Source organism: Lycium barbarum, chromosome 12 (assembly GCF_019175385.1).
Source record: "Lycium barbarum isolate Lr01 chromosome 12, ASM1917538v2, whole genome shotgun sequence".
NCBI classification, from domain to species: Eukaryota; Viridiplantae; Streptophyta; class Magnoliopsida; order Solanales; family Solanaceae; genus Lycium; species Lycium barbarum.
In genome coordinates, this window is record NC_083348.1 from 72,943,623 (window position 1) to 73,015,711 (window position 72,089).

The window sequence follows — 72,089 nt, forward strand, 5'->3', positions numbered from 1 at the left end:
TTAATATCAAATGGAGATCAAATAATGAATAAGGTAAATTAGTCAAATTATAATTCTATTTCACGTTTCCTTAAAAAACCATGCAAAACACAACATGACAAGTAAAATGAACTAAACCGAGAATATTTACCAAAAAATAAAAAATAGCATTTCTTCGTTTAAATAGAAAATCAATTTCTACTTTGTTTCGTTTCAAACATGTAAAATTAATTTAATAATTAGAATTAGAATTATTCAAATCAAAATTTGACACAAAATAATAAGTATTTACACCTTTAAATTAATCGAATTAAAATTGAAAGTATCAATTGATGCTTAAATATTGCTATTGTTTTATCTCAAAGAGAGGAAAATAGTTTTATTTTAAACAAGTCTTCTCTCTTAAAAAGTATTAATAAATTTTCGTAGCAAACACGAATGTAATAAAGTTTTAGATACGGAGCACAAAACCCATGCTTCGTGTGTGTATATATATAATCACTATCCAAATACAACTACATATACATAGATACAATATAATCTAAAGTTTTGGGCCCATGCGCAGCATGGGCATAGACCACCCATGCTTCGTCGTCCATTTCCACTGAAAAAAAAAGTGTGGGCCCCACCTAAACATCAACCAATATTTAAAAAAGTGTGGGCCCCAACTAAATACCAACCAATATTAAAAAAAAAAAAAAAGTGGAACCGCCATCTCCAAACTCACGGAAAAAAAAGTGGACCCCATATTAATAAAATCAAGCAATATTAAAAAAAATGAATCCCATATTAAAAAAAAAACAATGTCAAAAAAAAAGTGCATCCCATATTAAAAAACTATTCTTCATTTAAATAGAAAATCAAATTTCTACTTTGTTTCATTTTAAACATGTAAAATTAATATAATAATTAGAATTATCCAAATCAAAATTTGATAAAAAAAAATAATAGGTATTGTTTAGGTCCAATCTACATACATTAACAATAGAATATTTTACACCTTTAAATTAATCGAATTAAAATTCAAAGTATCAACTGATGCTTAAACACTGTTATTGTTTTATCTCAAAGAGAAGAAAATGGTTTCCTTTTGAATAAGTCTATTAATAAATTTTTGCCAACTTTTTGGGCCCCAACTAAACATCAACCAATATTAAAAAAAAAAAAAAAAAAAAAAAAAGTGGAACCACCATCTCCAAACTCACGGAAAAAAGTGGACCCCATATTAACAAAATCAAGCAATATTAAAAAAAATGAATACCATATTAAAAAAAAATGTAAAAAAAAAGTGCATCCTATATTAAAATATAAAACAATATTTATGTAATTTCTAAAGTATCTCATTAAATCAATAATGATGGATTAAAAAAGTGGACCCCATATTAACAAAATCAAGCAATATTAAAAAAATGAATCCCATATTAAAAAAACAAACAATATCAAAAAAACAAAAGTGCATCTCATATTAAAAAATCAAACAATATTTATGTAATTTTCAAAGTATCTCATTAAATCAATAATGATGGATTCATTGTCACATGCGTATCAATCCATTAGTGGGAGCAAATGAAATTATTATGCAGCAACATACTTAAAATACTAAATGTGAAAAGAGATCGATGTCATAAAAGAAAAAATAATATTAAATGGAGATCAAATAATTAATAAGGTAATTTAATCAAATTATAATTCTAATTGACGATTTTTCTTAAAAAATCGTGCAAAAGAAAACATGACAAGTAAAATGAGTTAAACCAAAAATATTTACCAAAAATTAAAAAATAGTAGTTTTTCATTTAAATAGAAAATCAAATTTCTACTTTATTTCATTTTAAACATGTAAAATTAATATAATAATTTGAATTAGAATTATCCAAATCAAAATTTGATAAAACATATTAGGTATTGTTTAGGCCCAATCTACATACATTAACAATAGATTATTTTACACTTTTAAATTAATTGAATTAAATTCAAAGTATCAACGGTTTCCTTTTGAATAAATCTATTAGTAAATTTTTGCCAACTTTGTATTCGTAGTAAACACTAATATAATAATGTTTTGGATACGAAGCACAAACTACAATGTTATATTAATCGTGTTTTAAACAATATATATATATATATTACTTTACTACTATATAGAAGAGTCAGTTTATAAGCAAGATCGTCGTCCGTCCTTTGGTCCCACTTTTTTATTTAAGGGCAAAAAAATCCTTTGTGGTCCCACCCACTTTTTTATTTAAAGCCAAAAAAATGACATTTTATACTTTATATTACCAACTCTTTTAAAAAGTAGATAGAAATACTTTATTATATTTCTATTTTTCTACTATATAGAAGCATCAGTTTACCCATGCTTTGTCGTCAGTCACTCTTAAAAAAAATGCTTCTATAAAAAAAGTGCTTCTATATAGTAAAAAAAAAAAGGTGGACCCCACCCTCTCCAAACTCATTAAAAAAAGATTGATCCCGCCATCTCCAAACTCATAAAAAAAGTGAATCCCATATTAAAAAAAAAACAATGTCAAAAAAAAAAATACGTGCACCCCATATATTAAAAAATCAAACAATATTCATGTAATTCCCAAAGCATCCTTATCAAGTCAATAATAGTGGATTCATTGCTACATGCGTATTAACCCATTAGTGGGAGCAAATGAAATTATTGCACAACAAAAAATATGGACCCCATATTATTGTTTTTCTTCAAAAGGTTTAGTAGGCAAATACATACAATTTTCTTTCTTTTCTTATATTAGCCTGAGATCTAATCTAGATATATAATTGTTGTATTTGCTATTCCGCCATGTCATTTATTTGTTATGATTGCTAAAATAAATATACTTAAAATATTTATATTTTAAAATAAGATAGAATTTAATTACTTTTTCATTTTTATTCTTACTCTAATAAATGTGAAAAGAGATTAATATCAAATGGAGATCAAATAATGAATAAGGTAAATTAGTCAAACTATAAATCTAATTCACGTTTCCTTAAAAAACCATGCAAAAGACAACATGACAAGTAAAATAAACTAAACCGAGAATATTTACCAAAAATTAAAAAAATAGCATTTCCTCGTTTAAATAGAAAATCAATTTCTACTTTGTTTCGTTTCAAACATGTAAAATTAATTTAATAATTAGAATTATCCAAATCAAAATTTCATAAAAAATAATAAGTATTTCACACCTTTAAATTAATCGAATTAAAATTGAAAGTATCAATTGATGCTTAAATATTGCTATTGTTTTATCTCAAAGAGAGGAAAATAATTTTCTTTTAAACAAGTCTTCTCTTTTAAAAAGTATTAATAAATTTTCGTAGCAAACACGAATAGAATAAAGTTTTAGATATGGAGCACAAAACCCATGCTATATATATATATATATATATATATATATATATATATATATATATATATATATATATATATTATCACTATCCAAATACAACTACATATACATAGATATACTATAATCTAAAGTGTTGAGCCCGTGCGCAGCACGGGCATAGACCATCTAGTACTAAATATAAAAAGAGGTAGACATAACCAAAATAAGACAAATTTTAACAACAATTGAGAAATTAAGGGGAAAAATAAGAGGAAAAGAAAAAAATATGAAGACTCATTAAGAAGAATCGCAGTATCCTTTGCAAAATATACAAACTATAAAGACTAGCAAAATTGAATAACCAAATTAATCATATAGGACCCCGTGCATCGCACAGGCATAGTTTGCTAGTTGTAATAAAAACTTGGACTAAATTAGGACACAAAGCAAAATAATTAGCTAGATCTTCCAAGTTTCTTTTCTCACCATCTTTGCTCATTTATTATTGACTATTTCAATCATATTATGATTTCAATTTTCGAATTCTCCACCCGTGTAGTTTTATATAACAGTAAAGAAAGTTTTTTTTTATATATATAATAATAATAGGAGGGCACTACCTAATGGCGCAATTATGCCTTTTTTTTAAAGAAATATTTTTGAAACTATAATTTTATTATCAAATTTCTATGGCTGTAAAAAAATGTTATTAAAAGTACAACGGTTAAAATTTTATATTAAAGTAATTAGAAATTTAGAAATTAAAAGTGTCTTCTTTAAAACGGTCTTGCAAGAAAATAATATGTAACTGGTGGATATAAGAAATTAGCCAACCATGTTATTTGACTGGTTCGCCAGTAGGATATATAATCGCCTAAACTTCTTTTTGTCTTTTAATGATAAATGGAATATTTTTCTAAAAAAAGACTGCAAAGACAAAAATCAACTAAGTAAAGACGTGATGAAAAGAAGAACGCAGTTTTACTCGTTTTAATTGGGTCATCGTCTACGTACATCTTTCGGGGCATTCTTTAAAAATTCTAGCATTAAGTTGTTATAATAGAAAGTTTCAACTGGTTTTTTCTTTTTTGTCGTGATATTTTAAAATTAATTACAGATGATTTTAGTTGAGTTACTGATCTCTACTTTAGAAGATGAACATTATATACAATTAATTTGTCTTTCTTCTTATAATAAAAATATATATAAAAAGACAACTAGATTTTCGGGCTAGTGATACCGAGTCAAAGTCAAAAGAAGAATTAGATTCCAAAAGAATTATTGGACGGCCACCAATGTATATAAAGCAACCAATATTATAGAAAACGTCGATAAATGATTGTAATTTCTTTATTCAACCAAATCTCCAGCATTGTTAAAAGGGCAACAACATTGTCATTATAATTTTATTGCATGCAGTGTATAGAGTCAATCTTATTGGTCCAAAGCAAAATAGCCAAAAGCACATACTTGACTTTGCAATCACAAATGGGAATGCCTTATGCTCAATATCTATTTAGGTTTAAATATTGTAAGAACAAGTACGTTGTCATTTAAAAGACAATTAAAAGTAATTATCTATGAAACTGAACTAATAACCTAAAGAACAAAAGAGAACACGTTCTGCTAAAGAAGTTATGTGTCAGAAAAAGCAAAAAACGCAAAGTGGACCGGACAAAGAAAATCAAACTCCAAAATATCAATATCAAATATAAACAAATACTCCGTACCCTTTTTCCACATTAGTTGAATGAAGTAGTCAGCTACTCAGCTCCCATGTGCAACCATATCTAATTCTCCCACGTTTTCACCATCACAAAAATTCGTGTTCTGCAAATAGCATGTAGTTAATGGCATTAAGTAGCTCATTTTTATTTGTTCATTATATTAAAAATAAAATTTTAATTTTATGAGTTAATTTTAAAATATTAAGAGAAAAATAATTTATTTATTTATTTTATACTTATCATTAACTACTCATTTTGCAAATAATTTCTCACGTATATTGAGATTATAAACCATTTAATATAATTATTAAGGTAAAATATGCATTTAATTTTTTGTAAGAAAATGCAGAGTCTATTGTGAACAAGTACAAATAAACGGAGGGAGTAGAGTAACACTATGCAATATGTGCTAGTATATATGCATACATCTTAAAAATTATTTAAATTTAAATTTAAATTTAATTAATTTCCCTACTAATGCAATTTGGGAAGTCCCGTTTGATTGGATAATTGTGGTAAAAAGGGAAGGTAAAACTGCCGTTCTTTGAGAGAAACTATAAACTGACTATCTCCATTAATACTCATTTATTATTTTGTCCATAAATTATCTTCGATTGAAAACCAACCTCCTCCTCCTCCCTGTCTCTTTTTTGGTCATGTAAATAATGGGCAGGTATTTACATGATCAAATTATACAAAAAAATAATTGTAAATAATTCTAGTTAATAATATTAGTGATAATTTCAAATAAATGATATATAATCTATTATAGCATGTTAAATTGCGCTGATAGTATAAAAGATTCATTATACCGAATGAATTTGTTTGGCATAATATTTCATTGATTCCTAATTCAATTCCCAACGAAAAATTAGGGACCCGTTTGGCCATAAAAAATATTCACTCCCCCCCCCCCCCCCCCCCCTTTCATTTATTTCAAAATTACTATTTGGCTATGACAATTCCAAATCCAATTTGTTTGATCGAATGCACTCCCTCTGTTTCAATTTGTTTGTTTTATTTTCTTTTTTAGCCTGTTTAAAAAAATGTCCCTTTCCTTTTTTGGCAATAACTTTTCACATGACATGTTTAAGATCGAAAATATTTTAGTACATCGTTCATATTTTTAGTTTAAGACCACAAAATTTAAAAGTCTTTTTGATTTTCTTAAACTCCGTGATAAATCAAAATCAGACAAACAAATTAAAACAGAGAGATTATTTAAATTCTCCTTTGATTTCATTCTTGGATAACGGTATCTTGGGCAGTAATTACACTTCGCCAAGTGGACCATTCTTCTTCAACTAAATAAAGCCTACGCCAAATAAACATTCACGAGACTAATTGACGTGGTCTTCTCTTCCTATAATAAACTAACAAGTCAAACAACGAAGTAAATGCTTTCCCATTCTCGTATTTCTTGCGAGTTACGACTATGTTTTTCACGTCACTTCAATGTTCATTAACACAAAGTTTTATTTCAAATACACTAAGTTTTATTTCAAATACACTTTCTTAGATCGAATATACTTATTCAAACTTGACCAAGTTTAATCTTTCAAATAGGATTTGAAAAGGTAAAGTATCATGTCCTCTCCTATGCACTTCCACTTTTTTGTTATTAATAATATACTGATATGATAGGAATTCATGCTAAACCTCCCGATACCATAAAAGGATGTTTGACCAAACTTCCCAAAACTACTTCTTTTAAAAATTCTTTAGTCAAAATATTTAATTTGAACTCCTTTTAGAGAATAATAATTTGTATTTAGTCAATTCATTTGAGAAGTATCTTTTATTTTTATTTTTTCATTTGATAAACAAATTGTATCTGATCAATTTTTTGAAAAATGCTTTTGAGGGTCAAATTAGCAAAAAAAAAAAAAAAAGGCTTTTAATATACAAAAAACACATTTCTTTTTTGGCCAGACATCTCGATTTTTAAAAAATAAAAATATTCCTTCCGTCGAGTTTTACTTGTCCACAATATTCAAAATGAATATACACTTTTACTTGTCCGGTTTGAAAAATCAAGAGATAATTTGTCATTTTATACTTATTTTACCCTTATTATTAATTAATAAAATAGTTTCTAATTCATTTTCCACATATAATTATTAAGCGTGATATAATAAAATTATCATTTTATCTATTGTTTTAAGGAGCGTGTCAAATTAAATGTGGATGAAAGAAGTAATATGCAAGCACTTCTTAATTAAAGCTATCCCTTCAGTAATTTCACATAAAATCTTATCTCCCTATTAACTTTTACCGTTACAAAGATTAAATTTTATAAAACCGTGGACTTTGTTTGTTGTCCCCTCAACCTCTGTTACTAGACGTGAGAAATACTACCAACTTGTCTAAACAAATCATAATCTAAAATATTGTACTTTCTATCTTCAATTCGGCTATCCGTGTTCTTTGTTTTGGCTGATTGTTAGATAGTACCTACCAAGTCATAACTACTAGTAGCAATTCTCTAAGTTATAGTACCTACCAAGTCCTAATTACTAGTAGCAATTCTCTAAGTTCCTTTTCATATTTGTAGAACTCAGTTTCTCGAAAAGACAATATATCTATAAATGCATGTTTTTGCAATATCTTGAGAGTACAAACTCAGATTCTTTTTGGACACCCTTTTATTTTCTTGAATTATTCATACCAAGATAGTGAAATTTTGTTAGGGGGCTAAGACGCTAAGTAATGGCAGGTGGGGATGAAGGAACATCAAGGCAACTTGATCAAACACCAACTTGGGCTGTGGCTGGTGTTTGTGCAGTTATAATTCTCATTTCTATTGCCTTGGAAAAGATTATCCACAAACTTGGAACGGTATGATTTTGCTAAAAATATAATCTTTGTTTGTTTACCCCCTCCTCGTTGACCTTCTTGTTTTGCTTTTAGGAAGAGCAATTCTTGAATTTTGTGTTTATGTTCCAGCAAAATATCCTGGTTTCAGTGCAAAGATGTTATCTTTATCTAGTTACTTTTCACCCTTAATATTTTTGTTCTTTTGTTGAGATTTCTTGGCCAGGAGCTTTTAAGTGGGGCCTGTAGTAGTTCCTTTTTTTATTGTTTTGGTCTCAAGAGTTTTAATTTGCAGCTATGTTGATAGTTGACTTGTTAATTTGCAAAACCTAAAGTCTTGCCTTGCCAAATTGGAAGTGAAATCATGTTATTCTCCAACTATAAACTCTAGAACCTACAAACTGTTCTTGATTGCTCAGATGCTTGTTGCCAAATATTGCTGTCTTTTTTATAACGATGGTGACCGAGCCTGCTTGCGCGCATCTTAAGTATTACACCGTTATTGGCTATAAAGTTTGAAGGGGTCATCACAAGAGTGAGAATTGTGGGAGTAGATATAGAGGAGTTTAGCTCGTGTTTGCTTACCTGGCATAGATGAGTTAGCCATTAGTGAATCCCTAATTTGTCCTAAAAGGTGTATGTTTGGACAAAGGACTGAAGTGGATCCAAATGAAGCGGCATTGGTATTGAGGATTCATATAGCCAAACCAGTCTAGAGGGTCAATGGTTGTTGTGTTTCTATTGGTGTAATACTAACTCTCGAATCTATTGTTTTTGAGAAAGCTTTAGTCTTTATATGTGTGTTTCCGAGATAATTTGTTTTAGTACTATTGCTCTCTTTGCATATGAAAAAAAGAAGTAGGAAGAATACTGATTCCTTTGTTGGAATTATTTGTGCACCTTTAAGTGGTTTTGCGCATATTGGTTCCTTGGACAACATAGCTTTCTGATTGTTGTAATTGGACGTTCTTTTGCTTGCATTTATCTTAAATTAAAAAGCGTTAAAGGTCTCTTTCCGCATCTTATTTAAATTTGACCAATAAACCCGGGACAAGAGTGAAAAATAATACAATGTTTGTGTTATGCCTTGTGAACTTATTCCTTTGTGCTGCAGAAAATATCAATAAAATCGACTTCAGATTTATTTTTCGTCCTTTCATTTAATTGTAATAACTTGCTCTCTTTTTCTTCTTCTCTTTTTCCTTTTGATAGCATTTTATACTAAAAAAGTTTGCTCTGATATTACACTGATACAGAAGCTTGTTGTCTTATACTTTTTACTTTTCACAACTTATTTGTATTGCCTGAGTTGATGTAGTATCTCAGCTCATTTAATGCCTTCTATTCTAGTTCTAGAAAATATTAATAATTGACACAATGCAATCTTTGCTCAGTGGTTGACTGACAGGCATAAAAAAGCTCTCTTTGAGGCTTTGGAGAAGGTTAAGGCCGGTAAGATTTTGTGTTCTCCTCTTCTTATCATATTTTTTTAGAGTGAACTTGTTTCCATTTTGATTGAATGCTCTAATTATTGCAGAGTTGATGGTTCTCGGTTTCATCTCGTTAACCCTTGTATTTAGTCAATATTACATTGCTGGAATTTGTATCCCCCCAAGTGTTGCTGATACAATGCTTCCATGCCCTGCGGTGCACAAAGCTGCCGACAAGGAGGAGGAACACCGTAGGAGACTTTTATGGTACGAGCGTAGAATTTTGGCTGGTGCACAGCCTGAATGCAAAGAGGTAATGTGTACATCACCCTTGATAATATGGGTAAAACTTCACTCATGTATTTAGTTGCGCTTTTAGTAATTAACTAATCCTTTCTTGAATTAGATATGGTGACAAGACTAAATGTTTTTCACTTTTATCAATTGACCTAGACAATGAGATATTCTGAGCAAACCTACTAAAAGTTCTCCCAAACTCCCTTAGGATTTTTGTCTCTTCAATTCATATAAATAGACAGTTCAAATAACGTGATGTTATCACTAAAAAGAACTGCAAAAGAAATTTTACACGAAGCTCCTTCAGTTCATTTGGTGTATGACAAGTTGTCTGCATTACACTCGTGTAGCCTAATCAAAATTAGAAACACTTAGCTTTTTACCATCACTGTTTTACTCTATGATTGTCCTGTCTGACGTTGGTTGAAAGCATTGATATAACTAGCTGATATCTGTAAGATCCATCCAAAATGATTGTTCTGCTCCGTCTTCTGTAATGCAGTAGTACGTCAACAGCTCCCTAGGTGGTCGGTGGAGGGGTTTGGCTATCAGATTGAATGTGCAATATGTTAGCAGAAATTTTGTGACACCATTAAAAGCACCATGTATGTGCTTCAAATGTCTTAGACTACGAGCTTCTAAAAGTTGTTAGGTCAGCTTAGGTTTTGGGTAAATTTTTCATGTAAAAATAATATTTGAAGGCAAAGTTGTTCTACCAGATGCTGCATCCTTGCATTCCTAGCACTATGTTCCGGCCCTTCCTTTTCAGCTATATTTTGGATCTTTATGTTGTACTACATATTAGCATTAACAGCATGATTTATTTTCTTCGCTAAACTAATCTAAAGTATTCCTAACAGGGACGTGTCCCTCTCATTACTGTTGACGCACTGCATCAAATACACATCCTTATTTTCTTTTTGGCCGTCCTTCATGTGTTATACAGTGCTATTACCATGTGGCTGGGAAAACTTAAGGTAATTCATGATATACTTTATTTAGCTACTCTGCTTTTATGCTTTAGATGCCATCTATACTGCTTCTTAGGTAATCCGGAAAAGTTGTAGATGCCAATTATTGACTGCAATTTTAGTAGTTTTTCAATTAATTCACAAGATCAATCAAATTTCATGGGCATTCAATACCTGGTGGTATTAATGGAAGGATGCAAAGTTAATATGACACAGTAAAAAATGTTAGGAGATTAAGTTGCATGACGAACTGGTCTTGGTATGACAGAAAAGTGTTACGACAACAACATACCCAGTGTAATCCCACAAGTGAGGTCTGGGGAATGATACAAAAGTGTTCAACTTCAAATTATTTTATGACAGTTAATTGTTTGGATCATTCAAATTGTTTTCCCTAAAATTTCTGCTGCTATACTCCTAGCTAAAATTGACCAACTGCCAAGGCTCAAATTTGTTACTGGAATTGACCGCTTGTCTAGAGTAATAGACTATTTTATGATGCTTTTATGGTAATAATCCATTTGCTAAATTCCTGAAACTTTGTTCTTCAGATTCGTGGCTGGAAACGTTGGGAGCAAGAGACTTCAACCCATAGTTACGAGTTTTCAAATGGTATGCATTTGCTTGCTGTACAGCCAAAACTTTGTACTGTTGCTTGCTCTCTCTATTTATTTGCTCATTTGGTTCTGAGTCTCTCACTATGTTTCTAACTTGGGACTTGCAGATCCTTCAAGATTTAGACTTACTCATGAGACATCTTTTGTCAGAGCGCATACTAGTTTCTGGACAAGGATCCCGATATTCTTTTACATTGTGAGAAATTAATACGATGTGAATTGCATAGGTTTGTAGCTGAAGGCCAATTAGTGTTAAGGTGACTGATTGTTGCAACTTAATTCATGCAGGGATGCTTCTTCAGACAATTTTTCAAGTCTGTCAGTAAGTCAGACTACTTGACCCTGCGCAATGGTTTTATCAGTGTGAGTTTTCTTTGTGCTCTGTTCTGTCTTTATAATTCTTTGTTTCCCAAGAAACTAAAAATGCTCCTTGTGCAGGTTCATCTAGCTCCTGGAAGTAAATTTAACTTCCAAAAGTATATCAAGAGGTCATTAGAGGATGACTTCAAGGTAGTTGTCGGTGTCAGGTAGCTAGATCTGCTATTTTCTCTCTCAATCTCTTTCAGCATATTATGTGTGTGCATGTGCGTAACAATTAGAATAAATCGCCTTGCTCTCTGATTGGCTTTTACTTGTTTTTTTTTTCCGGCAGTCCAGTTTTATGGGCATCATTTGTGCTTTTCTTGCTTCTAAATGTTAGCGGTAAGTCATTTTCTGTGGTGGAATCTATTTCTGGAAATTGTTTAAGTCTTCTGTTTCAGTCACTACCAATTCAGTCTGAGTGCAGTTTTCACATAATCTGAAATTATTTGACCATTGCAGGGTGGCAAGCATTATTCTGGGCATCCTTAACTCCTCTAGTTGTAAGATTCTTGTCCATTATTATCCATCTTCCTGAGTTATTTTTAGGGGAATTCTTGTGACGAAATCTTTGACAGATTATTTTAGCTGTTGGAACAAAGCTTCAGGCGGTTTTGACTAGGATGGCCCTTGACATCACAGAGAGACATGCAGTAGTTCAAGGCATCCCTCTTGTACAAGCCTCAGACAAATATTTTTGGTTTGGTCGACCACAACTGGTTCTTCACTTAATCCACTTTGCCTTGTTTCAGGTTTGTATTTCCAGTTTGCAGAATTCTAAATAAGTAATATTCGTAAAACCAGAGGGCTGGCATATCTTTTTGTTTCAACTTTGCAAGTACATAGTTTCCATAAAATAAGTCACAAGAAATGGTGCGCCGAATAGTTTGCTTTTCAGATCTTAATCTCTATATATTCCTTGGCTAAACTTTCTTTTTGGCTCTTATCTAATACTAATATAACTTTAACTTTGCAGAATGCGTTCCAGATAACATATTTTCTGTGGATATGGGTAATAATTCTTCTCCCTCTAACAAAGATCAAATTCTGATATTGCAAGATATTCTTTTTCTTTTACTTTGTGCCATAAAACTATTGTTAGAGATGAGGATTCTATTTTTTCTGTAGTATGAGTATGGGCTAAAATCTTGCTTCCACGAGGCGTTTGAGCTGGTCATTGCAAAAATTGTTGTAGGGTATGTTTGTTGCTACAAAAACACACTTTTCGTAAATTCATTATCTTAGTTCCTAAGCTTCACGAATCCAGCTTCCTCTTGTTAAATCAAATTTTCCGTTATATTACAGGGTGGGAGTCTTATTCGTATGCAGTTATATCACTCTACCGCTTTATGCCCTTATAACTCAGGTACCAGTACAAACTTATCTCTCGAAAAATAGCCTAATTATATCTACATTTTATTTCATGCCATATAAACCAATAGCATAATTGATAAATCATTGGCCTTTCTACAGATGGGATCCCATATGAAAAAATCTATCTTTGATGAGCAAACCTCTAAGGCACTGAAGAAGTGGCATATGGCTGTGAAGAAGAAGAAGGGAGCGAGGGGAGATAGGTCTCCTACCCGAACGCTGGGTAATGCAAGTCCAAGGTCCACAATGAGCTCGCCCTTGCACCCAGCTGGCCCTGGTCTTCATCGGTTCAAAACTACCGGTCACTCAGCACGTTTGCAGGGCTACATCAGTGATCAAGAAGCATCGGACCTTGAAAACGATCCAAGAACACCGATGAATCGTGCAGAGACTGCAACTACACGTATGAATATTGATCATGATGACACAGAAATTCATGTGCCTGTTCCTCCAAATGGAGAGTCTACTAGGAATGAAGATGACTTCTCATTTGTGAAGCCTGCTCCTCAAAGGTGAAAAGGAAGTAGGTAGCCAACTAGGTTGGCACCTCTTTTTTCACCTTTTCCTTTTCCTTTTCCCCACTTTTTCCTCAAGTCATATCAATGTGCTCATACTTTTTAGGTATATCATATAAGCAGTTAGCAGTTCCTTGGCACATATAGGTGAATTCCTTGTATATTTTTTACATGAAATTTCCATGTAATGATCTCTAACACAATGTGTAATTGCTTGCCTTCATAAGATTTTTTATTGATGGTTACCAACTTTAATAAGGTTAAAACTTGAAAAGAATGTCGTAAGTCACAAATGTTAGGGGATTTCTTTCCATTTGCCTAAACTTTCATTGGTAGAGCTACCCGGTACTTGTGTTTGGGTAGAAGATATCCGCTGAAATAGTAGAGGTGTGTGCAAACTAGTCTAGATACCACCGTTATGAGAGGAAATGGTAGCTGGTGCGCGAAGCAAGTCTGCATCAGTTGTTACTTTCACAGCTTGAACTCATGACCTATGAATTATATGGAGACAACTTTAAGTTGATCATAGGATCCCTTCCAATACCGCCATTATCAAAAAAGGACAAGAAAAATCTCCTAAGTCACATGCAAAGGGTCTTTTGGCTTTCATACAAGGAGAAAAAGCAAGGAAATGAGTTACAATCAATCATTTTCCGCTATTTCCCATCTCTAGTTTTTTTTCTCTCTCTTTAACTAGTTGTTAACATGACTCGCAAAAAGGATGAGAAGCATCTGATCTTTTAGCAATGTACAGAAGCAAATCACATGGAGCACTAAGCAATCTTCTTATGGATGGGAATTTGCTTTTAGGGATTCTCTTCTAATGATGGGAAGTCTTTTTTTTCAGATGATATTTGAGTTTGTTTAAGTTGGAAATGGGAATTGAATCCTCCAATAATTCATGAATGAACGAATTTCTTTTGTTACCTGCATTTCAGTTTAAGCTAGACTTTATCTCTCTTTTCCTTGGAACAATACACTTGGCTAAGTTTTGGACCACTATAAAATTATAGAAGTAAATGCATGGAAAACCTTTTCTCTTGTATGATTTGTTTATTCCTAACTAGGAGTTTTGTTGTAAAGAATAAGAAAGAACCTAAGGTATACAATGTGATAGGGGGAATAATTTTTACTTTATTAGTATAGTTTAACTGATCGTTAAGTTTAGAAAGAGACTACTTGCCTAATTTACAAGTTACTAATTCATATACATTATATTATAGTAACAATGTAAGCGTGAAAAAATTAAAACCAAACATAAAATAAGGAAAAGAGCTTAACATGGGTGTGACCGTGTCAGTTATCCTCACCTTTATGAGTTAATTTTTGATGCTGAGTTAAATTTCATGTCTACTCTTTTAAACATTGTACCAAAGTCCAACTCATCACTGATTCTTGAGTTATGTAATGTTGAAATTACATAAGTGAAATTTTCACTTATGGGAATTAAAATATATAAAAATAGACACACGAAGAAGTTAATGGGAGCTTGCGAACACACACAAAAAAAATTTCAAAATTTGAATTAGAAGTATCTAATAAGACACTTTATCATGTGTTTAAAGTTTTAATTGAAATAGACTTTAAATAAAATATTCTGACAAGTTTAGGGATTATGAATGTATCAAAAAACTATCTATTCACACAATGTAATACTCGAACGAACGAATATCCTTTGGACAAGGGTGATTCTGCCACGAGCACACTGAACCTCCATATTATGTTATCTATGCTTTCATATAAAAGTTTTATAAAAAGAAAAGCAAACAAGAAACAAAACAAGTGGAACACAAGCCAATCATGGGTTTGCACGAAGATATTGAAGAAAAAAGAAACAGTTCACATGTAGTTTAGGCATGGCCTATAGCCTAGACAAACAAAGAAGATGCACCCATTGTTGTCCAGGTTGTCATTCTCAATTTATTAAATAAAAAAAATAAACCCCTAATCTAAATCTTTTTTAAATTAGTATTTCTCTAAAATGGTACTAATTATTTAGTATACTATATAATCCCAATTTATGTGAATGTAGTTGGAGTACGAGAATTCAAGCACCTAAATTCAATGCGAATTTAGCTATAATTTTCTTCTAAAAATTTAGATGATATATTTTAAAATTATAATATGTCAACAAAATTAATAATTAAAATATTTTAAATTTTTTAAAATATTTAGGGCAAAGAAAAATTTACTCTAATTGTCATATAAATTGAGAAGTATCAATCTTATCCACTTGAACAAATCTCAAATTGAAGTAATTATCTGTTTGCATTTTCTTTCTCATTAAAAAATGGAGGCAAGAAGTCATGTCAGGAATCCTTCTAAAGGTGAAAGAGAAGAATCTTTTCTTTTTAAAATTAACGGCTGTTCTCACTCTAATTTCAATTAGAAAAATTTATCGCTAACATAATCATATATAACTTGTCGAATCCAACTTGTTAATTATTGGGGATGAAACAAAACTTTATTGTTAATTATAGCTACAAAGTACGGACATGCCACTTGTTCTTGGATAATAATACAATTTTATTGAAACTTTTCAATGTTACTTTGTCTTTCACAAAAAGCAAGAAAAAGCAAAAAAAGTAACTATGCCGCTTTAGCATCCTTAGTCCACACTCCATAAGTCCACTATTACGGTTAGAGTGTTCAGATCAAATTGAAAAATTAAATTAACGGACTAAAAAAATTGAATACTATTTAATGTGGTTCGGTATAAAATTGAACAAATTGTTATATAAAATATATGATTTTAAAAAAATATATATGTCTAAAAATATATTTGTGATCCTCGCATAAGATGTAATGTCCAATAAAACTATAATCGTAATGCATCTATCATATGTACTTTAAATAATACTTGATTTTAGTGTGCATAAGAGATTGACTCCTCAATATTTCTCCGATAAAAATATTTTAATAGATCATATATTCATCAATTCACTGAATTCTTAGTAAACATAAATTGACTTATCTAAATTTTATCCATAACTCTAATAAAGAAGGATTGACTCCACATTTTATGTGACACGTAAAAGTCAATACAAATTAAACCTACCAAATCGATAGAGTAGGTCTGTTTTTTATTTTGGTAAATATCAAACCAATTTTACCAACAACAAAAAAAAAATATCAAACCAAACCAAGCGAACCCATAAACACCCCTAATTACAATTATAACTTATTTTTTTACTTCGTCAGGGTTAATCTTTGTTGAGACTTCAGTAATTATAAATTTGATGATCATTGACGCGTTTGCGTTTGTTTTAGATTAGAAAATAGATATTCCGTTCGTGTTTATGTGACTAACATTTCATTTGAATTCATTTCATAAGAATAATAACTTTATAAACTTAAAAACAATTTAACTTAGACTTTCAACTTTATTCTTAATGAGGAACTTTTATAACCACACAAATATGGTGAAACATTAAAACTACAGGTTTCAAATATTGTATAACCACACAAGTATAATGATGTTTATGATCATAAATTTTAAAAATCTCACTTTCTTTCTCAAAATTCCGTGCTAATTTAATTTTTTTTACACATAAATTGGGACTGAGGGAGCTATAAAAAACAATTGTAACAAGCAACATGTACGTAGCTGACGGTTGAACTTGAAAGGAGATTTGCTGTGATGCTTTTAAGGTCGGATTGAGAGGAGAAAATTAGAGGTTATATAAGGTTAAGTTTGTGATTCAATTGTTAGGATGTTATTTGAGTTAAGCCTCAAAGCGATACAATTATGAGAGGGGATAATACCTTAATAATTAGATCTGAGTTGCCACAAATTTACGTCATATACATTGTTAGTATATTTAATTGGATATAACATGTTTATATTCTATTTTCTAGGTTACCATACATATTGTTTTAGATAAAATAAAACTATGCAGTGTTCATGTACATAATTTAAATTCGAAAAATTACTTCGCGTTATTTTTTGGGACACAAAATAAATTGTTTAAAAATAGCAGAATTGATTTCTAAAAAGTGGTTCTACAAATAACTCATCCTAAATCACATTCAAACACAAAAATTTGGAACTATTTTGGAATCCGAAAGGCACAAATATTTGGAAGTTTCTTGATTTTTCTATGGACAGTTTTCTAATAGCAATGGTGGTTTTGAAAGACCGATGGTCGCCCTTAGTTTGAACCAAGTTGTTACACAGATCCCTTTCCTTTTTCGTCTTTTACAAGAGCTTTGATAGAGTTGAATACAAACAAAATAAGGTAAGTTCACATGCCTTTGTTCCTTCAATTAGCCTTATCCACCTTTTAAGCACTAATAAACAAAAGGATCCTAATCCATCTTAAACCCCACTTGTTTATACCTTTTTTTAATGAAAGTGGTGTAAATAATAATTTCTGCTCGTTTCGATTATTTCATCGAAATATTATCAAAATATTATTGTAGTTGACTCTCTCGAATCAGTAGTAGATTTAATCGTCGATAACTTTGCACACCAAGAATTTAATAACCCATTCGGCAAAACTTATTAAAGGTGATATTCTTTTTTAGACAGATTAAAAAGAAAAGTGTGTCAAATAAATTGGAATAGAAGGATTACTTATTTTAGAGAATAAAGAAAAATGTGTGTGGTCAATTTTTATGAATGAATAATTGTTTTGAAATAGTAGAAGAAATTATTTTTCAGCTTTAAACAAAACAAGTTGTTTTTAAAAGTTTAACTAAAAGGCAAATATAAAAAATCACCTACCGATTTCTTGTATTACTTAAATTTGACCTCTAGTAGGCATTTGGCCATGAAAAACAAATATTTTTCACTTCATTTGGTATTTTGGAGTTGAAGTTGAAGATGGAGTTGTGTTTGGTTATAATTTTTGCAAAAAATATTTGGTTATTTGAATGTATTGAAAGTGAAAATAAGTTTTTTGGTGTTTGTTAAATTCCAATATAACTTCAAGTTGTATTTGAAATTCTCATGGCCAAACGTTAATTTTCAAATAAAATGAAATAGTGAAAAAATTGCATGGCCAAACAGGCTCTAGACTCTAGTCTATCATATCAAAAAGATGCTAATCACGATTTAACCTCAGATGATTATCCTAAGCCGCAAGTTATTTTCTTTCTTGAACATAAACAACGAAACGTGTCTGCTTGTGATAGCCAGTACAACATTTAATTAATCATCAATTTGTACTTAAGAATAGTAGGGACCTCACAATTATGTTCTCTCAATACCTTCCATTCAGCGGTCCACAAGATAAAAGGACCGGTTTGGTCATGATAAATTTTCACTTTTCTCTGGAATATCTTTTTACTTTATTTGCAAATCCGCATAGTTATATTTAAAATTTTGAAAAATACCTAAAATTATGTTTGTTTTTTTTCACTTTTAGTACATTCAAACAATGAAATATTCTGAAAACCTTAGTAACTCAGTTGATTAGTTACCTTGAACTTTCATCTTGTTGATGAGTATTCGACTTCACACCTTGTAATTTCTTCTCCCATTTCCCATTCTTCTACCTAGGGTTGGACATAAATATCGAAAACCGAAAAATTGGACCGACTTCAAGAAACCGAAATCGAAAGAATCGAACCGAACTAGTTCGGTTCGGTGTTTGGTGTTCACCTTCAAAAAATCGAATCTGAAATAGCCGAACTGAATTTGATGAAACCGAACCGAAGAACCAAAATTTATACATTACCCAAAAAAATTAAAATAGTCCAGACCCATTAAATTTAAGCCAAAAAAATCCAATTGTAATAAGCTTTCTTTTGCTTTTGTATCCCTAATTTTCCACTTCAGGTGAGAAAATCAAATATCCTTAAAAAAGAAAGGTGACTAGGATGTGTCTTTAGGATTAATGTATGTCTTTTATGTGTTTTCTTAATTATTCTTACTGTATGTATATAACACCTAGTAATTCTATATTATGGTTATGGTTTTCTGTTCTTGTGTATCTTGTTTGTTTGATTTTGATTTTAATTTGTTAGTTTTATGTTTTGTTGCTTCTCAGAATATGAATTAGTGTAAATGGAATCGTTTCTAATATCATATAAAAAAAACGGAATTGAAAAAACCGAAACCGAACCGAACCAAACTTCAAAAAACCGAAGCTGAAAGAACCGAACCGAACTAGTTTGGTTTGGTGTTCGGTGTTCACCTTCAAAAAACCGAAACCGAAATAGCTAAACCAAAGTTTGATAAAATCGAACCGAAGAACCGAACGCCCACCCCTACTTCTACCCGTATATAATAAAAAATAAAAAATAAAACAAATATTGGTTACAAAAATTATAATCAAATACAACTCCATCTTCACCCCAACTTCAAAATTAGCGAAAAATATTTTGATTTTTCATGGCCAAACTCCTGCCATATCTATATATACACACACATATCTACACACTCAGCAAATTTTCATTTATGTTTCACATCACTTACCGACATTTCAACCACAATATTTTCCCCCCCTTCTTCTGTATTACCAGCTACTTATATCCATATTGTTGTTTCAATTAAATTTAATTTGTTTTCAATTATGACTCGTCATGCTAGATTTCTGCTTAGCACCACCAACTCATCTTCAACTTCACCTTCACCGCCGTCACCCACGGCTGAGCCACCGTCAGCTATAACAGTTGAATCCGATTTCGTCGTAATATTAGCAGCTCTTCTCTGTGCCCTAATTTGCGTTGTCGGTCTAATCGCCGTCGCTAGATGCGCTTGGCTCCGCCGCGGAACCCCCGTAACCTCCGGCGCCGGTCAACTGTCATCGGCGGCGAATAAAGGATTGAAGAAGAAAGTATTACAGTCGTTGCCGAAATTCACTTACGACCCTACAAGTACGACGGCTAATGTTGCGCCGTCGTATACGGCGGAGTGTGCGATTTGTTTGGCGGAGTATGTTGTTGGAGATGAGATCCGTGTGTTGCCACAGTGTGGACATAGTTTTCATGTTCAGTGTATTGATACTTGGCTTGGTTCACATTCTTCGTGTCCTTCTTGTCGACAAATACTCGTCGTTGCGAGATGCCGGAAGTGCGGTGAGTTTCCGGCTGTTTCCGGTAAATCTGACTGTTCTCCGGTGACAACTCCGGCATGTGCTACATCTACTAATAGCTCAAGTAATTTCTTGGTCTAGGAAAAAAAAAGAAATTTGATTTAAATTACGTGCAGTTTTACCTGTAGTAACAAATCAGTTACTGTGTTATGCAAGTTAGGTTACTCATGTAGGGGAAGTTAAATGTAATTAATCTTTATTACTACTACATCTTTCAAGTGAGACCTGTGTAAATTTCTATTTTACAGTTTTAGTGTAGGTTGAAGTTAAATTATTACTAGAGGTAAGGGTTAAAAACACATCTAAATTATTATTTGATTGTGATTTTCACGCTTCAACTATCAGTTATTTCATTTTTGTTATATGAGCTATCATCATCTATGTGTTAAATCACACCTAGTTTAATAGAGGATGGTAGTTCAAGTAGGTAAATAAAGTAACTGATACCTGAAAGTGTGAAATTTGAAAAAAATTGATAGTTCAGATGTGATTTTTTACCATTAACTCTTATTACTAGGCACATTGTAAAAAAACCAAATAGGTAGGATGGTGATCTGGTGGGCTAAGAGGAATTAAGTACCGACCAATTATTGTAATAACTGTAAGATGGTGAAGGTGTAATACTGTAATTGTCTAGACATGGACCCCATTGAAGCTGGTGAGGGGTATGCTTCAGTTTGTCAAGTAGTAGGAGGAGTACATAATAAAGAAGAAGGAACATGCTTGTGATGTGAATGAGTGAATCAGTAGAAGAAGCTGACAAACGTGAAATGATAGGCTTTTGTTGGCTTCTTGTTGGAAAAGGCCAAGTAGTAATGTAACTCTGGTGAAAGTGGTAGGGCAATTGACAAGAAATTGGTGCACGTCTGAATTGGAGGGCATCCTTTGCTTAGCTAGTTATCAGTTGTACATTTTGTTTCTTTAAGTTCATTTTTGTTAATTATTTGTTATTTTTGAATTTATTGGCCCAATTAATTCAAATTTGTGACACCGACACCGGCGTAAGACTCATTGAGAGGGAATCGCTCCCTATCAAAGGATTTTCCATTCCAGGCTCAAAGTTGAGGCCTCTCATTAAGGATGAAGTGATTATGTCCATTCTACCACACCCCAAAATATAATAATGAAAAAAGAATAAAAAAATAGGTGCATCAGGGCCAATTTGTTGTTCCATACGTGAACTTCTTTTGTTTTTATTCACTTTTACGATAAATTACACCTCCCTGTAAATTTAGTAATAGCTCATTTTGACTAGCTTCGTAACGTAAGAATAGTCTTCACTAAGATAGTATTAATTATTGAATTATTTTCAATAACAGTAGAGTGTTGCAAAAGAAGTGGAAAGTTGACCCCGTTTCCCTTACGTAATAAATTAGTGCACCGCAGCCTTATCTAAATCGAAACTTCTAGTTGAATGTGAATATGGTGGTTAATATAGGAGAAAAATTACAAAAATTGTCCCTTAAACTTTGGGATAGGTCTAAAATAATCCCTCAAGTATACGATTGAACAGTTTGTTCTATTGACATAGCACCTCATTTGGAAATATTCTTGTTTTCCACCGCCAAAGTTTGTTAAATGGAGACCAGACAACTTCAAGGATAAAGATGTTCAAGATTATACTTAAAAGACTATTGGCTTAACCTTCTCCGCTTAGTGCATTTCGTGCTCTATCTTATTTTTATTTTTTTGTTTTGTATATACATACATAATTTGAGTTAAAAGTAATGGATTAGTTGAACCCACATAACTCACTAGTTTAGATCCTCTTATGCATAAAGTGACTACATCATCTTAACAATTTTTAACTTGAATAATAGAGATGCTGGGACGTCGAAGCATAGACATAAGTCCTATTAATAATCTCTTTGAAATGGTAGTGGTTGACGAGTTGCCTCGTCTATCATTTAGTCATTGTTCACAAATGAATTCTAGTACTATAGATTAAAAGGTACTTTACATGTGGGCAACTGGTGGTAGTAGGAAAAGAAGGATGAGCAAACTATAAAAACAGACTTCAGCTTCCTTTTACAATCAAAGAAAGAAGATATAGCCAATCTAAAACGGATCCTATGACTGTATGCGAAGTTAAGGGCGCAAGGGATTCGTTCGGACCTCTGTATTGAAAATTACACCTTATATATAAGTTTAAAATTATTTATTATATGAGAGTCAAATTCCTCCTGGCTTTTCGTGTGTATATGTTTATATTATGAATCCCTTATTGGTGAAAACTCTGACTCCATCATTTTCTATAAATGTAACTAAATTCATTATTTTTTACACGAACTACCCCACACATACCAAAAGATTAAATGTATACACACAACATATCTGACTTCAGATTTTGGATTTGCATATGATATCATCTATGCACGACCTTGAAAGCAATTTCCAATTTCCTCCTCAAAAGGAGGAACATCTCCAAAAGAGAAATGGAAATACTAATAAAGCTAGCTAGATAGAGACGAAGAGTGGATGCAAATTAATGTTTCTTTATTGCACCCAACTTTTCATTCTCTAGCCACAAAAACACTGGGAAAAAAACTAAACATCTCTTTTACAAAAAGAAGACTATAAAAAAATAATTAAAGATGTGATCGAAAAGGGGAGATGAATATCAGCGTAAGTGCCTTTTAAGAAGAGATTTATACTTAAAATTAGTAATTTTGGCCGACAATATTATATGCTAAGTACCTTTGACTAATAACCACCATTCTTTTCTTAGAAAGGTTTGGCTAATGTTGGGAGAGACATTGTTCCACGGGGCGGCCGGAATGGTTGCACTAAATACAGTATATAGGTATTGTAATGTGCCACGATTTTAAAATACTCCCTCCGTCTCAAATTATCTGTTGTGAACTCGTAATTTTTAAAAATATTTATCTTAAATTATTTGTCATTTTAAAAGTTCAAGATAAAATTAATTATTTTTTTTCATTTTACCTTTAGTAGTTATCGTTCTTGAAGACTATAGACACCTCAATTATGAGAAGATGACACATAAATAAAGTAAATATCTAATAAAGAGAGATTATATCTAAGACATAAGTAAGAGTAATCAAAATCCCTCTTAATTAATGTTTTTTTTAAGATATTTAAAAGAGAAATATGATAAATAATTTGAGACCGAGAGAATAATAATTTCACGCAACCTCTGAACTTTCACGATTTGTTTGGACATCATTGTGTAATTATATATTGTATAATTATTCCTATCGATGCTTTCAAAATGTCTTCCTTAGGTTGGGGGCAATACAATAATGAGTAGTTCTCTTCATGACCTCATTCCCTGGAGAGCAAGATATCGGTTGAGATGAAGTCTCGAACAAACCTAACATCATGTTTGATTGCACACAAGCGATAATTATATGGTTACAAAATTTTAAAAAAAATAAATAGTAATTATCAAAAAGTTAAATAAGTGTTTCTTAATATGATCAACATGTGTTTAATTATTGACAAATATATGTGTATTTGAGACACATTAAATAATGTTATTCATTTTACTCCATATTTGAATTTTGAAATTTTTATTTTGAAAGATATTTTGAATATAATTACAAAAACTTTGAACCCCCTCCAACCCCCAAAAATTGAAGAATGTAATGTACATCACTGTACTAGCAAAATATGCCCGTGCATCATGTTTATTCACTTTAATTAGTCAATCTTTAAGGTTTGTATTTTATAAATAACTTTTAATAGCATTCTAATTGTTATTATATATAGCAACATATACAAAATATATTTTACGTACCATCACTTTAGTTATAATAAAAAAATAGAGTTTAAAAATTAATAACATATGATGGAATTAAGTCTTGGAGATGGAAAGAGTCGGATTTTTTTCTCATTGTCATGACAATGAAAGTTGTTCATCGATGTGAAAAACAATTAATAAGAATATGAGAGAAAATTGATATTTTGATTCTTTTTTTTTTCTTTTAAATTCTTTAATATCTTATATGTATACCGACAGGTTGATATCCATCGCAATTAACTAACTGTTCAGATCTAAACATAAGAACCATTGTTGTATATATTGAATTTTTTAAAAGCAAAACTAATAAAATACTTTTATTAAATTAATTAAAAAATATGTTAATAAGGGGTAAATTAGTTATATTATAATTTTTTTTATTAACAATTATAGATAAAAAGAATTGATACAAAGAAATCAAAATTAGAAAGATATATGTTATATCATAAGTCACCAAATTTTAATTCCGAAATGAAAATATAAAGTAATACATTTTATAAATGTAAAGAAACAATAATTAGAGAATGCAAAGGAGAGTAAAATAAGTAACGTATTAATAAAGAAGAAAAATAGAGATAAAAGTCACTCCCTCCCTTCGCTTTTACTTGTTCACATTAACATATCAAGACTCAAGAGAAAGAAAATTTTCTTCTTCTTATTTTACCCTTCACACTAATTACTCATTTTCAAATCATTTTCTAAGGCTATTGAGACTATACAACAATAAATATGGATATTATGATAAAATATATACTTAATTTATTAATTCTTAAAGAATGTGAAAGTAAAAAATGGACAAGTAAAAGTGCACGGAGGGAATAAATATGTGTAGGAAAATTAAATTGAAGTGCATACATGAGAAGAGAATAAATACTCAGTACTATGACATATGTCCAAGTGGGATAAAAAAGTAGTTGGTTAAAGTGTACAATTTCTACAACTTTTGGGACAAATTGCATTGCTATTGTTCGTCCTCTCTTCATGTTTAAAGTATTGACAAAGAAGAAAAACGGGGATAAAAGTCACTCCCTCCGTTCACTTTTACTTGTCCACGTTAACATATAAAGAGAAAGGAATTTTTCTTCTTTTTATTAATTTTACCCTTCACATTAATTACTCATTTTCAATCATTTTCCAAGGCTATTGAGATATACACCAATAAATATGAATATTATGGTAAAATATATACTCCCTCCGTCTCTTATTACTTGCCCACTTTCTCTTTTGCACGCCCCTTAAGAAATCATAAATAAAAGATATATTTTGTATTTTACTATCTTACCTCTATCTCTCTCCAATAAATACATTCTAATCAAAATTGACTATTTTCAAGAACATTTAATACTAAGGGTAAGATGGAAAAAAATTAATTAATTTTATCTCGGTTTTTTAAATGAAAAAGTAATTTAGACATATATTTTTAGTAATGTGGTCAAGTAGTATTGAACGGAGGGAGTACTTCATTTATTAATTCTTAAAGAACGTGAAAAGTCAAAAGTGAACAAGTAAAAGTGCACGGAGGAAATAAATATGTGTCAGATAATTAAAATTGAAGTGCATACGTGTATATATAAGAGGAGAATAAATATTCATTACTATGACATATGTTCACGTGAAATAAAAAAGTAATTGGTTAAAGTGTACAATTTATATAACTTTTGGTACAGATTTACAGTGTTAAGAAAACAAAAAGGATCAGTAGCAGCTGAGAATAGGCATAGGAACATTGATTAGGAATAACACAAATTCAAAAAGCAAGGAAAATGAAAGAGATTAGAATCTCTAAATAAATAAGGGAAAAGGGTCAAAATATCCCTTTACTTTGAGAAAAGGGCTAAAAATATCCTTCGAACTTATTTTGGGTCAAAAATACCCCTCGAGTCATTAAAGTTTTCAAATATACCCCTGTCTTAGTGGAAATTCTCAAATCCCCCGAAATAATCTGGTTTCATTTTTTCAACTCGCTCCATTATTTAAACCTGACCCAACTAAATAAAAAACCTACATTCTTACGACCCCCTTTAAACATGTAGACCAGGGTGACAAAATGCGATCGTAGGATCGTAAGTTTTTATTTAGTTGGGTCGGGTAGAGCGGGTTTAAAAAATGTAATCGAGTTATATTGGGGGATTTTGGAATTTCCGTTAAGACAAGGGTATATTTCAAAATTTTAATGACGCAAAGGGTATTTTTGACCCAAAATTAGTTTGGAGGATATTTTTAGCCATTTTTCTAAAGTAGAGAGGTATTTTTGACTCTTTTCCCAATAAATAAAGAGGTAATCACGTATAAGCCAAAATAGAGCAATTGAAAGGTACACGTAGTTAAAGGAGAAGCCAAATGTAGACCCAACTTTATGTATAACTTATGTGGCTTTTAGTACAATCATTTGTTGCTCTGTTAGTACTCCCATCCCATTTATATATATAGTAGAAAATTACAATCAATTCAAAAGTTATGCTATCGATCGTAACTTTTAACTTTATATCACATCTTTAACTAACACTTAAATACTATTATCAAGCTTTTAAGTTTTAACACTTAAAAGTTTCATTTATACACATTTCTTTTTGTTAACAGTATTATCAATCTTTGATATAAAGTTTTTACCCAAACAATACCAAAATTTGTTTTTTTCCTCCTCCACCGCCCCCTTTTTTTGGCGGCTGACTGTTAAAGGGTTAATGATGAAAAAAAGTGTTAAATAAAGGGTTAAAGATAAAACAAAGACTAAAGTAAAACAAAGACAGGCGAATGCTTTAAAACAAATGTAGTGCGCATTATTTATGGTGATTGATGTAGCTTCCAAGTTTAACTGCCTACCATATTAAAGTTAGAGATGCTTCGACACAGGGAGCAACTTGCTTAGTCTAATCCCAAATACTGGCAAAAAGTTACAAAAATAGATAGAGATAAAACCCCACCACCATAACCAAACCTCTTATCATTGGGTTAAATACAAAATGGAAGGTGAAATACTCAATGGTCAATAATACAATCAACTTGTTCCAGTCAAATAATCAAGTATCAACTTGTATAGGCAAAGGCTGGCAGGTAAATATTTGATCATATCCGATGTTTATATCAAATCGAAAAATTTAATTTTAGTAGTTAAAATCAAAGTAAGAATATACATATTACTCAACTATGATCTAGTGATAAATTTGTGTATAAAAGCATATGCTTTGCATTTATTGATTTGATATAATTACCGAGTAAGATTAAGTTTTTATCAGGATTACACAACTAATTAAGAAAGTTCCCAATAGCTAATGTAGGCAGGTAAAAATAGATATTATTTGCTCTACATAGTATATCAAGAAGATATCTCCTAGGATAATCAAAAGTTTATTTTACCAAAAAGGGGATGCAGATATCTAGTTTTTATGACAAGGAAAAGTGCACAAGATATTTCAATGTTTCACATGCTAAATCATGATTACATATTACTATTAAACTATGATTGAGTGCTAAACTTGTCCTTGTATTAAAAATAAATGAAAGTTTCCAATAGCTAATGTAGACAGGTAGGAATTGATCTACATAGGTAAAATCAAGAAAATATCCTCTAGGACTATCAAAAGCTTATTTTATCCAAAAAGGGGCAGCAAAAATCTAGTTTCCATTACAGGATGAGTGCACAAGAGATATTTCTATTTTTCACATAAAAAACATGATCACTAAGCCCACTTCCAAGAACACATCCTAAAGATACTTAGGAAGTTGCAGATCCTATTGAATATGACATCCATTAAGGTTGTTTTCATGGCTTTCTCCCATATATTCCATTGCTTTTACTGTTTTATCTACATTGCATTCAAGATGACACCAGAAACCAATCTTTAAATTTTTAGTAAACGAAAGTAAACTGGGATGAAATGTCACGGAACTTTAGTGAAGACAAGAAATGTCGAAGTACCTTAGGTCATGGTTTCATGGATGCCCTATCCCGTTGGCATATTCCGAAAGGAGTTGAACTATGTGAACATTTCAACTAAAAGTTTTATCCATTAGAAAAGACATATCTTTCTTTACGTAATTAAATTTTTAACATACCCTTACGTGGGGTTTTGATTCTTTTTCATAGACCAAACACGTGAAAATTCTTTTTGATAACAATGGCGGTAGAAATTGAACTAAAACTTTTGTTTGCTCTTGATACCATGTTGAACTGTAATCACTTCATCTAAAAACCTAAATTGTTAGAAGGAACACAATTTTATTTATCTACTTATATCTCCAACAAGGTAACATATTTGTTAGATGGTTCATGAATTTAGTGCACCACTAGGGTCATATGGAAAACAAAAACAGCTTCTCTGATTAATCAAATCCTCCTTCATCTCCACTGCTATCACCAAACATAGCAGCCATTTTCATTGCCAAATTTGCAGCCATTTCCCTCCTATGGGAGTTGGGCATTAACCTTAAGCTGGCTCGAATGTTTCCAATCTCGGACATCAACTGTTCCAGATCCTCAAAATCAAATGCTGTTCCTTTATCAGCTTCTGATTCGCCTACAGCTGCATCTGCTCTGGGAATTTCTTCTGTGTCAACATTGCCTTTCAACTGCGATGCTGAAGACGAGAGTTGCAATTCTCCTCCATTTCCCCTGATGTCACTCTTTCCACTGGGACCCTCATCATCAGGATCATATCCAACTGATTCCTCACGACCTGTGGTTTCAATTTGACCATCTGCAGATACCCATGCGACATCTCTGTTATCCCAGGGATCCGCTGAGCCAGTAGATAAGATTTCGTATTCAAGTTCATAGTCAGAATCTTCATCTGACAGCTCTGCAGAGTGCGCGTTAAAGCATTTCAGTTAATTGAATAGCCTCCTAGAAAAGAAAGAATAAAATTTTAATCATTCATCATCAAGAGAAAATTGCACAACCTTGCTGTTCAGGTAATGAAGGTTCATTTATCTTATCACTCGACTTCAAGATCATTCCAGGCCACATAAAAGCTGAAAGAGCCCCATAGAGCCGCTCAACACCCTGGGAATCACCATCCACAGATAGACCTGCATAAGAAAGATTTCTTCCTGCTGAACTAAAAATAAAAGAAACGACATAGGTAGAAGAACGCTCCCAGTTGGCTGGCATTGACTAAAACAAACTAAAACTAGCTCATGTAGATACAACTGAAAATTACGAAGCATATCTGGTGGTGAAGTAAAGCAGGCACGATGCCCCCATGTAACACCATATCGAGAATAATTGCATTAACTGCAACCACAATATGTGCGTAACGTGAAATTTGTAGAGACATTGAACAGGAGGTTTATGCCATCTTTCAAGCAGTATATGACACATTCTCAATTTGCCAAAATAGAGGCAAGCTACAAGATAAATCAAAGGCATTACTAGAAACATGTATACTAAATACCTTCAATGACACAGACCAAAGATTCAACGAACATAAATGAGTTGCTCCTTTGGTAACATGTAGATCGGGTTGAGGCATGGAAACAACCTATTTGTAGAAATGCAAGCTAGGTGCATACGGTACACACATACTATACCCTATCCGGACACTGGCCAGGGAGCATTACATATACATGGTAAGCCCTTTTAGACATGTTAGGTATCACACACAAATGACACAAGTTTGATTCACAGTACGATAAACTAAATTCAGCAGTCCTTATATTTCTGTGGCCACATATCACACCAAGGTTAACACAGTAAAATAATGATGATGATCTGATTTTGAAAAAGAAAACATGAACTTCTGGGATTTGAACACACTGAATTCCTGGAAGGGATGCATCCATCAGCAATTATATCACCAAAAACCGTAATACACTAAGGCGAATAGAGAATCCTTTAAGGTTCTTCGCATTGAACCCATTATATTTTTAAGTTTATGGGTTCATATCTATTATTTTTTGTAATTTCAGTGAACTAAATTTATGCTCTGCGTCACAAGTACTAGGTTCAGATGAACCTAGTACTAATTTGTTGCATCCACCCTGATAATACATGACCTTAATCACCAAAATTCTCGTATGTCCTCTTTTCTCCCCCATGAAGTGGATGCAGCAATAGGGGTTATTTTCAAAATATCAAAAGAAAGAATCAAAATACAGTAGGACTACGAAGGGACAGGAAAAAATGATTACAAAGGATATCTCATGACGATTAAAGGCCATACTTTTATCAAAATCAGCATTTGCTGCACAGGCTTCAACATATTCTATGTTGTGTTCGATGCACCAATCCAAGCAGGACCTCTTGATATCCGATGATAAAGCATCATCTCCTAATAGACTGCTTCCTTCTGCCTCAGATATTCCAGAATCTAATTCCGTATGACTGCCAGACGATTCTGCACATTTTAACAGGTGTCTTCTGTATTCTATGTGAGCTGCGTGACCAGGAAAAAGGTCCACTTTGTTGCCAATGCATAACAAAATCTCAAATTTATGGATATCATTGCGGGATACCCAATCTTTAAGCGCTACAAAAGATAAAAGCTGCAGACGATGGCATTCATCAGAGGGGGGAAATATTTTTCAAGTATATTTTACAATCTTATAGGCCAACCTCCAAAGAAGCTTTTGTTAACAGGAAAAGAAACCAAAAGAAAGAATGACCGTCAGACTCACATTACTAACGTCGAAGACCATAACCAATGCGACCAGCTGGTCAACTGCAGGCAGTGCACCAGCTGAGAAGTCCTCATGAAGGTGGGCCATCCACACAGAAACATCTGCATCATAATACTTCGTGTTGATTGTCCACCTGCTTGGTAACCCAATTGTTTGTCAGAAAAGCATAAACATCAAGTTATACAAAGATACAGGAGTAATCCTATGAGAGCTAGTTCGGGGGAGGGGGATGTACTTAGTCAACTTACGGATGGGCTAGGACATCAGGAGATGAATCAGAGGCATCTTCAAAATCTAAAGAAAGTAGCCCTGCAATCAAAAGGAAATAAAGTACGATTATTTAGATTGAGAAAGATCAACACATAGAAGTTAAGTCATTAGCCGTCCTACTTTACTCAAGATGTCTCAAATAAAGCAGTTATTGACTCTGAGGAGCAGTAGTTACAAGTTATTCAAGATGCCACAGCCAATTCATAGCATGTCCAAAAATAACACCGTATGAAAGGTGATATGCTATACAGTCAGACACTAAACAAGAATGACAACCAACAAAATACTAGACAACTTAATTTGACACCCTAGCATGTATCATAAATCAATAAATATCATTGGAAGCCTACAACTGAAAATAAAATGCAGTAGGGATAAAGAGTACGGGTTCATAGCAGATCTTAGCTGTAAACCTGCAGTCATAGCATAGATACCAGGAGTTGACTTGAATACCACCACTTTAAAGACTGATAAAGTAGAATGTCAAAAAAATTAGCTTCTTTTTTCCCTTTTGCTAGCCCTATCCAAGGAGTGAACAATGACTTACAATAAATCATAAAATGGAGATAGTAAAGGTCCTTATAAAACAATGTTTTGTTTATGTACAAGTGATCCCTACTAATAACTAGGTGAGCTACCCTTATGACCTTAAATCACTTCTTATCACGCTATGGGATTGTCTTAAAAAACTTTTAAGATAGCTTAGGAGCGTTGCTTACTCTCTCGGTGATCCCCTATATTCTCAATGCCACGTCGCCAGATGTCTTAAAAACACATTCAGCCAACTTTCATTCTTCCCCATGTTCTGTGGAAAGATAGTAACTTGACTGAGCCATTAAGCAATAAAACTTAGGCAGGGATGATAATGCTGGACTATTTCACAATCTCAGTTAGACCAATACGCTAAAGTCCCTTTGACTTGGCCCATATTTTGCAACCACTGCAGTTCGGCATCAAAAATCAGCTTCTCGACGAACAAATCGTTAGAGACCCTATTCAAGTTTTGGTGCTAATAGAGCATATCTCGTTAAGTGGATTATTATATCAGCCAATGTTCCAACGTGACATTAATTGAAGGACTAAAAAAAAGTGAACTTGCATAGATTGTTTAAGTTGAATGGGAATTCACTGTCATTTTCTGATAGTCTTTTTTTCCTTTTCTGTAATCCATGAACCAAGCATTCTACTCTTGACCAGAGTACCCAAAATGACAAAGATAGACAAGTATTTGCTACCCTTCAAAATGAAAAAGAATCGATTTTTGAAAGAAAATCATATTCGACAAAAATTTCAGGAATTCTCCAATCAAACACTGAAAAAAAAAAAAAAAAAAAAACAGTCCGGTGCACTAAGCTCTCGCTATGTACGCAGTCTTACGTTGCATTTCTGCGAGAGGTTGTTTCCACGGCTCGAACCCGTCACCTCCTGGTCACGTAGCAGCAACTTTACCAGTTACGCCGAGGCTCCCCAATCAAACACTAAAACACCAAAATTCGAGCGACTGCATGCTTTATTATTGTGATCTCATCAGAATCTACAGTTACTGCCTCTACATCAATTAATGGTCCCACCTAATGTTTTTTCCTTCGTTCGTTCTGTTCTAGTGTTAGTGGACAGAGTTTGACAAGGAGTTAGCCACACAAAGAGAAATTAAGAACTTACGAGAGAGAAGGGTATGTTTGCCAACGTTGGGAGATCCAACGACGAGGATTCCAGGCTTATTCTCCAACAATTTCCTATCAACCGTTGGATTTTCTTGTTGTTGATCATCCATTTGCTTCTTTGACTACCAAATTTAAAAAGACTACGATTTTTGCTTCTCTTAACCACTACTAGTTCTAATAAAAGATTCAGTTTTTATATGGGTACATTAGCCAGCCTCATACTTCTGGTTGAGGGAAAGTATACCTTAAAACCCCGTGTAAAGAAAAATATTACTCTCTCCCTCTCAATATAAATAAATGACAATTTTTTAGAGTTAGTTTGATTAATTTTTTTTAGTTAATAGATTAGATTAATTTAATATTTTAAAATTAAAATATTAAAAAATTGTACAAAAAATATTATAAATTGTTGTTCTTCTTGTATCAATATAATAAAAAATACATTTTAAAATATTGATCAAAATTTACATAGCGAAAATGCTTCAGAAATTGAGAGAGAGGGAATATTCTTTGCTGCTTGATGAGATGGATGAAAGAATCTTCGTTTAGTGGTTGAACTTTGCAACTGTAGCAGCTCATGCACCAGTTAATTTTGCATTTCCTAAAGAAATCAATTAATGATGTTCTAGCTAATCTTTTCTGTAGTATGAAAAATAAGAGCATCTTAGGTTATATTTGATGAATGTGTATGATAAAAGGAATATTCTCTAGATATTAAATTGATTATGTGTGGTCAAATATACGTTTTGCAGTTGTGTCAACATGAAAATCATACTTGGGAGGCCAAATGTGAAAGTGTTTTAGCTACACAAACGCCTACATATTAATAGTCTGTTTGGCCAAGCTTCTTAAATCAACTTATTTTGAAAAATATTTTTTTTTTTGAAAAGTGTTTTTTGTGAGAAGCAGTTTGTGTTTGACTAATTAATTTTAAGAGTACTTTTGAGCAGTAATTAGCATTTGGCCAAGTTTTTAAGAAGTGTTTTTAAGTGTATTTTTTTAAAAAGAGCTTTTGGGGAAAATCTATTTTTTTTAGCTTCTGAAAAACTCCTTCTGCTACTCCCCAAAGTACTTATTTCCCCCCAAAAGCTTAGCCAAACACCTCACATTTTTTAAAATAAGCACTTTTTGAAAAAATTATGTACTTTTGGAGAAAAATAAGCTTGGCTAAACGGGCTATAAGAGGAAGCTTAGGTAGGTTAATAATTAGCATATAAATAATCATAAAACTGTGATTTTTTTACACTAAATTTATCGAGGTGTGTTTAGCCGCGCTACATTAAACTCAGGTGAAGTATTAAATGGAGTATGTAGACCCAAGAAAACGAAATGGAATATAGCATAAAGCTTATTCCAACGACTTTTGAGTTTGAGGCGCAGTTAATTGATACTTGGGGAAGAAAATCAAATGATGTAGATCTTATGATAAAATTGTTGATAAGACTAATTTTGTAACTAATGACATAGTTTCTTTTCCGTGAAAGAATCAACTCACGCAAAACAAGTTACCAAAATTTAAAAGTTTAATCAAAATTTGTGAGGATGAAAATGAATAAGCTAAACAAACCATTTCACATGAGATGAAACAGTCTTTGTGTTAATGTCTCAAGATTAGCGTTAATTCTTGATTGTTGTAACTTGTTAGGCTATCCTATTCCTGGCAAAAAATCGGAGGGACTTGATGAGTTCAAATAAAATGTAGTAATTCTTTATATTTTACAATTGAGTAATATATTTTTATTTGTTATACAAGGAGGAGTGACCGTCAATTTTATATTTCTTTCATATTGTTTTCGATACGCTTGAGCATATCTAACCTTTTGTCTTGTCTTGTCTTTCTTTCTCTCCTCTCTTGAGCCGAGGGTCTTTCGGAAACAGCCGCCCTACCTTTTAAGGTGGGGGTTAGGTCTGCGTACACTCTACCCCAGACCCCACATAATGGGATTATACTGGGCTTGTTGTTGTTGTATTTTCTAAATAAATCATCTAAAGAATAGAGAGAGAGAGAGAGACAAATCATCAAGATGATGGAAAGTGAATTTAGAAAGACAACCTTTAAAACGATTTGAAAGTGAATTATGTTTTTTACTTTAAACGCCAGCAATGGTAACTTTGAAAATTAGATTACCACTTCATTTCCAACAAATGAGGAGCATATAAAAGCAAAGTTGGGAGTGTAAACATTTTGTTGAAGAGAACAGTAAAAGGAGAAGAAAAAAATAGGAAGGACAATAGTGCAGACTGCAGTGTCACATTAATAACTTTTCATATGTGATGAAAGATCACATTTTTCTTGGTATAATAAGTGATGAGTGGTGCGTACTGCTATCTAAAATCTTAAGCTTTTAGATTAGACAGTCTGCTCTCTAACGGTATAAACTTTAGGCTAGATCGACCATAACTTCCATAATAAGCATACTGAAGAACTATTTTATAAACGAACCAAAACAACATGAACTGCTTCTCTAGTGCATCCAACTTTAAGATCATAATTTAAATGAAGGAGATAGAGAATATGTGAGCGTATCGATAAACTGTTACAAAAACTAGCATCATAAAGTGCCTTTTAAGACAAACTTATATTCAAATCTGAGCTAAATTCATGATGGAAACAAATAGAAAAACTAATTGAAACCTCTTCTGACCATAATCCTGTTGAGTGGTTATCTTTCTTCTGAGCAATCAATCACCATTTTCGTAGTTTTACCGTGAAGCGCCTTCAGTCACGATAGAAGAACAGTTAATCACATCGCATACCTCACATTCAGCAAGGATAATCAGACAAAATTTGAAATCTCAGCGCGTTTATTCTTTTGCATGCTTCGCACCAACAGCAAAGAACTCTGTAATGACTTCAAGGGGCATGCCTTTTGTTTCAGGAACCTTAAGGAAAACGAAGACCCAAGCAATAGCACATACGATAGCATAGATGCCAAAGACGCCAGCAAGTCCAATGGAGGTGAGCATAACGGGGAGTGAGTAGGTGACAATAATGTCTCCAATCCAAAATGTGAGAGCACATATAGCGATACATATGCCACGAACACTGGTGGGGAATATCTCAGAGCAGAGGATGTTGGGGATTGGACCAAAGCCCGTGACAAAGCAACAAAAGTAGACGACAACACTAATGGTAGAGATCACAGCATGTGTGACAGCGCCCATGTTAATCACATTACCTAGGACTAGTACGATCAGTGACACCAACAGGACAGGCAACGTAGTCAGTAGAAGCAACCTGCCCAAGAGAAGTCAACATATTATTACATATTCAAAAGTGTAAAGTAATACATGTTAAAGTTGAAATGAATAAGTTTGACTAGAGTTGGATTATGGGAATAAGAGAAATAATGTTACCTTCTGCCAGCAATGTCCATGAGTCTCATTGCAATGCCTATACTTGGAAGCATTAACAAAGTTGTGACGCCACTTATGAGGAGAGATGCCGAGTCTGAACCAATACCCATATTTGATAGCAGAACTCCTACTCCTGCTTGTTCAAGAATTTGAGGAGTATAATAGAGAACCCCATTTATACCAGAAAACTGTTCATGAAACAAAAAAGATGTGAGTAACCACATCATCATCGACAACAACAATCCAGAACAAATGAGTCAGCTATATGAATATTCTATATACATTTCACTCTATTTGGACACATTTCACTTAACACCGAATAAGTTATCTACAAATTAGGGGTTCTCTAAAGCCTGAGGTTTTCTAAATCTCGCACTTTTCCCTACACAAAACATATAAAACTCTTAAAATAACTAAATAGACTCCTAACAAACACTAAGACCACATGATTAAGGCTTACACCCAACTAGTTGATATTTGCTTAGACGAATCTTTACTTCCACTTTCTTATAATCTTCACTAAGTCCTCATCTGAGAAAAGTTTAAGTTTAGCACAAGACATGGAGATAAAACAAGAACATAGTAGAAAGTTAATTCACTAAGAAAATTTTCTGACACAACTGAGCTTCTTTCATTGATGACTCTAAGAAATTGCAGGTATATGTGAATATGGTCCCATGAGACCTTATCAAAACCCAATCGAACAAGGGAAAGTAATTTTTCATATGGAAAGGTAAATTGGGTGGACTTCCAGTAATGTCTGTTACGTAAAGATTGGTGGCAGCCAATAGCGTCCCCAGGAAAAACAATCAGACAAGACAAATACAAATGGTCGCCTTTATTGAAGGCCAAAGCGGCAAAGAGAAATTGTGATTTGACATTTCAGGATGATTCTAGGTCCACAATTGCCAAATTCATTTACAAGCATTAGGTATACAACGATGACAGATCCCTTACTAAAGAAAACTACAGTAATGAGATATTTGGATTTTCAGCTAAAGCATGTAGCAACAGTGACGTAGTAAAGAAGAACCCCCATTTAGCAATATCTAAAAGTATATCAATGAAAAGGGAGTTGACAAAGTAACTATTATGCAACAAGTTCATCGTTGGGTGCTCAATCTATAAGGAACTGAGCTAAATGCATGGTGACTGGTATTTCATTTCACTCGATAGATACCAATTTGTATTCGCACTTCATATACTTTCTGGTTTGAGCATGCAAGTAGTATATGTAAAGCGTACTGTCAAGCCATTGCCTAAAAGAAGAAGCAGCAAATTCCTTGACAAGTCATCTATGGGAAAAGACCAGCATCATGTGATTCTCTTTTACATGTCAATGATTATGCAGTAATTAGTTCTCAACACTAATTCGACGAGTGATACACTAGCCCAATAATCGTGATTATCCTTCTTTAAAAACCAAGCTAAAATTAGGCAAAATTTCTGATGGTTCTATTCATATAAGATGAGAAACTAAAACAACATAAGCCCTTTACCTGCTGCAGTATTTGAATTCCAACTCCAACAATGAGGGCGTGCTTAACTCCTGGCTCAAAAAGAGCTTTCCAGCCTGGCCCCTTTGTAATAGGTCCAGATTGCTTCTCTACTGCTTCCTCAATTGTCTGTTGAGCCAAGATGCTCTCTGTTCGAAGTACGGACTGACTCACTAAAGCAGCAGCATGTATGACCTCACCATCTGCAGGAGCATCACAACCTGGAAGGGACATAATGGATCCACGACGTGATCCAGCACCAGCCTCCTGATGCAAATAAATCCTTTTCAGTGCTCCTTCCTTTTTCTCATCTTTTCTGTATGCTAGCTGCCAACCGCCACCTATACCCATACTGGCTTGTTCTCCACCATTTGCAGTAGTAAAATTGCTACCTTGTCTCATGCTTAATGAAGTTGGAGGCCCTTCTGCACCTGTCCCTTGCCGTGAGAGCAATGGGCTCCTTAGATTGTCATCAGATTCTGCTCCAGAAGCATCGGAATGCTTGTCACCATCCTTTTGACTTTCTTCATCCCAGTTTTCATTTTTAACTTGATTTTCTGAAATATTGAACATGCTGCCAAAATTTGAGAAAAGCATGCTGCGCATGCTTCCCATCTCTGGTAGCTTCTCATGAACACTTCCAAATAGAGTGACCATCGGATCCATAAGAGAACTTTGGTTTGCAGCACTTCCATGACGGGAGACCAGACCAAGAGTACTTTGTCCAGTCACGGGTTTGGCTATCCATGAAAGACCCTCTTCAGCTCCATATAGCTTGATCCGATCCTTCTCTTCTGCATGCTCCTGGTTATCAGCAAGGTCATCGTCTGGACCAATTATGTACTCCTCTATGGAAACTTCACCTCCAGCACCTAAGCCTTCCATTAGCAAGGCCATTTCACCTGTAGGCGGAAAGGGTTCTCGTGCACATTAGAATTTTGGTTACTTCAATTATTAGAACCCAAGAAGTAACTTCTTAAGATTGGAAAGCTCATAGTTCACCTGTCACAAAACCTTATTATTTTCAAGAAATAAAATGCTTTTGTTCATAAACTGGAGAAACTAGTTTTGCTGCTAAACTTGAATTTGGCTAGGTTCTTTTGGGAGAGATTTGCATTCAAAAAATATAATGGCTGCTTTCATCTAGAATTTAGTGACACGTGACAAATTGACAATGGGCCAATACTTTGATCTGGAGTTCATGAAAGTTTATTTCCTTAAATACAGTAGGCAAATTAATTGAGCAGAATGGGTTGGGACGAAACGGACAAGAGATTATAGGCATTCAAAATTTGCAGCTTGGACAAAAGTGGGTTCTGCAATGTGGCAGTATGGCATATAGTATGTTTATACAAGCTTCACTGAGAAAAGAATGCAGAACATTTTTAAGAAGCTGGGCTTTAGCGTTTGCTAATTCAACTGCAAATTTGAGCTTATAGCTTGCAATAAACCTCTGTTTATGAATAGTTGATATTTTTTTTTTTTTTTTTTTTTTTCCCCCACCCATTTAGGAGGATTTATAGTGTTTCCACACTTCCCCTCCAGTGTGACTCGAACCCAAGACCTATCGGTCGTAGGTGGAGGTGCTTAACCACTGAGCCATCCTCACTTGTCGAATAGTTGATATTTCTGTATCAAGCTTGAGCTAATTTTCCAAATGGGAAAAGGATAGGCAGGGCATTTAAGACTTAGTTAAATGCTTGTAAGACTAAGAAATAAGTTATCTCTGTAAAGAAAAATGGAAGCTGGAGGAGGCGTACCTGAGACGTCATCCCTGCCACGTAGTCTCTGTAAAACTTGTTTAGCTTCTTTCATCCGACCTTTACTAACAAGCCACCTCGGAGATTCAGGCAAATAAAACAAAGCCAAAAAGAAATAAGCAAGAGAAGGGATTGAGAGAACCCCAAGCATTAACCTCCAACTAGGTGACTGCGTCAACGACATTGAAAAGACCATACAGTATGAGAGAAACATTCCAACACATCCAGTGAACTGAGGGAAGGTATTCAGACGCCCTCTTATCTCTGGTGGGGCAGTCTCAGATATATAAACGGGAACAAGTGTTACAGCAAGACCAATACCAAATCCATCCAACAGCCTTGCTAGAAGCAACACATAAACATTTGGAGCCCACAGCATTACTAATCCACTGAGAAAATAAAGGACAGATGAAATAATAAGCATTGGACGCCGACCAAACATATCAGACACAGGTCCAGAGAACGTTGTGATCACAGTCGCTCCAATTAGTGACATAGCAACAATTAACCCTTCTATGGTTGGCTGGGTTTGCAAATTGAATTCCTTCTTGATGTAAAGAACAGCTCCTGAAACATATCACATACAAAGTTCTTCTCAAAAAACGGTAACGTGCATTTGGATTAGCATGTCAAGATCTTGGTAAAGTTGGAGCATATAGCTAAAAAGATGTGAAGTTGGAGTCTCGATGACCATACTAGAAATCACTGTAAATTTCCTAAACCATCGACAACTATCAATGGAAAGCAAGTTGGGTCGGCTATATGAATCCGCACTGTCCATTTTGCTCCACTTAGACTCATTTTGATCCAAATATAAAATAAAATTAAAATAAAAGCATGAAAGCATAGAATTTCTATATGGCTTCTATTATTAGCATATAGATTTCTGGCAAGACAAAAACTGTGAAAGATAATTTTTCTAGAGAACAGAAACACAAAGAATAAACACCAACAGAAGGAACATGAGATTAAGCAGAACATACCTGCTATTGTTGCATTGTCCCATCCTTGCAACAAGTTGCCAATGGCAGCAGCAAGTGCAACTAACACAGCTCCACTCATCCTTAAGAAATCAAACCTTCTGTTTTATGTGGAAAAACGAATCCCCAACTTCTCCTAATTGCAGAAGCACCTAGCATCAAAACACATACAAGATTTTATCAATAAATATATAAAAGTGCGCTATAAAAATCAAAGCGATAACTCCAATTATTCAATGCAAAAAAAAAAAGGATCATATTCTAGAATGAGAACAGGAAGAAAGATCCTATAAAAGGTTTCAAGAATCCTACATGTAGATTCCAGTTAATTACCTGATACTACATTAGGATCCAATACAGAGTAAAATTTCTACTACAAAAGGAAACCAATTCGATAAGGATTAAAATCATCATAAGCTTATAATCAGGAAAGAGAATAAAGAGATATCCATTTTGCATATTCTCAAATCTCTATAAAAGAACCCTTGGATTACAACAACTTTAGCATTGCAAAATGAAGGAGATGTCATGTCACAACCTCATTCCAATGTTGTGAAACATAAAACTTAAAAATTTCTTATTTATGCCAACCTCAAAAAAAACTAATCGTAGAACACAATTCATAAATGAGTAATGATTAAAACAGAGGAAATACCTGGGAGACAAAATGAAAATGAAGGCTCCCAGATGTGAAAGTGGTGCATACATTAAAAGTTGGTATTGTAAAATGCCATACAAGGGCTATAAATATATAAACAATCTGTCAGGGAACATTCACAGGCACAAAACAAAAGATCTTTTTTGTAATATTCCAATAAACCAAAGAAAACAAAGCTCTAGTTTTTTTATTATTTCCTTTTCATCTCATTGGGAAAGAAAAGAAATGGGGTTAATGTAATAGAGACAATAAGACCATATGTGTATGAGAGAAAAGACAGAAATATGCAGACAAAGAGAGGGAGAGATGGGATCGTAAAATAAGTTCAGGAAAGAACGTTAATTGCTGATCTGTTCTTTTGGCTTAGAATTATATACTCATTGTCCACTTGGTTCTCATTATTCTGTTTATTTCCATACGTAGCAAAGATTCGGAATTTCATGCGTTTTGACGTCTGATGTTGACAGTTGTCGCTCCAGGGATTCCTCATTTTTCACTTCTCATTTTCCCTTTCTTGGTATTTTTCTTGATATTTTTCTTTTTCTATAACCGTGTTGTCTATCCCAGCTTACGCCCGTTTCTACGAATTTTACATGCTACATGCTACGTGCTACCTCCGGTCAGCATAGGTACCAAAAAAGCTCTGTCCACCTAACATATGAAAAATGTTTTCTTGTGTTGAGATTTGGGTATGTAAGCAAAAAATATTATCTTTAAAACATTTGTATATAATCTAGAAAAATACTTTGGAGATGGAGGTAGAGGTGTGGGGTGTTGGGGTTAGGGGCTAGGCCGGTACAGGTGAAGATGAGGTGTGTTGGAGCCTTGTAGGGTGGGGAGGATACAGTTAGTGTGGAATACCGCTTGTGAAACTTATTTTTCCTACTTCTACAAAGAGAGTCATTTTTCTCATTTTTATGAAACTTGTTATCTAGAAAAAAAAATTGACCAACCGAGCCAAACACACCCCAAGTAAACCCGTCAACCAGTTCGGGTTAACCGGTTCAAATCGGTAACCGGACCGGTAAAACCGGAACCGGAACCGGTTGAACCGGTTAACCGTATATTAACTACCGATCCGATTTCTAATTTTTTGGAACTGGAACCGGTAAAACCGGTCGAATAAAAAAAATGTTTTTTTTTTAATTGTAGCCGTTGGGCTGCTAATTTGGACCGTTGGCCAACGGTCCATTTGCAAAAATGGCCGCTGCCAAACGGTCCCAAACCCATATTTTGGCCCCCCCAACCCCTCAAACTTTTTTTTTAACACTTTAACCCATCCCCTACTCCTATATAAACCCCTCTCCATTTCCATTTTAATCCACACCAATTCACTCTTCTCTTTCTCTCAAATCTCAATCTCTCAATTATAGTTACTTTGCAACAATTAGTCACTTTAAATTTCTCTCAAATAAATATTATAAAGTCTTATTATAGTTTCAATTATTAATTTTGCAATTATAATATTGTTGGTAGAGTTGGTGATTTTGCAACAACCCGAAGTAGCTTTGGTGGATTTGCAATTCTAGCCGCCTTCACTTTGTTGGAAATTAGTCCGGAAATTTGGTACCTTCGTTCCAACTCTATCTTTATTTTTCGCAATTTAATTTACGCAATTTAATTTGTTGCAATTTATTTTCTTGTGATTTATTTGAGTGTGATTTAAATTATTTCTATTTAATAATGGTGAAGAGATTTAGACGTGGTGCGGGTAGTAGTGGTATTGTTAGGGGTGGGCTTAATGAGGAAACATTTGTGGAAGAAACACCTAATTTAGGTATTGATGTTGGTGGAAATAATCCACTTTTAGGTCATGAGGCAATGCAACAACATTATACTGACACTTTTAATGAAATTGATGATGATGATGATGAAACACAAGCCCCCGAAAATCCCATAGGAGATACAGGTCTTGCACAATTACATACACAAGATAAACCGCCTAGAACTCGTAAGCCAACCGCTAAAATTTGGAATTTTATGACTAAGGATAAGAAAAGTCAAACAGTTAAATGTAACATATGTAAACAAGTATTTGCCTTTAGGCAAGGAACTAGTAAGGATAGTCGAACGGGTACACTAAATGGTTATATGAGAAAGAAACATATGGATGTTTGGGGAGAACAGACGGGTTCAAATGTGGGGAGTATTCAAATGACGATAGACCCACGAATCGGTAAAAATTTTATGTATGACAAGAAAAAAGAGCATGTAGAAATAGCTAAAATGGTAGCTTATGATTGTTTACCATTTTCCTTTCCTTCGGGTTTGGGGTTTGTTACTTACATTCAACGTTGTTATAATCCGTTATTTGAGGGTATTCCTAGAAGTACTTGTAGAGCGGATGTTATAGATTTGTATAAAAAATATAGATTTTATTTGCGCCATGTATTTAATTCTTTAAAATTGTAATGTTTCTCTTACCAGACCAAATGGAAGACTTTGAAGATATCTCCATGGCCGAATATGATATGGGGGAAATTAACCAAATGATTGAGAATTGGTGATTTTATTATTCTACTATTTCTTTGCAACTCATGTATTATTTGCAAGTTAAAAAAAACTACAACTTGCAAATAAATGTTATCCAAGAATGAATAAAATATATGGCTCATTGAGCTTTCTTCTATTTACTTGTGTTCATATTTTTACTTATATTAAGTTAGGAATATACCTAAAATATACTAAGAATATACTTATAATATACATCTACTAAAATTAAAAACTAGAAAGTTATATACTTGAAAAATAACTAAAATATACTAAGAATATACTTATAATATAAATATACTTAATTTATAAAATACGAATTTATAAACTTAGAAAAAAATTAAGCTATAAATAACTTAAGTTATAATATATAAGTTATAAGTATATATAGTATACTTAAACATATATATATATATATATATATAAGTTATAAGAAGCATGGGTTTAAACCCATGCTTCGTCGTCCGTCGTCCATAAAAATAAAAATTAAAAATAAAAAAAGGTGGGCCCCATACTAAACACCAAATAATATAAAAAATATAAAGTGGAACCTATCATCTCCAAACTCACGAAAAAAAGTGGACCCCAAATTAACAAAATCAAGCAATATATATATATATATAAAAAGAGTGAACCCCATATTAAAAAAACAAACAATGTCAAAAAAAAAAAAAGTGCATCCCATATTAAAAAATCAAACAATATTCATGTAATTTCCAAAGTATCTCATTAAGTCAATAATGATGGCATTGCCACATGCGTATCAACCCATTAGTGGGAGCAAATGAAATTATTGTACAGCAAAAAACATGGAACTCATATTATTGTTTTTCTTCAAAAGGTTAAGTAGCCAAACCATATAATTTTCTTTCTTTTTTATATTAGCCTGAGATCTAATCTAAATATTGAACTGTTGTATTTGTTATTCCACCATGTCATTGATTTGTTATGTTTACTAAAATAAATATACTTAAAATATTTATATGTTAAAATAAGATAAAATTTAATTATAGAACATAATTACTTTTTCATTTTTATTCTTACTCTAATAAATATGAAAAACAAAAATCAAATGGAGATCAAATAATGAATAAGGTAAATTAGTCAAATTATAATTCTAATTGACGTTTCCTTAAAAAATCATGCAAGAGACAAAAAAATTTAAAAATAGTATTTCTTTGTTTAAATAAAAAATCAATTTCTACTTTGATTCGTTTTAAACATGTAAAATTAATTTAATAACTTGAATTAGAATTATCCAAATCAAAATTTGATAAAAAAAATAATAAGTATTTTACACCTTTAAATTAATCGAATTAAAATTGAAAGTATCAACTGATGCTTAAATATTGCTATTGTTTTATCTCAAAGAGAGGAAAATAGTTTCCTTTTAAACAAGTCTTCTCTTTTAAAAAGTATTAATATATTTTTGCCGACTTTGTATTCGTAGCAAACACTAATATAACAAAATTTTAGATATGGAGCACAAACTACAATGTTACATAATATATATATATATGTGTGTGTGTGTGTGTGTGTGCGCGCGCGCGCGCGCATAAAAACAGTACAAACTTATGTATGTTTATTAGCAATATAATATATATATTATCACTATCCAAATACAACTACATACACATAGGTACACTATAATCCAAAATATTGGGCCCGTGCGCAGCACGGGCATAAGCCGTCTAGTATATATATATATATATATATAAGTTATATAACCTAAGTATATTGATATATATAAGTATATTCTTAGTATATTTTAGGTATATATAGTATAACTTAAGCATATAGCTTAATATATATATATATATATACACGTATATGTTGTATTGCTGACTTGCTGTTAGTCTGTTAGTCAGTAAATATATAAACTTTACTTATAAACTTATATAACATATGTAAATATACCTACAATATACTAACGAATACTATAATATATATACTATACAAAAAACAAAAAAAAAGAGGTTTTGGACATGTTTGAATCGGACCGGTCCGATTTCGGATTTTTAACCGGTAAACCGGAAGCGGTGGCCGGTTCCGGTTTTTTAATCGGAAATCGGATAGTTTGTTAACCGGTTACCGGTCCGGTTGTAACCGGTTAATAGGTTTAACCCCAAGTATTGTTGTTTTCATTGGAATTTACACTAGAAACCTCTTGATTCTCAACCTACCTCATTGATAGATTTCGAGCGTAGAGAGTTAAATTTGTCTAGCTATATGCTATATTAGAAGTTAAATAATTATTTTCTTAATTAAACTTTAGTTCTAATATTATTCCGTCTTTAGAACACACTTCCGTTTTTGTACTTGATCCCAAATGAAACTTCAACCCGTCGAAAGTATTTTTAAATCACAGTAAAAAGGATATGAACGGACCAAAAGTATGACAGAGTGCAAAACTAAACAATTTTGAATAATGCTTTAAATTTGATTCGACCTTTTCACAAACTTTTATTTCTCATGAGTATATATTTTTCCTTTTTTTGAAAACTTCCTTAATTAGATTATATGATGGAAAATATTTACACTATATATCAGCTTACTATAGTTGGTGACAAAATTAAAATGACAATATGTATTGTTAATAACATGTAATGGATTTATAGGTAAATTATTAATGTGCCAAAAGTACTAATATATATAGGCTAGCTATGTCAATGCAAACACTTTTAATCCATCTGATCGAACGTGACGACTGGAAAAAAAAAAGAATGACAAAATATAATGCAAAAAAGGGGGTTCTGTTAATAATTTGAACACTTATTGCTCATCAAAATGAGCGGTTGCACCATCATATATAAGCTAAGGTGGGTGAAATGTAACATAGCAGTTAATTTATCTTTAATTACACAAGTACTTTAAAAAATATTTTCTTAAAAAAAATTGAGTAACAAAGAAGCGCTTAAAAGGTATGTATTCTGTCAATGAATTAAAGTTGGTGCATGAAAAGTATTACTATAATTGAAAGGATCAGAAGATCTGATACGCTATGAAATACGTATTAGTTAATATTTTCAAGTACTATTGTACATAGCTCCGAGTATCCGTTGATCCCATGTGTTAACAGAGACGATATATTAAACTGTGTTTGGTCCTTTAACTTTGGCCCATATGATTCTGTGTGTGACTCATACACATATGAATTACTTAATTAAATTAAATAGTGTTAATTAAAAATAAGTTTTAAGTCTTGCAGCTCTGCAAGCGCGGAGGGAGAGTGGCGGTTACGGATTCGACGACCTAATAATTAGTAGCTGGATTCAAACTCTATGTTTGTCATGAAATTCATTGAATATTTATAGAAAATTCATATCTTGACTCTGTCTTTGCTGGTTTGCATGGGCACCACCACATATGCTATTCATCACTTTCGGCACCTTCTACTTTGTCTAGGATCAACAGCAGAGGTGCCAACATATTAGCATTAATATCAATTAAGCTAGCACCACTTATAACTTTCGGTATATTGATGACATAATTAAGTTTTTTTAAATTTTTTTAGCTTTTAATGACATGATAACAAAGTATAGGAGTTTGTTATCACTTATTGGAGAAATGAACTATTAACTAATCATGCATGTTTTGTCTTGTGGTGTTTTTCATTTTCTTGACCGACAATAGTCATAATAAGGTGGCACATGCATGACATGTTCATGTAACGTGATATCACGACAAATAGTGATCAGCGGTCTCTTTCTTTTAATCTCATAATTAAACATTAGTTAGAAAGTTTGTTTTGCCAGCTAAGTGTTAATTATATACTTAATGGTGGTGATTGCATCACCAAAATCAGTCTGCAAATATAATATGATTTTCTATATGTTCTTTTGCATATTTTTTTTTTTTTTTTTTTATTATTATTATTATTATTATTATTATTATTATTATTATTATGTGATACTTATTTGAATCTTGACCAATGTTCCTGGCTTGAAAAATGTGATTGAATAAGTACATGCGTATCTCAACAATGTCAATTGGCAATACATCAACACCTATTAGAGGGCAAGTTCAGCCTATTCATGCACTGTCAGTGTCCACATGAAAAACACTTGGACGCACTTAGAATGGAATTTTTCCACTATGTGTGTCACATATTTTCAGCTAAAGACATTTTATGATGCTGGTTAACCTGGTTGCCATTGATTTGGAAATTAACCAAAAGGTATTTGGTTTTACTTGAGAATTCACCAATTTCATCGCATTCTAAGAAGCAAATAATTGTACCTCGTTCATTAGTAAACGCCGAGTATATATATACACCACTCTTTTGTGACAATCAAGCAATATTACACATAGTAGTATATTCAGTCTTCCATGATCGAACAGAAAGCATCGATATTGATTGTCATTTAATTCATTAACATTTACAACAAAAGAACATTTCTGCATGTTCATCTTCCGCCTAATCAGCGCTATGAACCGATTGATTCCAAATGTTAATAAATAAGTTGAGCCATCATGCATCTCGATCATATCCTTAGGACAAGTTTCAAAATTATTTGGCAGCCTTTGTGGGACGCACTTTCACATTGTAATGATGCATAAGAAATACAAAAGGCTATTCGTTTATAACCTTATGCCTAAATATATTAGCAATTGTCTTGTTTGTTTTGTAGCTTTTCAAACCATCTATTGTTCGACTATATTTGTTTTTTTCCTTGTCCCTTCTTTTACAATGAAGGAATATAACATGTAAATTATTTATAGTTTCAATATACCTTTATGTCAAAATCTAGAATAATTTTTTTTTTTAAGGAAAAAAAGAGAGAATCGAAATTCGAAAAGCATCAAGGCAGTGGGGACCTCGGAAGCAGTATCGGAGCAAAAGCATTAACTATACCACTTAAGGATTACGCAGGAATGATATTCAGAAGAATTGACGCGAAACAATAAAATGTTTATGCCTTTTTTTATTCTTAAATTTAGTGGAAGGACATTGAAGTAATGAATACTCTCTTTAAAAAATAAAAAGGAAGATGTACTAATAGGTTCCAGATAATTATGACTAACGGTTTGGAAGAGAAGAAGAGAGACCCTCTAAAGCCATGCATGGGGTAATACTCAAATTTTGTGATTGCAGGGTGGTCATTGGTCACACAAGTGTAATTGACCACAGCAAAGAGACCAACATTGACAAACACACTGCCTCTCCATACAGACTACTACAGAGGGCGTGGGGAGGATTAAAAACAGGGAAAAAAGGACCAAGAAAGATCACCTTCCCTAAGAACACTTTGCATCAAAGGGAATAGTCTGAACTATATCATAAATGAAGGAGAAAAGACGCATACTTTCTTCAAGCAGTGAACTTGTACTAGAAATCATGCAGTTGCCAATGGCATTTACTTAACAATTGGAAGGGGTGTGCACAGCTTGATAGTGCGTTTCTTTTGGTTACAAAATGAGAGGGTTAAGGCAAAACATCAATGGATTTAAAAGGCAAACCCACTAAATCAGGTCCGCAAATGTTTCAAAAGAAGACATTACCCCGTGAAACTCCGAGTCTCTACGTGGCTTTTAAGTTGAAGCTGTAAGATGCATCAGAGCTAATGTGCTTAGCGTCTTAAGCTTTGGCTGATGACAGTAAAGATTAGATGATACACAGGAGTCATTTGCGGCACTTTTTTCATGATCACCAGATATTAGTCAGGCGGTTCACAAGCATATGTACATTACGACAGAATGAAACTATTCCACCCACTCTTTAGTTTGAACAAGACTGCTCACTACTCAACAGTCTATCTGCAGATTTTATCTAGTATTAAAGAATTGATATCAGTGCAAGAGTCGAAAAGGTGATAGTGTAGGAGGGAAGAAAGAAAAGTTAAATCTCAACTACAACTACTAACATAGACAAGCAGCTAAATAGCTAGTTTCAGCAGTACTCAACTAACATATGAAAGAAAAGTTAAATCTCAACTACAACTACTAACATAGACAAGCAGCTAAATAGCTAGTTTCAGCAGTACTCAACTAACATATGAAAGAAAATGAATTATTCCACTCACCATTTCAAGGTTCTTTAGATCAGCTACAGCCTTCTCCAGTGCATATAAAGCCATCTTCTTCACCTAATGCAGACAGCGAACATGAAAATTTATACCCCACAGCAAATACTGGAAACGAACTTCATAAACAAAAAGGAAAACCTTTAAGTTAACAAAATAAAAAGGTATAGTTATACTTTCCGTACCCTCTTTTTTCCGCTTTTTTTTTTTTTTTCCAGTTTGGCTCCTTCTCAACCAATTCACCACCTAATTTCACTTTACAATGTTCTTCCTCTATGGTCAGCAAACAGCAAAATTTGTCCACTCCACTATCTGAATTTATATTTCAGTCCATTCTCGTCTAGGCCGCATAACCTCTTCTTCCATACAACTACACGACTAATATATTGATTAGCTCAACTACTACACATCTAAAAAGGAAATCAGCCTGAACATCCTCTTTCTTCCACTAACCATAGCTGAGGCCCACAAAAGTGTAAAAGTCGTTATCCCTAAGACCCTAACATCTTATTACTGTTTCAGACTAAAGCCTCATTTGTTTGCACTCAATGAAGGTCAGGATCTGAAATTTAAATCTCAGGCTATTGAGCGTATTTGCTTTTTTTAAAACATTTAACCACTTGATAGGTCTAAATAGATCTGAATGATTCAGATCTTAATAATATTAAAATTCTTAAGAGGCTATGTATAGTTAAAGATTTTTAAGATAATGATTTTTCACCACCGCCGGCCACCACTGCACAAGCACCACCATTGCCTAACACCAGCGCCAATCATTACCACCAACCACCTCCACCATCACCACTGCTCACCAGCATTGCCAACAACTACCACCAGCACTGCCAGCCACCACTATTACCCACTACCACCAAACCACGTACACCATCACAGCCACCATTACTGCCAACTACCACCATTGCTAACAGCCACCAACGTCAACCACCACCAAACGCCACTTGCCTCCAACCACCTCCACTATCACAACCACCACCACCGCAACCACCGCCTGTCACTACTATTAACCACCATCACTGCTAACATCACCTTGCAACCTTATACCTTGTGGATATAATGTTTAAATTTATCTATTTGAATTTTATATTTATTAATTTTTAAATAAAGACAAATAATGAGTATTCAGATGTTGAAAAAACAATCTTAATCATGTCGATCTAAATAAAACATCTTAATATCCCAATGTATATTAAGATTCAACAATTTTAATCTAAATAAAAACAACAGCTCCTAACTTAATTATGTGAAACTTACAACCATTGCAGAATCTTTTTTTTTTTATCTTTTTTTTTGAAAACGTTAAAACTTTGCAGAATATTTATGTTAGGCAAAACAATGTAAAATAAATTGGGCACAAGAGGAAGCTAACGAGAGAAACATAGTTATTTTCCTACAATAACACCTAAATTATCGATTAGCTCGAGTAAATAAAACCTACTATGGCTAATGAAGAGAGTAACCGACACATCCTCTTCTCCAACCACACTTTGTTCTAACCATAAAGAAGCAAAGCACAAGAATCATTAATATCTTATCACTAATTCAAAACACCTTAAAATTTAAGCAATCTTTTCTAAATTTGCGTGTAAAATAAAATGGTGTTAAAGGAGAAACTAACAGAAAGAAACTTTGTTAATGAGATGTCATACTTTTGACAATGAAGGGTGAAGAAGACATCTAGAAAGACTTTCAACAGCTATCGCAGTACACGAGAAGGTAAATGGTACGCTTTAATAGAACAAGACAACATTTCTACAAAATCATACCCCAGACATACTTCCATATTCAAGTGAATCCTAACCTAGGAAAGAAAAAAAAAAAAAAAGAGATGGGGATGGCAGGGCTTATCATGGATCTCAACCGTACCAACAACCTTCTAGCTAATTTACGCATCACAAACTAGACCAAAAAAGGCTTAAACAACTCGGAGAATTACAAGATCATGGAATGAGTCCAGGATATAAAGCGTCAAATTCCACGAGACCACCCATTCTTTTAAAAATGGCAATAAATCAAAAACAGCTTGCAATTCCCGCGTTCGCTGTATATAGAGAATTCAAGCTTACAGCACATATCAACAAAGATTTCCCCTTCTTTTTCGAATTTGTAACAACACCTTGTTGAGCTGTCGTGACTCAATTGAAGGAGTGTCATATCAATAACCATTTCCCAAGGTTTCTTGTCCAGAACTCAAAATTTAGAGAGTTACTAAAGATCATCAATAGAAGCATTTGGCATGCCTCTAGAATCAGGAAATAGAGCTCACCTCCAATTTGTCCTCTTTAGCCCTGTGCTTTTGGGGAAGAACACGAAATTCCTCAGTCAAGCGAATGCACTCGCCCACATTTTCAGGTGAGACAAAATCAAGAGCAACCTTTATACAAGACTGTAATGCCCAAAAAGAAACGAGACAGATTAGAAGGGGAAACAGAACCATGATATGGAAAGGAGCAAGGAGATTTATAAATTTATTCACGTGTCTTTTAGTGTGTAATACTTTAAATCCAAGATACCACACTCCCTGCTATTGAAATAGCAAGGAATAGTTCACAGTTGTAAATTACAAGTTTATGTCATGTGTCCGACCAAAGAGGAATGACAGCCCAACAAATTTGTAGGTCTCACGAGGGGGTTTTTCCTTGGGACTTAAGATTCAGAAGGAACCTTCAAGACTGGGAGATGGAAGAGTTTCATAATTTGATTTGAGTTTTTGTATGGGCTAGTCACACCAAACAACTTACCGGATGTTTGGAGATGGCAGGAGAGTGGAGAGGGAATTTTCAGGGTGAGCTCTTTTTATAAAAAGCTACTTGTGAGAGATGAATGTACTTTCCCCCATGACGCTATTTGGATTCCTAGAGCACCGAGGAAGGTGTGCTTCTTTGTATGGCTGGCTTCTAGGGGCGCGATCTTAACTGCAGAGAATCTGAGAAAGAGGAGGATCATCCATGTCAGTTGGTCTTTTATGTGTAAGAGCACAGGTGAAAATGTTGATCATCTTCTTTTACACTGTAAGGTGGCTAATCGATTATGGAGGGTGGCCCTCAATTGGTTACGGGTGCAATGGATGATGCCAGGTACAGTTAAGGAGGCTTTGCAAAGTTGGAATCATAGAAAGGGAGAGAGAAGCCCAAGAGCATGGAGTGTTGTCCCCTTAGCAATCTTGTGGGTCATTTGGAAAGAAAGAAATAGGAGGGCGTTTGATGGGGTGGAACAAGATTTTGCAAAATTGCATAGGAGTGTTTTGTCTCTAGTTACTTTTTGGTGTACTTACGAGGTCCCTATTTGTATAGAGGATTGGATCTCATTTGTTGAGAACCATATTTTGATGTAGGTTCTCTCCTTTTGGTATATGGCTTGTATACGGAGTTTCCCAATTGTTAATAAAATTATTTACCTTATCCCAAAAAAAAAAAAAAAAAAAATGTAAGAGTTCTATCGGGTGATATGCACTTTGATAGTTCCAGTAATGTAATGCAATTGATTGCATAAGCAAGAATTAACCTAGAAGATGAGTTACAAGAAACAACACCCATAGCTGTTACTAGGTACACAGCATTTTCTATGAATCAGAGAGGTGATGACTTTATGCAATCTCCATCATTAACATTTTGCATAAATGTCTTACTCTAAATTCCAAAGGAGATCAGAAAATTATAAGCGGAAAGTGTTTAGGTTCACGTGGCATGGATGTGCATGCAGTTGAGAGGATATACACCAAATTGTTGTCTAATGAAATCTATCATGCCAAACCCATAGTGAAGACAATAATCAATTTTCCAATCTTTTTTTATGCCTCTGGTTCATTTTCCCCTATTTCTTTGAGCATGACTAAATCTTTTTAACAGGTTGGGGGCTGCAGGCTAATCAAGCAATATGGTACATGTGAACTCACAGCTTCTATAATTAGGTTCATGATTAAGAAGGATGTGGCATAAAAATGACAAAAGATATTGTACCTTCAGATTTCTAACTTGATGGGGACACCCAGTAGGAATGAAAACTGCTTCTCCAAGTTTTTGTACAAATGTCCACGGTTCAATGCCTAAAGTATCAAAATAAGTTACTAAGGAAAACACAAAACCAATGACGATTAAATAGGTACCACACTAACCAAACTCTTGCTTGAGTTTCTTCTTGTGATACGCGGTTAAGTAGAAAACTTGATCATGAATTGGGTGAACAACCTACAAAGTTAAATTAGCAAAACAATAATCATTTATGACGAACATTTCCATTAGAAAAAATCTTAAATTATTTGGAAGCATCAGAATGTGTATGTGCTGTTTAAGACAACACAAATAGACCAGAGAAACAGTTAAAGGATTTGATAGCAAACAAAGTTCTTGCAACTACATACTGCAGTTTACAAGTTAATGAACAGCAAAGTAAACAAGATAACACAACTATCACCAGCCAGCGTGCACTGGCATGAAAATAATGCTTCTGAGCTCTAATAATAATGTACTTTGTTTTCTTTGTTTTTGACGTGGACATGGCATTAGTATATGTGATTGAGGAGAACGTACCGTGTATACAAGTCATGTACAAAAATGACAAGATCATGGAACGAGACATGTTTCTCTACAGAAAAACATCCAATCCTCACAACTTATTAGAACGTCGCATGCACTCCGAAAGTGTAAACAAAATAGAAATAAACCACAAATATCACATAAGAGCTTCCAATGCCCTAAAACGCTCTTCTTTTTCTTCCTTACATATTATCCATACGTGCCAAAGGAACCACCTCCCTTGCTTTCCTTCGTTTTCTTGTCCTTCTGAATTTCCATGTAACAATCCTCACTGTTTGTGGCATTACCCATTAATTCCCGAAGTTATTACATATCATGTACTATACCTTATGTGCCATTACATAGTGTAGTAATTAAGTGGTAAACATTCTACATATGAAGCACCAGCTTATATAAATTCCTCGAATTGTTAAACTAGAATCTGACGGTGTCCGAATGAATAATTATACCTGTCTTCGCCCTCTAGGAAATCAAATTGCAGTTTTCCTTATTCTCCTTCTCAAGTAATATGTTGTTAGTAGGACTAGAATGTGAACACCCCGTCTCTGTGGCTTTTCCATCTCCAAGTGTCCCTTTCAATCAATGAAACATTTTGATTTTTGCTAGTATAGAATTTTGATCGACCTATTGAGTTCTTCCATTAATTAATCTTGCCACTCCCTCCTGAAAGTGTGACCCATACAATTGCACCTTACCATACTAAATATCTGGGCAATGACTGCTGTCAGTTGGCTAGAGATGTTGAACATGGATGGAAAAGATTCAGACTGATTGTTATCACCACACCATTCTATTTCCGCAGACTGCTTTATTCCCTTCTTCAACTCAGATTTTCAAAGAAATCTTCCATCCTTGCACTATATTCCTCCATGATGCCCCAAAATGGTTGCTTTATCAAATTTGTTCTCCAACCCCCTTTTAGATTCCACTTTCATAAAAAATGACCCCTGTCCACAGAGCACGCCTTCACTCCAAACCTTCATATAATAACGACATATTGAACACTTCTCAAATCCCTTACTCGAAGACCCCCGACATTTACAGGGGATGGGCCTAATTCCATAAAATGAGATGATACTTTTTCGCCAGCCCAAGATCCCCTAGAGATATATTTCTTTGTAAGTTCTTCAATCTTTGTGCTAATGCAGCAGGTACTGGTAACAAAAGCATCTAATATGTAGGACTACTGGACAAAGACACTATCCAAATCTCTTCCCCCCGTTCCCCTCCCCTAACGGTATGAATGGCATGTTCCATAGACGATCCGATGTTACAAACCCCTTGCAAGCGATAAAACATGTCAGGTTCCCATGTGACCATGAGCTCGTCCTGTTAGTTCATTTTAGTGCACTCACAAGGCCCTACTTGTATAGATGATTGGTGACTTTTGTAGACAGTCATATTTTGATGTGGGTTACTCTACTTTTTGGTATACTGTACACAGGAAAAATAGTATAATTGGAAACACATCAATGAGACACACATCCCAAGAAAGGTGACCTATTTTGCTCTTTTGGTTTAATCCATAGTACTAGATCTCCTTCGTTAAATGATAAGCTTCTCTCCCTCCAACAATTCAAATAAATGCAACTAAACGCTACCATCAAAATTAACATGACACATTACAATCAACTATCCACTTTTTTACATTTCAAACTACGATTTCATAATTCTCTACCAAACCATCAGAATTAAAATTAGTTCAAATTATTTACTCTTAATAATAGCGCAGCTCGTGCTACCTACCAAGGTTGTGAAGATGATAGAAGAGACATGTAAAAGTTTCCTATGGTATGGAGGTGTGGATTTGACTAAGAAAGCATCACTAGCTTGGGATAAACTCTGTTACCCCAAAGCTGCTGGTGGGCTTAATTTTATGGACATTACAACCTGGAACAGAGCTGCTATCAGAAAACTATTGTGGAACTTATGCTGCAAAAAGGACAAACTATGAGTTAAGCGGGTTCATATACTACATAAAGGGGAGGCAAAGTCTGGAATGTAATGCCTAAGCAGACTTCTTGGATGGTAAATAAAATTCTGAAAATGAAGAGGTATGTGGAGCAAGTATCATGGAAACGGATCAAGTGAATATGTCAGAATGCTCCATCAAAAGAATGTATCTATTAATGAGAGGAGAGTTATCCCAAGGTGCAGTGGAAGAGATTGGTATGCAATAACGATGGATCCCCTAAATGGAGTTTCATATTAAGACTAGTAACCCATGGAAGGCTATCCATAAACAAGATAGGCTCATGCAGTGGGGTGTGACAAACAATCAGGACTGACCTTTATGCATTACACAAACTGAGAGCATATCACTTATTTTTCCAATGTAACATCTCTGCACAAATCTGGAGTAAACTCTTGCAGTGACTAGGAGTTCAGAGACCAGCACTGAATTGGCAAGAGGAGCTAAAATGGTCAGAAATGCATGCTAAGGGGAGGAATGCTGGAGCTGAAATATATAGAATGACAATGGCTGCATGTATTTACTATATTTGCTGGAAAGGAACAAAAGAGTTTTTCACAAACAAGCAATCAGACATGAGATCTATCACTAGGAAAATCATGCAGGAGGGTTTCTATAGAGGATCAATGCAGAAGACGCTGCAAAAAAGGCTTGAAAAAATGAATTTCTACCCTTGACAGTAGAATTTAGATAATCAGGAAATTGGGTCTGAGCTGAATTGTTGACGTTTCTGTACTGCAGTTTGGGGCTGTCCATATGCAGTTATTTTTATCTGTACAAAATGTTACTTGGTAATAAAAAAATTATTTACCAAAAAAAAAAATTAGTGCAGCTCAAAGTAGGACACATTTAATGGATTGAAGGAATATGTTCTTTCTTCCCACTTATGCATATGCTTCACATTAATGAGGTATGCACCTGGTCCACCGGAGAATCATGGGTATGCCTGAATTCCTTGTGGTGCTCTTTAAGATATTCCTCGAGCTTGGGAACATCCTGTCTCCTAAAGATATCCCAGACAGCACCAACATTTTCTTCCTCTGGTCCGTCAGACTTGTTTCCAAGATCAGCCACCTGATCAGAAGATAAATTGCCCTCCAATTGCACATTCCGGTCAGGGGAAAAACAGTTACTCGCATTTTCTTGTTTAGCAGATGCAAAATCACTCTTAAGAACTAGATGGTCATCTCTATCTGTAATATGGAGCTCTATTCGATCACGAGAAGTGTATTCTTCCTTCCGCTTATCAATTTTTGAAAGCTGCCACTTAGCAAAAGTCACATCAGCAGTATGCATTAAAACATTCACCTGCAACATCAAGAAATATAGCAAGTTAATTTTTACAATTAAAACAAGATTGAAAATGGTGTGAAATTATATTAAAAGGGTCATTTCAAGTTCTTCAGCGTTGCTAACAAATACCACCAGGTTTAGGAGAAGGAAATCCTTGCAATGAGTTTTCAATGCAAGATCCTGCAGGTCTCCGGTTTTGAAGGCGAATATCGAGGCCTTAATGGCTCTATGTTTAGGCAAAAAATTGATCCGTTATCTGGGAAACTTTGTGTCCAGAGAAGTCTATTCTGTGTTACTGCATGTGAAATAAAAGTTCTATTCCTGAGAACTCCTGTATCTTTCCATAAGTTGAAGCTTCTCTAATTCGCTATACTTTTCTCCAAGTTCAGTCGTCCTTTGTGTAAATCCAGAATTATTTAGTCATCAGTAAATCCAGTATAATCAATTATGTTTCGGATATATATTAGAAGCTGATTTCTTATTTTCTTTATTCTTTTTGCTTTCAAAAATAAAACTTAAAAGTTTATAGCAAAAATAAATTTTATATTTTAGAAAGTAATTATGCTAGATTACATTAAACATTTCTAGCTGGTCAAGTATTATACAATTCGATTCTCAGCAAAGGAAGAAGAAACCCAACAATGGGACTGAGGGAGTGCCAAGGAATATCCAAATGAATATATATCCTCCATCTTGGAACCGTTAGTTTTCCATTACTCAGTCACTCCATATTTCTTTTATGATGACACCCTGTTAAATGAATAACTAAATCTGGTATAGCCGACCCTCCAGACCTGTTTTCACATAAGCGCGTTCAAGCATAAGATTTAACCAGATTCCAATGACATCAAAGGTCAAGGACAATTAATGCCTGGAAACCAACTATTCAACTCATAATGATTAATGCATACCACATCAGAAATATCACAATGAAGCTTTGTCACAGAATCTCCATGCCCAAGTTCTTCAGCAAATCCATATGCTATATATGTTTTTGAACCCAGATCTGGCTTCAGTATACCATCTGGAAGTTTGGAAGCAACATTAAGAATACCAGAAAGCGGATGCGTGTATTCTTTGTATGGCAAGGCTCTAATGAATTCTGCTCCATGGCGTGGCAACCGCTTCTCGAATTTCATAGATGGAGGCCAGTTCTTAAGCTTAAGCAATTTGGGCCAGAAATCTTTGTGCCTTCGACCTTCAATATAACCCTTAAAAAATTGATGAATATGTATATCCACCTGAAAGACATGAAGATAAAAGAGAAGCTTATCTAAGCATTGACTGAAGACACATTTTAATCAGCCAGATCAGAGACATGGTGATTCCGTCAACCAAGTATCATGAACTCCCTGAACTAACAGTATCATATTTCAAGTGAACCTAGCATGAATTCTCTGATGATCTTTTTATAGGCAGAACATGCATTTGGTATAATTTCCGATATCTCCAACAAACATCTCCCTCCCATTAGATGCATCACCTCTCAATTTGGGACTTCCCAAAATGTTAGATACTTTCATTTTGATATAGTTGATAGGCAATAAAAGGCTAGCAAACTGTATTTAAACATTTGATGAGATGCTCTTTCTGATCTTATCATATGAAGCTTTAGAGGTAACAACTTTTAATTAATGGATCAGTTAAGTTTACTGATCCAAAATATAATAATGGATCAGTTCAGCACATGGTCAATCACTAGCATGTGCTAAAAAGGGAAAAAATGATAAAGGAGGATTATCTCACCTCAAGTTTATACATATCAATTTCAGGCTTGATTTAGATCAGACAACACCCAGGCTATGACATTTGAAAGCTACATCAGATTCTCTAAATATCATTAAGGCATCAACATGGAAGGTATAGCTAACTGCATCAGGGAATAAATTGCGCAAAAATACTAAACTCGAAGCACTAATTGATATTGTACCAATAACTCATGGGAATATATGAGACTCTTCAAAGACCTGGAAACTAAACAAGAAAAGGAATACATGATTATAACTGGGTTACTCACGGACACAAAATATCTCTCATAGAAAAATTGCACTTGCACAATATTATGTTGTAATTCCAGAAATTACTACTCATTTTGTTTATGTCCTGCTTAAACTCTTAAAGTTTTGTAGATTCGAAAACTACACAAAAGTTCTAATAAGATTACGACTTCCAGTAAGACAGGAAATAAAAGAGAAGGGACCATCAAAGATAATGCACCTCACACCAATCAAGACAATCAACTGCTGTCACCACCAAATCTGATGAGCCCCCCTTGATTGCTATATTACGGAACGCACGCCACATCACCATTGGTTCCCAGCTTAATCCAGATGTTAATTCAAGAATATTGCTTACAATGACAGGTTCTCCCATTCTCCAATGTGTCTGGAAGTGTTCCAGGTGCCCATCCTCTATGTCACTTGAAGGGCAGAACAAATAATTGTCATCAGAATCTGGTCTGGAAGCTGCTTTTCTTCTATTTTTAGAGTTACAAGGGCACTGTTTCTTAACAGAGCAGGTCACACTGCCAGATGAATTTGCTTTGACTAAGTTTTCGACTTCCCTCATTATCTGTTGAACCCGCTTTTCACCAAAGAGACACTGAAGCACCAGGCGGTTATTTCCACAGCCACCTCTTTTCTTTGGTGGGCAAGGGATATCACCAGTCTCTGTTGGTCTCCAGGCAGGGAGCCTTCCATCTTCATCTGCACAATCTACATTATTGATCAAACATGAAGATGTTTTACAAGGTGAATATGACGCAAGAGATTTTCCTCCTTGCAGGTAAAGTTTTCTTCTATTATAAAACTAAACAAAACCAATATCTCACCTCCTAGAAAACAACCTTCTCGAATTTCCCGACAGCAGGTCAGACAGAGATCATACGAACAAATCGGACAATTTCTATGGAGATCAACAATGGAGGTGTTGCAGTTATCGCTGCCATGAAACATAGCATATTAAGGCAATGGAGAAGACTAGCAGAACCAAGGGAGAAGTTCCGCACGTCAAAGAAAGGGTGTACCAATAAACACGCTCATCCATACAAATGGCAGCTTTTGGTATCGTTATCCGTGTTAAAGACACTCCTGCACCATAGCCACAACTTTAACTGAATAAATGGGTAACTGCTTTGTCAAAGTACGAAAATTCACCAGGATATAGCAGCAGAATAGCGACTCAAAACCACCACATCACAGAAAGTTCCCAACCTACATAAATTGACTAAATTTCTATTTTTTCTTTGAAAAGGTAAATAATTCTATTAACAATAAGGGGGAAAACCCCATATACCAAAAGAGAACCTACATCGAAATACGATTCTCTAAAGAAGAGACCCAATCTTCTATACAAATCGGGATCTCATTTTTTTTTTTTTTTATCAAGTAAAAGTTTTCACTGATAAAAGCAAGGCCATTATGGCCGTATACAAGAGGTATACCAAAAAATGAGAGACCTACAAAATATGATTCTCTCCAAAAGACACCCAATCCTCTATACAAACAGGAACTACATAGCTGCACCAAAAGAAAATAAGGGATCGGAGGCTACTCCTCAATTGAGCAAAGCGTATCTCCACCCCTTTAAAGGGTCTCCTCCTCCTTTCTTTTTAAATGATCCACAAAAAAAGCAAGAGGAGTAAGATTCCAAGCCTTGTGCCTTCTTCTCGTAGCTCCACTCTTCCAGCTGAACATCAACTCCTTAACGGACTTTGGCATAGCCCAAGAAAAACGAACCACTTAAAGATATCCCACCATAACCTTGTGGCTAATTTGCAATGTAACAGAACACGGTTCATGTCCTCATCCGCCTCCTTACATAGCAAACACCAGCTTATGCACACGATTTTTCTTTTCCTGAGGTTCTCCGCCGTCAATATCACCCCTCTAGTCGCCAACCACGTGAAGAAGCACACCTTCCTCGACACCTTAGGTATCCAGACTGAATCATATGGGAAACTATTCTCCGCTCTAACCAGAAGCTTCTCATAGAAGGACTTGAGAGTGAATAATTTCTTACTTCCCAACTCCAACTCAGAGCATCGGGTCTATCAATTGGCTCGTACTGCTTGTGAAGTAAAGCTAGAAATCTCTCAAGCTCGGTCACCTCCCAATTTTCTTCCTGAACCTCAAATCCCAAAAAGTCCCATCCCCTTGTGTCCCCCTGATGTGGCGTGATTTTACGCCACAATCGATGCTTTTTGACTATAAGTTTTACTTGTTTTTAAGCAAGCCTATGTGATTTTACGTGGTTTTCAGGTAAAGGAACAGATTCGGCACAATCACAGTTGAAGTGCAGAACCAGGTCGTAAATTGAAGTTTACGGTCCGTATTCTACAATACGGGCCGTATTCCATGGTCGTATTAAAGGATCTCAGAAACAGAATCAGAAAGTCAAGTTGAGGAGAATGTGATTTACGAGCTCAGTTTACGGACCGTATTTCAGTTTACGGTCCGTAAAGTATCACGTATTTAATCATTCGAGCATCTGGCAGAAAGTCTGAGTTTGGCAAAGTGAAAGACGACATGCAGTTTACGGACCGTAAAATGGTTTACGCCCAAGTCGTCTTCTCAGTTGTGTGCAACTTCACTCTTCTAAAATACGGACCGTAAAGTGGTTTACGGTCCGTAAACTGCATGTCGTCTTTCACTTTGCCAAACTCAGACTTTCTGCCAGATGCTCGAATGATTAAATACGTGATACTTTACGGACCGTAAACTGAAATACGGTCCGTAAACTGAGCTCGTAAATCACATTCTCCTCAACTTGACTTTCTGTTTCTGAGATCCTTTAATACGACCATGGAATACGGACCGTATTGTAGAATACGGACCGTAAACTTCAATTTACGACCTGGTTCTGCACTTCAACTGTGATTGTGCCGAATCTGTTCCTTTACCTGAAAAACACTAAAAACCACGTAAAATCACATAGGCTTGCTTAAAAACAAGTAAAACTTATAGTCAAAAAGCATCGATTGTGGCGTAAAATCACGCCACATCAACACCCCCAACTTAAAGTATTTGCTTGTCCTCAAGCAGGCCATACCACACAACGACTCAATCTAACACTTAGATATCATAGAATAACAATGTCTACATCGGTTTTGACTTGGAACTTCTGGCATGCATGTTTTCCTTTCTACTGACCACCCCAACTATCTATTGTAAAGCAATATACACAACTTAAGAATGTTATGACTAACCATGAAGCTTCAATACATGACATGACATTATCGAACATGCTAATGTGCACACTTTTGGCAGTCACCTGCTTTTGGCAGTCACTTTATTTTGGTCAATTCTCATCCTTATGCCCTCACATAGACAAAAGAATGTCCCAACACACATATACAACAAGAATGGGACGAAGATGAAAGAGAAGAGAAAACACTCAATGCTCACAAAGAGTTCATATCTACACATGCAAATACCATAGGCTTGCCCTTATTTTCTACGTTCTCATCCTAGGTTCGTTCGGTTGTGATCACATTAGGACTTGTTTCGGCTTGTAATGTAGGCTTAGGGACGGGTAGGATACTTTTTTAGGTATTAGTGACTCACCCTCCTTGACATTACGACATCTCTTTACCTTGATTCGCCTCTTTTCTTTCCAACCCCTTTATTTTCTTTCACGTTTTCGACCTCGATGTGGTTTTATTCCTATCCAACTAGCAATTCTTTTTGTGTTTCAATTTTCTGGTTATTTTTTTTTATTATTATTATTATTAGTATCAACTACCACATCGACTCTCATTTAGCAAATTCCACCACCCCCAACCTTTGTTCTCAACATCTACTTCACATTTAATTCACCCCCAACTTAGGCGTTTTGCCTCGTCTATCTAGTAGCATCAAGGAGGGAACGGGTGCGAAGATGGGTAAATTTCACAACGGGTGAGGTTTCATTCGGCTAGCCAAGAAAAAGGTCAAAAAGGCTCAAAAAGAGACACTAGTGATATTTTCAGCTTTTGGAGAGGCTTATTTAGGTACAGTGACTTATTTACACAAAGGAAGCCTAAGATCATTTCACAACCAAACTAACTTTCGTATTTCAAACAAGACCAACAAGGCAAGTTCTAGTTTATACATGCATAAACAGAATTAAACTAACAACTCACACACACATCGGCATAAGGACAATCATTTTTTTACACTTGTGACCTCCTAAGTAGTCATTCATCACACACAACACCCCAATAATCACAATGTCATATAAAGAATCAATCATGTCAGACAATAACTGTTCTAAGTATGCATTTTTCAAAAATTCTGAGGGGTCCAACTTTTCAACAAACTACAACACATGCCATCAGTTACAAAGTAACACCAAATAAGTCAAAATTATTCTATTCAACCTAAGCAACATCCTAAACATGCCAGCTTCAACAAAATAAAACCCCCTTCAGGAAAAGAACTCTGGCAAAGAAAAGCCGAGGGGGTTCCTAAACACATATTTACACTACTCTACTATCAATTGGTCCCACCCCCAACAAAAAAATCAAGCACTGTCTCAGTGCTTCAATTATAAGAACAAGGGAGCGAGAAAAAGGTACCAGGATGCTATGAACATCTCATGGCTGACCCGCCGCATCCGGTGGGTGACTCGAGGACTCTCCTGGTTGGCGCTGCGGCTCAACTAATGACTGAAAGATCGTCTGCTGCAAGTCCTTCTTTTCAGTCTTCCTTAATCTCATGGCCAACTCCTCCGGGTCCTCAGATGACTCAAGGACCCTCTTTCCAGTACCGCGAACAGAGGGTTCGGCATCCTCCGTCTCCTCCTTAGAATCAAGCAAATCCAGCACCTTAAACGTAGTAGGCAAAATGGGACGTGGTGCTGGTGTCGGTGCGGCTATCATCCCGTGCCCCTTGAGTGTTTCAAGCTCCTTTTTCAGCTTCTCCAACTCACTCCTCAAAGAACTAGACTCCCCACCGGGTGCGGTCTGCTCTCGAGTCAACAATCTCGCCTCAAAGCTGTCAAGTCTAGCTTGATACACCTCGTGCTTTTTCTCAAAATCTGCACGGATCTCTGTGGTCGGCCCAGTAACCAGCTGTTGCACTATTTTCACCACCTTAGGCCTGAATTGTTGCAAGATTTTGTCGACTTGCCTTTCGGTCCGCACCGCTTTGATTGCAATCTGGCTATAGTTAGTCGGGCTGAAGTGCAGCAACCCAGCTCTGGATCAGCAGGCTCGGTTGTCGCAGCAGTAGTGGCGGACCCCGAAGGAGGATCTTGTGTGGCCGGAAGTGGTGGTAGAGGTCTTGCCTCAGAAGTACCTAGTGTGGCTACGACATCCTGTGCATGGACAGTATCCGGAACACCTGTCGTGGGAACCTCAGGCCCAGTAGTAGCAGCACCAAACTCGGACCCTACTGGATCAGTCCCATAAGCACGGCTCGGACTCAACTCTAGCTGAGTGTCGTCGTCGTCACCGGACTGATCTGCCTCCCGGTCCTTTTTGCTTACCACCTTGTTTTTCCTCCAATCCCCTACATGCGCTGCTATGATGGTACCGTCCCAATCTGGAAGCTGAATTATCCTTGCCCGTCGACACAATGCCGTGATAAGACACGGAAATACCATGTTCTGGTTGGGCTTGTGTGCCCGCACATGCAGCTCCTCAGCTATCAGCTCCCCGATATCCATCGGGTACCTTGACATGAAAGAGGCAACAGTGACTGCCTGACTGGTGGACAAGGTATTATCAGCCTGTGTTGGAGTGATCCTGTACCACAGCAAGGTCCACCAAAATTTAGCCTCTGTGGATAAACAGCTTTTAGTGATCTTGACTTTCCCATCATTGGTCCATTTTTGCTCATGTGGCTCAGATGTGATAAGTGCTGCAGTCCATTCCCTGACGGATTTCTTGTCCTTCCTGTCTCGTTTGTCTAGGAACAGGCTCAGATCAGTAGGAGCCACAAAATCATCACCAAACAAGACCCTGTTGATGGCTTTGGAGGAAATATCAACCAGGGAGTTCCGGACCGTCACATTTTCCAGCATTGGGATCTGATGCCAAGCAAGACTCGACTTTTTCATCGACATCAAGGCGGCCCCATAGGATGCATAGAACTCCCGCACAATATGCGGAGCATACTCTCCCGGCTCATGCGTGAATGCATCTAATTTGTACCCTTTGATGGTATCATCCAGCTGTGGGTGAGCTGAAATACCATCGAAAATCAGCCGCCGTTCTTCAAATATTTTCCTCGACGACTGTCCACCAGTCTCAGTCCCGGCCATCCACTGGTCATACAACTCCTTTGACCCCTGTACCGAGAACCGCAGCTTCTTCTCCTCCAGCCGTTTGGTCCTTACAACCAGCTTGCGACCCTTGGGCGGCGTTCCATCAACCGGATCACTGCCCTCACTCAACCCTGCTGAGTCACTCTCTGGTGGAGTTTGGGTGGCAGCCCCCCTGCTTGATGCTTTTGCGTCGGAATCCCCCTCTTCAGACTGGGAGGCGTCCGACGTAGACTTAGACGGGGTCATAGTTGGGGGTTGTGATGTGGTTGCCGCTGTGTCTTGGGTGGGGGGCCCCCCTGACTTTTGGTGGTGGTATCACCTCGGCGTACTCGGATCCTGATTGTTCCCCTTCCGAAGTGGAAGGTTCATTTATCAATCTTGAATCCGAGCGCGCTTTCTTTTTCTTTCCCGTGCTTTGGGCCCCCGCTTTGCTTGCTTAAGCTCCTTTTCTGACCCATTCCTGCAAAAGACACCACAGATTAGTTACCATGGAACATCCAACCAAAGATAAGTTAGTTGGACTGTGCACAAAATATTTGTTCTGTCTGTGGTCGTAAACACAAAAGACGGACCGTAAACTGGTTTACGGTCCGTAAAGTACGATCGTAAACTGAGCATTTGTAGTGGATAACATTTTGTCCCACCCTATAATCTTAAATACGGACCGTAAACTGAAATACGGTCCGTAAAGTTAGATCGTAAAATGGGATTTCTTTTGGATAGCATTCTGTCCACTCGTACATGCCTAAATACGGACCGTAAAGTGGAATACGGTCCGTAAAGTGCAGTCGTATTTCGCACCACAGACAGACACATATTTGATTTCAAAATTTCATTTCACATCTCGGTTTCACATTGTGTTCGGGGATTGGGTTACTCAGACTTCACCCCTTTTCTACCAATTTTCATAAGTCCCGCAAGATTCAAGCCATTGGTGGGCAGACCAAAACTTCAAATTTTGAATTTTGAAGTATGGAATGCCCTCCGACCCATTTGGGTTTAATTAACAATTACCCACGAGAATTTACAGAATTTAACATATTAATCCCCTCACAAGATCATTAACCAAGATAGACAAACACCGCATTTCACAATCCTAACTTAATCAAAACTTACCATTAAGTGCAACTCACTACTGGAAAGTAAGAGGAGAGAGAGTGTTGAGCATACCTTTTAATTTTGGACCCACAGATCACTATAAGCACAGATTATGAGAGAGCACAACTTGACTCACAACCAATTTTAAACCTAGGGCAGAGGGAGATTTCGAATTTTTGGTGAGATGGGTTTGTTGATGGGTGGTGTTTGTGTATTTATGGTGGTTAGGGAGGTGGAAGGTGATGGGTTTATGGTGGGAAGTCGTGGGGATGCAAGGAAGTTGAAGAGGAAAACGTGAAGATGGAGGGAGATCGTGGGGGTGTACTGTTTTAATGGAGGGAAGTCGATGGGGTGAAGTTCTCTGCCCTTAGTTTAAAAGAGTTTGGCCTTTATTATATTTTGATCGTGTCCCAGTTTTTTTTTTTTTTTTTTTATATTCTCTAAATACGGTCCGTAAACTAGTTTACGACCCGTATTTAGAGTGGTTGATGAGGGCAGAACAATGCAATGTTGCATGTTAGTTTACGATCGGGTTTACGGCCCGTATTGTGAAATACGGTCCGTCCTACATGGTCGTAAACCATCATATAACATTACATTGCTTACTGTCTCGTAACATTGTTAAATACGTCCTGGTTTACGGTCCGTATTGTGAAATACGGTCCGTAAACTACAGGCGTGTTTTGCAATGTTATGACACAGTTTCTGATAACTGAGCTTACCAGCCTTTCAGCAGTTTTTTCTGCAACATATCCCTGCACCAAAACAACCATTACCCTATATGTAATAAATAAAACAAAAGAAAAATAAACATTACACTTGGGTTGCCTCCCAAGAAGCGCTTGATTTAACGTCACGGCACGACGGTGGTAACCAATCACTCCTTATCTTGGTACACCAGATCATTGTTCGTTCCGAGGTGTTTCAACCTGTAGAGATCAACAATCCTATCCTCCGCAATCATTCCGTGATAGTGCTTCAATCTTTGCCCATTCACCTTAAATGTCCGAGTACCATCTCCGGACTTCAATTCAACCGCTCCATGGGGTGAAACACCTACCACCTCAAACGGACCAGACCACCTGGATTTAAGCTTACCCGGTAGCAACTTCAGCCGAGAGTTAAACAGTAATACAGAGTCACCCTTGTAGAACTCTCGCTTCAAAATCTTCTTGTCATGGTATTGCTTTATCCTTTCCTTATAAAGGGCTGCACTCTCATATGCCTGGTACCGAAATTCATCCATCTCATTTAATTGAAACAACCGCAGCTTGGTTGCTTCCTCCCAATCCATATTCAGTTTCTTCAGCGCCCACATAGCTTTGTGTTCAAGTTCAACCGGCAAGTGACAAGCTTTCCCAAATACAAGCTTGAAGGGTGAAGTCCCAATTGGAGTCTTGAAAGCAGTCTGGTATGCCCATAGAGCATCATCGAGCTTGCGGGCCCAATCAGTTCTATTGGCATTCACTGTCTTTGCTAGAATACTTTTGATCTCCCTATTGGACACTTCAACCTGTCCACTTGTCTGAGGGTGATAGGGCGTTGCCACCCTATGCTTTACACCAAATTTCTCCATCAGTCCCGCGAACGCTTTATTGCAAAAGTGGGATCCACCATCGCTGATTATCGCCCTCGGAGTGCCAAATCGAGTAAATATGTTCTTCTTGAGGAACCCCATAACACTCTTGGCCTCATTATTGGGTAAAGCCACCGCTTTTACCCATTTTGACACATAGTCCACAGCTACCAAGATGTATTTCATGCCACCAGAACTCACAAAAGGTCCCATAAAGTCAATCCCCCAGACATCGAACACTTCCACCTCCATAACAAAATTCATAGGCATCTCTTGCCTTCTGCCAATATTCCCTTGCCTTTGGCATTGATCACAGGACCACACCAAAAGATTAGCATCATGAAAAATAGTCGGCCAGTAATAGCCGCACTCAAGTACCTTGGCTGCAGTCCGGTTTCCGCTATGATGACCCCCAACAGGAGAGTCATGGCATGCCTTTAGAATTGCCATCACTTCACTTTACGGAACACAACGCCTAATGATGTTATCAGCGCATGTTCGGAACAAATAAGGCTCATCCCAATAGTACTGCCGAGCATCCCGCAAGAATTTCTTCTTTTGGTAAGTTTTGATATCATCGGGAACTATACTTGTTACCAAATAATTGGCAATATCAGCATACCACGGTGCTACCTCCATCGACACAGCCAACACCCTTTCGTCTGGAAAAGCATCATCGATATCAAGCTCATCAGAAGGTCTCCCAGCTTCTTCAAGCCGAGAGAGATGGTCAGCCACCTGGTTTTCAGTACCCTTTCGGTCTTTTACCTCGAAATCAAACTCTTGCAGCAATAGCACCCATCTGATCAGTCGCGGCTTTGCTTCTTTCTTTGCCATGAGGTATCTCAAGGCTGCATGATCAGTATAAACCACAACTTTGGACCCCAACAAGTAGGCCCGAAATTTTTCGAAGGCAAACACAATGGCAAGCAGCTCTTGCTCCGTCACTGTGTAATTCATCTGTGCAGCATTCAGCGTTCTGCTAGCATAATAGATCAGGTGCATAATTTTATTGTGCCTCTGCCCAAGCACAGCACCTATTGCAAAACCACTAGCATCACACATCAGTTCAAATGGTAGGGACCAATCAGGAGCAACAATAATAGGAGCAGTAGTGAGACGCTCTTTTAACTCCTCAAACGCCTTCTGGCACTTCTCATCAAACATAAATTTAGCCTCTTTTTCAAGAAGCTTGCACAATGGATTGGCAACTTTGGAGAAATCTTTTGATGAAGCGCCTGTAGAACCCAACATGTCCCAAGAAACTTCGGACACCTTTGACTGAGATAGGTGGAGGAAGTTTGGAGATCACATCAATTTTTGCTTGATCGACCTCGATTCCCTTTTCAGAGATTTTGTGACCGAGGACGATTCCTTCCTTCACCATAAAATGGCACTTCTCCCAGTTTAACACCAAATTGGTCTCCTCACACCTTTTTAGCACTTGACCCAGATGGCCAAGACAGTCTTCAAATGAATCACCCACCACAGAAAAATCATCCATGAACACCTCCAAGAAGTCCTCTACCATGTCAGAGAAGATTGACATCATGCACCTCTGAAAAGTTGCTGGTGCATTACATAAACCAAACGGCATCCGGCTGAATGCAAATGTCCCATAAGGACAAGTAAAGGTGGTCTTCTCCTGATCCTCCAAAGCGATGTTGATCTGATTGTAGCCCGAATAACCGTTAAGGAAACAATAGTAGGAACGCCCTGCTAACCTGTCAAGCATCTGATCAATGAAGGGCATAGGGAAATGGATCAAAGTGATTTACGGACCGTATTTCATGGTGACGGGACCAAAGTGTAAATCTGTAACTTGTGTATTTCCAAAACTTATAAATAGTCATTGTAGGGTTTTAATAGACATCAGTTATTATATTTTTGTCTCTTGACTTAGAACATTAAATTCTCTCTAGTTTTTGAAGATTCAAACATCAATTCAAGTATTACCAATTCCTCTTTCATTCCAAAGTAAGCAATTATGAATTCTTCAATTTCTTATTTCTTGTTCTTTGGCATGAGTAACTAAATTCTCTTACTAGGGTTGTGAACCCAATGATGGGTGTTTTGTGATTGGGTTTGTGATTGATATACAAATAATGGATTATTAGGGTTTAGTTTTTCTTCATTCTTCATTCATAATTAATGGTTGCAAACATTGATTAAAGCCATAAACCTTAATTTATTTGGAAAAATAATTAGGGTTGGTAAGAATAACTAACAAGAACTCAAAGCTTTAAACTTTGTTTAATAAATTCACTTAGGAATAAGAAGAATTTACTTGGCATGGTTAATCGTTCTTCATAGTCACTTTCTTGTATTTGGAAAAATCATAGAAAGATATAATCTTAATTTATTGGGAAATAGTAGAGATTCACATAGAGATTAAGTGCATTCATATAATGATCCATTACAAGTATATCAAGATCAATACCCATGATCATACACCCTATCTAACGGGGACACAACCTTAGTTTCTTTTACCATAAATTTCCACCAAAGCAATAGTTTAGCAATTAGTTATAGAAAAATCAATTTTTACCAAAATCATCGGATTAAGACATTAGACCTAGAACTTAGCATCTACGACTTTAGTAACCTTTTCACACTATATTCCCTGTGGGATTCGACCCCAACCTTGTTGGGTTACTATATTTGACAACGTCCGCGTTATACCATTAATAGGTGTAATTTGAGCGTATCACCCCCCAACTTGCTAAACAGACAAACCCCTGTGGATCTCGTGGAAACACCAAACGAAAATTAGAAACAAAAGACTATTTTGCAACTTTACAAAGTCTTGTTCAACCCCCTTTAAATGCTCTCCTATTTCTCTCTCTCCATGTAACCCACATAATTGCTAATGGGGCAACATTCCATGCCCTAGGACTTCTCTTCCGCCTCATGAAGCCTAAACTATGCAAAGCATCCTTCATGGTGCTCGGCATCAACCATTGCACCCCGAACCAATTAAGAACCAACCTCCATAGTCGGTTAACCACTTAAAAATGCAGTAGGAGATGATTTACATCTTCACCCGAATTTTCCACATGAAGCACCAACTCACACAAGTGATCTTCTTTTTTCCCAGGTTTTCCACTGTCAATATCACACCTAGCTGCCAACCAAGCAAAGAAGCACAACTTCCTCGGAACCCTGGGTACCCATATAGCACAATGAGGGAAAATACATTCTTCTCTCCTTAATAACCTCTCATAATAAGATTTAACAGTGAATAAACTATTCACTAACTCTGCTGAGTAAGATCTAAAGAAAAAACTAAATTTCTTTAAGTTTTTTCTTTAAGATTTAACAGTGAATAAACTTTTTTTTTCTTTAAGTAATAACATCATGTAACTAAAAATCCAACCCGTGCTTAAGCCCTCAAGGAAATGGGATTAAGGTTTTCTATCAAGCTGACTAAGACATATAAATGGAAGGAAATAATTTTTCAAGTGAAGTTGCATTGCATTGTAGTTATTACGAAGTAAAGTATCTCAGGCCTTGCTAAAATACTGCAACCCATTCGAAAGGCTTCCCAACTATTTGGTAATGAATCAGACTCCTTAGAAAGGAGATAAGATTAAGTAAAGTGAAACCAAGTTACTGCACAACTAACTTTGGTCTGGCCTCTAAGCTTTATTAGAGCTAAAAATGCCTCCATCAATAAGCATGGTGGCAGAAAACTTGTGTACACTACTTAAGCCTAAGAAGGACGAAATAATACCTCAGAACAAAGGTGCTGTGTACAAATAGCACCAGATGGAAGGCAAAAGTAACTAAAAGGGTACACATATATCACC

At 35.1% G+C, this 72,089-nt stretch overlaps 5 protein-coding genes across 9 annotated transcripts in view; 2 read left to right on the forward strand and 3 right to left on the reverse strand.

Annotated features, from left to right (window-relative positions):
* The first annotated feature begins 7,379 nt into the window (after positions 1-7,379).
* Positions 7,380-13,683, forward strand: LOC132621383 (MLO-like protein 10). Of its 2 annotated transcripts, XM_060335632.1 has the most exons (15): positions 7,381-7,885; positions 9,256-9,313; positions 9,399-9,604; positions 10,449-10,565; positions 11,111-11,171; positions 11,284-11,372; positions 11,465-11,539; positions 11,615-11,703; positions 11,829-11,878; positions 11,999-12,039; positions 12,115-12,288; positions 12,513-12,548; positions 12,665-12,732; positions 12,842-12,902; positions 13,010-13,683. In XM_060335632.1, the coding sequence occupies exons 1-15, from the start codon at positions 7,757-7,759 to the stop codon at positions 13,424-13,426; spliced, it is 1,671 nt and encodes a 556-aa protein (XP_060191615.1). In that variant the 5' UTR covers positions 7,381-7,756; the 3' UTR covers positions 13,427-13,683. The 2 variants fall into 2 exon arrangements, with proteins under 2 accessions (XP_060191616.1, XP_060191615.1); XM_060335633.1 differs by lacking the exon at positions 10,449-10,565 and having other exon boundaries at positions 7,380-7,885.
* A 6,120-nt stretch (positions 13,684-19,803) lies between these two features.
* LOC132622695 (RING-H2 finger protein ATL80-like) lies at positions 19,804-20,687 on the forward strand. The gene has a single exon (XM_060337346.1). It carries the CDS (start codon positions 19,944-19,946, stop codon positions 20,544-20,546), a length of 603 nt encoding a protein of 200 aa, XP_060193329.1. The 5' UTR covers positions 19,804-19,943; the 3' UTR covers positions 20,547-20,687.
* A 7,740-nt stretch (positions 20,688-28,427) lies between these two features.
* LOC132622829 (uncharacterized) lies at positions 28,428-33,033 on the reverse strand. Of its 3 annotated transcripts, XM_060337501.1 has the most exons (7): positions 32,494-32,757; positions 31,836-31,921; positions 31,095-31,155; positions 30,844-30,979; positions 30,390-30,711; positions 29,128-29,256; positions 28,428-29,027 (listed from the first exon to the last, which is right to left on the reverse strand). In XM_060337501.1, exons 4-7 carry the CDS (start codon positions 30,931-30,933, stop codon positions 28,552-28,554), a joined length of 1,017 nt encoding a protein of 338 aa, XP_060193484.1. In that variant the 5' UTR covers positions 30,934-30,979; positions 31,095-31,155; positions 31,836-31,921; positions 32,494-32,757; the 3' UTR covers positions 28,428-28,551. The 3 variants fall into 3 exon arrangements, with proteins under 3 accessions (XP_060193484.1, XP_060193482.1, XP_060193483.1); XM_060337499.1 differs by lacking the exons at positions 31,836-31,921; positions 32,494-32,757 and adding an exon at positions 32,779-33,033; XM_060337500.1 differs by lacking the exon at positions 31,836-31,921.
* A 2,216-nt stretch (positions 33,034-35,249) lies between these two features.
* LOC132623798 (monosaccharide-sensing protein 2-like) lies at positions 35,250-41,352 on the reverse strand. Its single transcript, XM_060338613.1, has 6 exons — positions 41,029-41,352; positions 40,377-40,525; positions 39,394-39,960; positions 37,637-38,535; positions 36,138-36,325; positions 35,250-36,018 (listed from the first exon to the last, which is right to left on the reverse strand). Exons 2-6 carry the CDS (start codon positions 40,453-40,455, stop codon positions 35,586-35,588), a joined length of 2,166 nt encoding a protein of 721 aa, XP_060194596.1. The 5' UTR covers positions 40,456-40,525; positions 41,029-41,352; the 3' UTR covers positions 35,250-35,585.
* A 7,375-nt stretch (positions 41,353-48,727) lies between these two features.
* LOC132623453 (lysine-specific demethylase JMJ27-like) overlaps positions 48,728-72,089 on the reverse strand; it is a 26,101-nt gene continuing 2,739 nt past the window's right edge. The window contains exons 5-14 of one of the 2 annotated variants that reach the window (XM_060338209.1): positions 60,385-60,448; positions 60,190-60,299; positions 59,577-60,064; positions 58,271-58,600; positions 56,985-57,374; positions 53,674-53,746; positions 53,519-53,604; positions 51,826-51,945; positions 49,545-49,607; positions 48,728-49,291 (exon numbers count right to left, since the gene is read on the reverse strand). In XM_060338209.1, the coding sequence (XP_060194192.1) occupies positions 49,241-49,291; positions 49,545-49,607; positions 51,826-51,945; positions 53,519-53,604; positions 53,674-53,746; positions 56,985-57,374; positions 58,271-58,600; positions 59,577-60,064; positions 60,190-60,299; positions 60,385-60,448 (1,775 nt within the window). In that variant the 3' untranslated portion in view covers positions 48,728-49,240. Of the gene's footprint in view, positions 49,292-49,544; positions 49,608-51,825; positions 51,946-53,518; positions 53,605-53,673; positions 53,747-56,984; positions 57,375-58,270; positions 58,601-59,576; positions 60,074-60,189; positions 60,300-60,384; positions 60,449-72,089 lie in introns of both variants that reach the window. The other variant, XM_060338207.1, reaches the window with a different exon arrangement.

Excerpts from the sequence above, each read along its gene's own strand:
- LOC132621383 (XM_060335632.1), top strand. The coding sequence starts at position 7,757 with ATGGCAGGTGGGGATGAAGGAACATCAAGGCAACTTGATCAAACACCA. Across the intron at positions 12,040-12,114 it reads CATCCTTAACTCCTCTAGTT|ATTATTTTAGCTGTTGGAAC; the intron begins GTAAGATTCTTG and ends AATCTTTGACAG. Across the intron at positions 12,549-12,664 it reads CATATTTTCTGTGGATATGG|TATGAGTATGGGCTAAAATC; the intron begins GTAATAATTCTT and ends TTTTTTCTGTAG.
- LOC132622695 (XM_060337346.1), top strand. The coding sequence starts at position 19,944 with ATGACTCGTCATGCTAGATTTCTGCTTAGCACCACCAACTCATCTTCA.
- LOC132622829 (XM_060337499.1), bottom strand. The coding sequence starts at position 32,890 with ATGGATGATCAACAACAAGAAAATCCAACGGTTGATAGGAAATTGTTG. Across the intron at positions 31,156-32,778 it reads CAAACATACCCTTCTCTCTC|GGCTACTTTCTTTAGATTTT; the intron begins GTAAGTTCTTAA and ends TTTTGATTGCAG. Across the intron at positions 29,257-30,389 it reads AAATGCTGATTTTGATAAAA|GTCTATCTGTGGATGGTGAT; the intron begins GTATGGCCTTTA and ends TTTCTTATGCAG.
- LOC132623798 (XM_060338613.1), bottom strand. The coding sequence starts at position 40,455 with ATGAGTGGAGCTGTGTTAGTTGCACTTGCTGCTGCCATTGGCAACTTG. Across the intron at positions 39,961-40,376 it reads GGACAATGCAACAATAGCAG|GAGCTGTTCTTTACATCAAG; the intron begins GTATGTTCTGCT and ends GATATGTTTCAG. Across the intron at positions 36,019-36,137 it reads ATGGACATTGCTGGCAGAAG|GTTGCTTCTACTGACTACGT; the intron begins GTAACATTATTT and ends TCTCTTGGGCAG.